At 41.5% G+C, this 72,089-nt stretch overlaps 3 protein-coding genes and 2 pseudogenes across 5 annotated transcripts in view; 3 read left to right on the top strand and 2 right to left on the bottom strand.

Moving 5' to 3' along the window:
• The window catches only part of LOC129376696 (uncharacterized protein DDB_G0271670-like), a 14,005-nt gene extending 11,071 nt beyond the window's left edge, over positions 1–2,934 (bottom strand). The window contains exons 1-4 of the mRNA XM_055056283.1: positions 2,656–2,934; positions 2,332–2,580; positions 2,086–2,259; positions 1,885–1,966 (exon numbers count right to left, since the gene is read on the bottom strand). Of these exons, the coding sequence (XP_054912258.1) occupies positions 1,885–1,966; positions 2,086–2,259; positions 2,332–2,580; positions 2,656–2,791 (641 nt within the window). The 5' untranslated portion in view covers positions 2,792–2,934. The remainder of the gene's footprint in view (positions 1–1,884; positions 1,967–2,085; positions 2,260–2,331; positions 2,581–2,655) is intronic.
• Positions 2,935–4,965: 2,031 nt separating this feature from the next.
• LOC129376695 (uncharacterized) lies at positions 4,966–13,588 on the bottom strand. 3 transcript variants are annotated; one of them, XM_055056280.1, is made up of 3 exons: positions 13,216–13,588; positions 11,978–12,304; positions 4,966–5,815 (listed from the first exon to the last, which is right to left on the bottom strand). In XM_055056280.1, the coding sequence occupies exon 3, from the start codon at positions 5,749–5,751 to the stop codon at positions 5,008–5,010; it is 744 nt and encodes a 247-aa protein (XP_054912255.1). In that variant the 5' UTR covers positions 5,752–5,815; positions 11,978–12,304; positions 13,216–13,588; the 3' UTR covers positions 4,966–5,007. The 3 variants fall into 3 exon arrangements, with proteins under 3 accessions (XP_054912255.1, XP_054912257.1, XP_054912256.1); XM_055056282.1 differs by lacking the exon at positions 13,216–13,588 and adding an exon at positions 12,575–12,659; XM_055056281.1 differs by lacking the exon at positions 13,216–13,588 and having other exon boundaries at positions 11,978–12,561.
• LOC129376515 (V-set domain-containing T-cell activation inhibitor 1-like) lies at positions 12,563–24,346 on the top strand (annotated as a pseudogene).
• Positions 24,347–31,273: 6,927 nt separating this feature from the next.
• Positions 31,274–40,866, top strand: LOC129376688 (tyrosine-protein kinase-like otk). Its single transcript, XM_055056271.1, is given in 3 exon segments — positions 31,274–31,448; positions 34,284–34,622; positions 39,378–40,866. Coding segments are annotated over 3 exon segments (1,014 nt in total). The 3' UTR covers positions 39,878–40,866.
• Positions 40,867–46,143: 5,277 nt separating this feature from the next.
• Positions 46,144–54,650, top strand: LOC129376514 (uncharacterized; annotated as a pseudogene).
• Positions 54,651–72,089: the final 17,439 nt, after the last annotated feature.

Here is a 72,089-nt window from a genome sequence, read left to right as displayed (position 1 = left end):
GACTTTATAAACTGTTAACATTAAACATGTTCAGTGACTAGTTGACTTTATAAACTGTTATCATTAAACCAGGTTCAGTGACTAGTTAACTTTACAAACTGTTAACATTAAACAGGTTCAGTGACTAGTTAACTTTATAAACTGTTATCATTAAACCAGGTTCAGTGACTAGTTCACTTTACAAACTGTTAACATTAAACCAGGTTCAGTGACTGGTTAACTTTATAAACTGTTAACATTAAACCAGGTTCAGTGACTAGTTAACTTTACAAACTGTTAACATTAAACCAGGTTCAGTGACTAGTTGACTTTATAAACTGTTAACATTGAACCAGATTTAGTAACTAGTTGACCTTATAAACTGTTAACATTAAACCAGGTTCAGTGACTAGTTGACTTTATAAACTGTTAACATTGAACCAGATTTAGTAACTAGTTGACTTTATAAACTGTTAACATTAAACCAGGTTCAGTGACTGGTTAACTTTATAAACTGTTAACATTAAACCAGGTTCAGTGACTAGTTAACCTTACAAACTGTTAACATTAAACCAGGTTCAGTGACTAGTTGACTTTATAAACTGTTAACATTGAACCAGATTTAGTAACTAGTTGACCTTATAAACTGTTAACATTAAACCAGGTTCAGTGACTAGTTGACTTTATAACTGTTAACATTGAACCAGATTTAGTAACTAGTTGACTTTATAAACTGTTAACATTAAACCAGGTTCAGTGACTAGTTAACTTTACAAACTGTTAACATTAAACCAGGTTAAGTGACTAGTTAACTTTACAAACTGTTAACATTAAACCAGGTTCAGTGACTAGTTAACCTTATAAACTGTTAACATTAAACCAGGTTCAGTAACTAGTTGACTTTATAAACTGTTAACATTAAACCAGGTTCAGTGACTAGTTGACTTTATAAACTGTTAACATTAAACCAGGTTCAGTAACTAGTTGACTTTATAAACTGTTAACATTAAACCAGGTTCAGTAACTAGTTAACTTTACAAACTGTAACATTAAACCAGGTTCAGTAACTAGTTAACTTTACAAACTGTTAACATTAAACCAGGTTCAGTAACTAGTTGACTTTATAAACTGTTAACATTAAACCAGGTTCAGTGACTAGTTAACTTTATAAACTGTTAACCAGTTTCAGTGACTAGTTCTAGTTAATCTTTGCTCAGGTGAATCTATTCAGAGCGACGACATGAGAACCTTCAGCTGAAACACAGAAACAGGAAACTGGACGACCTCAGAGGTTTTAGAGCCAGTTAGCAGAAAAACCACAGACTGCTGCAGGGGCGCAACAAACAGAGACTTTACTGAGCAAACATGAATATGAACATGAATATATTAATATAAATATAAATATAAACATGAATATTAATATAAATATGAATACAATATAAATATGCTGTACATTAAGAACAGAACCAGCAGCATCACTAAACATCCCAACAATCTGGAAACTGAATCCAAATCAGAACAAAAAAATAATTTAATATAATAGATTATTATGATATAGAGTTAAATTGATAAATAGGTTTATTGATATTCAGACAAGTTCATTAAAAATATTGAGATCAATAAATTATATTTTATGTTCTAAATAGTGTAAATAGTAAAACTATTCATTTGTTTGATGTATGTTTAAAACACCTGCAGGCTGAACAGATTATTAGTTATAGTCAATATAATATAATACTTATTGATTATATTAGCTATAATCAATATTATATAATGCTTATTGATTACATTAGTTATATTATTAATATCTGAATAAAACCTGAGGAAGTTTCTGTTATTTAGTTTATTTAGTTCTATCAGAACAACATTGAACCAGAAACTAACAAAGACAGAAAACAGTTTTACCTCCATTTGGTTGTTTCTGTTGTTTCCTGTAATATTTGAACATCACTGTAAATTATGATTTCATCTCCATCTGCATCATTATCTGGGAAAATTAAATAAATTGATATTTAGTTAAAAAATGATCAGCTGAATAAAAACATGTTGAACTTTTGCAAATATGAACTTAAAAATAAAAACTAAAATAAGTGACATTGATCTCACCTTTAGATTTCCTGTTAATGTGACGTTTGACCAGTAGAACCAGTAGAACCAGTAGAACCAGAACAGCAGCTGATAGAGACAAAGGACCATAGAGGAGAAAATGGGAGGAAGATGAAGAGGAAGATGATGATGATGGAGGAGGAGTTGATGGAGACGATGTGGTTGATGGTTTCTCTAAAATAAAGTTTTAATAAGTTATAAATTCATGTTAACCTTAAAGTTCAGGATTTATTGAACCTCCCTGACCTCTGACCTTTGACAGAGACCTGCTGGATGGAGACTCTCCAGAACCGCTGATGCTACATTTATAGAGGCCTTCATCAGAGCTGGAAACATGGAGGAGGGTCATGCTGCCTGCTGATCCATCACCAATGAAGGAGCCATCTTTATAGAAAGCAGCTGGGAGGTTGTGGGTTGGATTCCTTGCTCTGCAGCTCAGAGTGACGTCATCTCCCTCCATCACAGGGAGGACAGGACTCTGCAGGATCACTGATCCTTTCAACACAGAGACAAACTACAGCATTTCATCCATTTCCACACAGCAACACTAACTCCACAGTCTGATCTTACCAGAGACAGAGAGCTGGATGCTGCAGCTGCTGCTGCTGCTGCAGCTGCTGCTGCTGCTGCTGCTGCTGCTGCTGCTGCTGGAGGATCCAGACTCACACCAGTACAGACCAGTATCTGATGGATGCATGAAGCTCATGTTACAGGTAGAACCGTTTAATTTCCCCCATCCTTCACATGGCTTCCTGGTTCCTCTGCTGGTGTTTCTCCTCACTGTCCATCCATCCTCACAGATCAGAGTCACTGATTCATCCTTAAAGAACTGGGATCTGCTGGGACTCACAGTCATGAACTGGAAACTGGAAAATAGAATAATCATATCAGTTTTTAAACTGTTGAATAAAGTGTAAGTGAAATTAAAGTATTGTATTTAATGGTTTAATTTGTTTCATTTCTTTCTGAACATGTCGTTTGCATTCTGTAACGTTTCAAGGTGACATAATATAACGAACCTTCATCCACTGTGCAGAACACCAACAAGGTCACAACTAAAGAGAAATAAACATTTTTAGATCAAAATCTGAAACAATTTATAATCTGAGAAACTTGAATATCAAACAAAAAATCTATACATTTATAAATGTGCTCATTTTCTTTAATGCTCTGATTTCTGACCGGACTCTAAATAACCCATTAGAACCATGACGGGCAGCAGAACTGTGACCCAAACGGGCCATAAAGTGTTTGTACTCACAGAGTGAAGCTGGTAGAGATGTTGGTCTCATCGTAGCTCTGACTGATGTGAAGCTTCTGTTCAGCTGCTTTTACTGAGCTGGACCCGCCTCCTTCCTCCACATCAAGGGCCCAGAGCAGCAGACAAAGCTTCACCGGATCCACTCACATTAACTCAGCTCTCAACCACCAGCAGCACCAGGACTGCTTACATTTCAGGACAATAAATACGTTTCAAATACCCGACAGTTAAACTGGTCTCTGAAACAACCTGGATAAATAAAGTTAAATAAAATAAATGAATCAAAGTTTCTTTCTTATCAAGTAACTTGGGAAACATTTGGCAAGAGGAGCAGAGAGACATTATTAAGGATGTAGAGAGTCAGGAAATAGAGAGCAAGTATCAGGACGGGGGGTAAATCCTGACCTGAGGGGGTAAATCCTGGCCTGAGGGGTAAATCCTGGCCTGGAGGGGTAAATGATGCTGGGGCTGCACCTGGTATAGAGACTTCAACTCACCTGAGTCAATAATGAGGTCAGTAGCAGAACTCTGCAGAACTGGACTGCAGTCAGCAGGTGATTCAGATGTTACTGCAGCAAGTTGCAGCAGGGAGACGTTGAAGGCTTGCAGGACACCTGGAGGACAGGATTGGACCCTGAGGACGGAATTGGACCCTGAGGACAGGATTGGACCCTGAGGACAGGATTGGACCTTGAGGACAGGATTGGACCCTGAGGACGGAATTGGACCCTGAGGACAGGATTGGACCCTGAGGACAGGATTGGACCTGGAGGACAGGATTGGAACCTGAGGACGGGATTGGACCCTGAGGACGGGATTGGATCTGGAGGACAGGATTGGACATTTCTGCAGTTTAATGTGATCCTGGTTTCTTTATTATTCTCAGTGTTTCATTTTGGTTCCATCAGGCTTGTTCCTGTTTCTGTTTAGTTCTCATCAGTGATTCTAGTTACTTTAGTTTTATTATGTTTCATAGCTTTACTGCTCTCTCTCTCGCCCACTGTGCCTCTCTCTCTCCCCCTCACACCTGTAACCAGCTAACTGGTTTCCATTCAGTCTCCCAGTACTTAGTCTCTCTTTCTCAGTCACTCCCTGCTGGTTCCTTGTTTCTTCTTCTGCATCGTTTTGTATCATCTGGATTCTTTTGTCAGGATTATTTTTGTTTGACTTTCTGTGTTTCTGTCACTTTTTCATTAAATCCTCAAAATCCATTTGTTACCTTGGTTTCTTTGCTTTGGGTCCAAACCACTAAATTTGACAGGATGCAGGAGGGAGATGCGGTGGTGCCCCCTAGTGGGCGGTGCTGATATTGCAACAATAATATCAGCAAATATTGAGTATATAATACTGAATAGTTGCTGTTTTTTATTTTCTATGTTGTGTTCAGACAGTCTCATGTTTACAGCAGAAATCACATTATTATATGGAATCATATTGTTTATATTTGGCTCAATCTTTCAAACTGTAATGTAAAAATGTGAAGGAGATAAACTATAATACAGACACTTATCAATCTGACATCTGGCCATATATATATATATATATATATATATATATATATATATATATATATTATATATATATATATATATATATATATAAAAAAAAAAATTCCCTTCTCACCCACCGCGGGTGGTTCTTATCCTCTGAGCTCGGGTCCTCTACCAGAGGCCTGGGAGCTTGAGGGTCCTGCAGTATCTTGTGCCAAGGACTGCTGCACATTTCTGGACTGAGATGTCTGATGTTGTTCCTGGGATCTGTTGGAGCCACTGCTCCAGTTTGGGGGTTACTGCCCCGAGGGCCCCGATGACCACAGGCACCACTGTGGTCTTCACCTTCCAGGCCCTCTCCAGTTCTTCCCTGAGGCCCTGGTATTTCTCTAGTTTCTCGTGCTCCTTTTTCCTGATGTTGCAATCACTTGGTATTGCTACATCTACCACAACGGCTTTCCTCTGTTGTTTATCCACTACGACAATGTCTGGTTGGTTCGCCATTACCATTTTGTCTGTCTGGATCTGGAAGTCCCACAGGATCTTAGCTCTGGCGTTCTCCACCACCTTTGGGGGTGTTTCCCACTTTGATCTTGGGGTTTCCAGTCCATATTCTGCACAGATGTTTCTGTACACTATGCCTGCCACTTGATTATGTCGCTCCATGTACGCTTTCCCTGCCAGTATCTTGCACCCTGCTGTGATGTGCTGGACTGTCTCAGGGGCCTCCTTGCACAACCTACACCTTGGGTCTTGTCTGGTGTGGTAGATCTGGGCCTCTATTGCTCTGGTGTTAAGGGCCTGTTCCTGGGCGGCCAGGATGAGGGCCTCTGTGCTGTCCTTGAGTCCAGCTTTTTCCAGCCATTGATAGGATTTACTGATATCAGCCACTTGGGTTATTTGCTGGTGGTACATCCCATGTAGGGGTTTGTCCTCCCATGATGGTATCTCTGGCACCTCGACCTCCGTTCCCTGTTGTCTGAGACAACAATCAATCTGATTTATCAGATTCAATTCAATTTATCAATCTGACATCTGGCCATATATATATTATATATATATATATATATATATATATATATATATATATATAAAAAATTCCCTTCTCACCCACCACGGGTGGTTCTTATCCTCTGAGCTCGGGTCCTCTACCAGAGGCCTGGGAGCTTGAGGGTCCTGCAGTATCTTGGCTGTGCCAAGGACTGCACATTTCTGGACTGAGATGTCTGATGTTGTTCCTGGGATCTGTTGTAGCCACTGCTCCAGTTTGGGGGTTACTGCCCGAGGGCCCCGATGACCACAGGCACCACTGTGGTCTTCACCTTCCAGGCCCTCTCCAGTTTTCTTCCCTGAGGCCCTGGTATTTCTCCAGTTTCTCATGCTCCTTTTTCCTGATGTTGCAATCACTTGGTATTGCTACATCAACCACAACGGCTTTCCTCTGATGTTTATCCACTACGACAATGTCTGGTTGGTTCGCCATTACCATTTTGTCTGTCTGGATCTGGAAGTCCCACAGGATCTTAGCTCTGGTGTTCTCCACCACCTTTGGGGGTGTTTCCCACTTTGATCTCGGGGTTTCCAGTCCATATTCTGCACAGATGTTTCTGTACACTATGCCTGCCACTTGGTTATGTCGCTCCATGTACGCTTTCCCTGCCAGTATCTTGCACCCTGCTGTTATGTGCTGGACTGTCTCAGGGGCCTCCTTGCACAACCTACACCTTGGGTCTTGTCTGGTGTGGTAGATCTGGGCCTCTATTGCTCTGGTGTTTAGGGCCTGTTCCTGGGCGGCCAGGATGAGGGCCTCTGTGCTGTCCTTGAGTCCAGCTTTTTCCAGCCATTGGTAGGATTTACTGATATCAGCCACTTGGGTTATTTGCTGGTGGTACATCCCATGTAGGGGCTTGTCCTCCCATGATGGTATCTCTGGCACCTCAACCTCTGTTCCCTGTTGTCTGAGACATTCACTGAGCACATTGTCTGTTGAGGCTTTGTCCCTGATGTATTTATGGATCTTAGTTGTTTCGTCCTGGACAGTGGTTCTCACACTCACTAGTCCTCTGCCTCCTTCCTTGCGGCTCGTGTACAGTCTCAGGGTGCTGGATTTGGGGTGGAACCCTCCATGCATGGTTAGTAGCTTTCTAGTCTTAATATCTGTGGCTTTTATCTCCTCCTTTGGCCAGCTAATTATTCCAGCAGGGTATCTGATTACTGGCAGGGCATAGCTGTTTATCGCACGGATTTTGTTCTTGCCATTGAGCTGGCTTCTCAGGACTTGCCTTATTCGTTGGAGGTATTTAGCTGTGGCTCCTTTCCTTGTGGCCTCATCGAGGTTGCCATTGCTTGTGGTATACCCAGGTACTTGTAACTGTCCTCTATGTCTGCTATTGTTCCTTGTGGGAGTGAGACTCCTTCTGTGCGGATCACCTTCCCCCTCTTTGTGATCAGCCGACCACTTCTCTAGTCCGAATGACATCCCAATGTCAGTGCTGTAGATCCTGGTGGTGTGGATCAGTGAGTCGATGTCTCGCTCACTCTTGGCATACAGCTTGATGTCATCCATGTAGAGGAGGTGACTGATGTTGGCCCCATTTTTGAGTCGGTATCCGTAGCCAGTCTTGTTGATAATTTGGCTGAGGGGGTTCAGGCCTATGCAGAACAGTAGCGGGGACAGAGCATCTCCTTGGTATATGCCACATTTGATGGACACTTGTGCAAGTGGTTTGCAGTTGGCTTCAAGCGTGGTTTTCCACAGCTTCATCGAGTTTGCAATGAAGGCTCTCAGAATCCTGTTGATGTTATACATCTCTAGGCATTCAATGATCCAAGTATGCGGCATTGAGTTATAGGCTTTCTTGTAATCGATCCAAGCCATGCACAGGTTGGTGTGTCGGGTTTTGCAGTCTCGGGCAACTGTGCGGTCTACGAGGAGTTGGTGTTTGGCTCCTCTGGTATTTACACCGATACCCTTCTGTGCCGTGCTCATGTGTTTATCCATGTGTTTGCTTATCTTGGCCGCTATGATGCCTGACATGAGCTTCCAGGTTGTGGAGAGGCAGGTTATTGGTCGGTAGTTGGGTGGGACTGGACCCTTTGATGGATCCTTCTGGATTAGGATTGTCCGCCCTTCAGTTAACCATTCAGGGTGAGTCCCACTTTGTAGCAGCTGGTTCATTTGGGCCAGTCGCTCATGGAGAGCAGTGAGTTTCTTTAGCCAGTAGGCATGGATCATGTCAGGCCCTGGTGCTGTCCAGTTTTTCATGCCTGAGACTCTTTCTTGAACATCTGTCGCAGTGATGGTTACCGGGGCTTGCTCAGGGAGGTTGCTGTGGTCCTCTCGTAGAGAGATCAGCCACTGTGCATTGCTGTTGTGGGACGCCTCCCTTTCCCATATGCCTTTCCAGTATTGTTCAGTCTCCAGCCTTGGTGGGTCTGCTCTGTTGTTATTACCCTGCCATTGAGAGTACACCTTAGCTGGTTGAGTGGAGAAGAGCCGGTTAATCCTTCTGGATTCATTTGTGTATCTCTTTAGGCGGCTGGCCAAGGCTTGGAGCCTCTGTTTGGCAGTTTCAAGTGCTTCAGGTATGGGCATCTGCCTGTACTTTCTGGGTACTGGTCTTTTTCATTGTACCCTTGTGGAGCTCTGACAGTTGGCTCACTTCCCTCCTTGTTACCTTGATTTTAGCCTCTAACCGTCTTTTCCATGGTGGGTATTGGGTCTCATGGTTGCTCTTATAGCCAAGTATCTCAAGGATCACTGATGCTGAGTTGTAGATCAGCTCATTGGTTTCTGTTATGGTGTTGGTAGGGATCGTTCTCAATGCTGCATTCACAATCTCAATGAGACTTTCTGATGATACTTCACTCAGCCGTTGTAATTGGCGCCGGGGAGGCCTGGTTGTCATTCGGGTCATGATTCTCTCTCTCAGGTCAGCAGCTGTCTCGTTCAGCTCTGTTTCGCTCATTGGGGCCGTGTATCCCCTCACTGGGTGGGGACTTGTAGTTAAGTCCCCACAGTCCTGACATCCGGGTTCCTCCCTTTTGCCGTAGCATTTGTGTTGTATCTCGTCAATCTCAAGTTGTGATAGCAGTTGCCGTTTGCGGATGTTGGAACACTGAGCTACTAGTTTTTTAGCGCTTAGTGTTGACTGGGGATGTCGAAGTAACCATTCCTTCCCCAGTCTTTGCATGTAACCCCTCTGACTAGGGTTACTTGAGTAGTAGCATTCCAACAGATCCACATTTTCATCTCTCGCCCATTTCCGTCTTGTTCCAGTAGCCCATTTGTCATCAAGGTGCTCTGGTTCCCCAACACCTGACGCAGACCTTGTTTGGCCGGGCGACGTCTGAGCCGGCATGTTATGCAACTTAGTATCTCTCATGGTATGAGGTAGGCAGTAGCTTGAAGGGTCTTGCCTAAGGACCCAGACTGGATTCGAACCCTGCCCTCTCGGGTGATATACTGATGCCTTATGTATTCATATATATATATATATATATATATATATATATATATATATATATATATATATATATATATATATATATATATAATATATATATATATAAATATCCTGCAGCCAAATTATCAACAAGACTGGCTACGGATACCGACTCAAAATGGGGCCAACATCAGTCACCTACTCTACATGGATGACATCAAGCTGTACGCCAAGAGTGAGCGAGACATCGACTCACTGATCCACACCACCAGGATCTACAGCACTGACATTGGGATGTCATTCGGACTAGAGAAGTGTGGTCGGCTGATCACAAAGAGGGGGAAGGTCATCCGCACAGAAGGAGTCTCACTCCCACAAGGAACAATAGCAGACATAGAGGACAGTTACAAGTACCTAGGTATACCACAAGCAAATGGCAACCTCGATGAGGCCACAAGGAAAGGAGCCACAGCTAAATACCTCCAACGAATAAGGCAAGTCCTGAGAAGCCAGCTCAATGGCAAGAACAAAATCCGTGCGATAAACAGCTATGCCCTGCCAGTAATCAGATACCCTGCTGGAATAATTAGCTGGCCAAAGGAGGAGATAAAAGCCACAGATATTAAGACCAGAAAGCTACTAACCATGCATGGAGGGTTCCATCCCAAATCCAGCACCCTGAGACTGTACACGAGCCGCAAGGACGGAGGCAGAGGACTAGTGAGTGTGAGAACCACTGTCCAGGACGAAACAACTAAGATCCATAATACATCAGGGACAAAGCCTCAACAGACAATGTGCTCAGTGAATGTCTCAGACAACAGGGAACGGAGGTTGAGGTGCCAGAGATACCATCATGGGAGGACAAGCCCCTACATGGGATGTACCACCAGCAAATAACCCAAGTGGCTGATATCAGTAAATCCTACCAATGGCTGGAAAAAGCTGGACTCAAGGACAGCACAGAGGCCCTCATCCTGGCCGCCCAGGAACAGGCCCTAAACACCAGAGCAATAGAGGCCCAGATCTACCACACCAGACAAGACCCAAGGTGTAGGTTGTGCAAGGAGGCCCCTGAGACAGTCCAGCACATCACAGCAGGGTGCAAGATACTGGCAGGGAAAGCGTACATGGAGCGACATAACCAAGTGGCAGGCATAGTGTACAGAAACATCTGTGCAGAATATGGACTGGAAACCCCGAGATCAAAGTGGGAAACACCCCCAAAGGTGGTGGAGAACGCCAGAGCTAAGATCCTGTGGGACTTCCAGATCCAGACAGACAAAATGGTAATGGCAAACCAACCAGACATTGTCGTAGTGGATAAACAACAGAGGAAAGCCGTTGTGGTAGATGTAGCAATACCAAGTGATTGCAACATCAGGAAAAAGGAGAAACTGGAGAAATACCAGGGCCTCAGGGAAGAACTGGAGAGGGCCTGGAAGGTGAAGACCACAGTGGTGCCTGTGGTCATCGGGGCCCTCGGGGCAGTAACCCCCAAACTGGAGCAGTGGCTACAACAGATCCCAGGAACAACATCAGACATCTCAGTCCAGAAATGTGCAGCAGTCCTTGGCACAAGATACTGCAGGACCCTCAAGCTCCCAGGCCTCTGGTAGAGGACCCGAGCTCAGAGGATAAGAACCTCTGAGCTCGGTGGGTGAGAAGGGAATTTTTATATATATATATATATATATATTATATATATATTAATATATATATATATATATTATATATATATATATATATATATATATGTTTCTGATGTTTGGCCTCAATTCCTTCCTGAATGGTTGAGAAATGTTTTCATCTCCATGACAACCATTCAGTTGTGCAAAACACTTCTAGCCTCACTGACCTGCCCCCCCCCTCCCCCCCCCAAGACTTTGGCACTCAGCTCCTTCAGACTAGCCAGCAGCAATTAGCAAACAACTGCTGAGCTCATGATAGGAGTAACGCTGGTTAACTTTAAGGATTGATAGAGAAGCGATGATCACTGTGATGACTTCCTGAAGGCGGAGTTTCAGACAGAGCAACATGTTCTTAAAGAGGCAGAGTCCAAATCCGTCTGGAAATGAAGCTGCAGGAGAGAAGCAGCAGCTTAAAGATATGAAAACAGCAGAACAGAAGGAAACTGAGACCGGTTCTGGTTCTGTTCTGGTTCTGTTCTGGTTCTGCTGCTCCATTTGTTCATGTTTTGGTCATTTGTTTGTGTTGAATAAAAACTAAAGTTTGATTGAAATATGACACAAATATCAGAAAGTTTTCCTCTGTAACAATAAAATGCATTAATTAGTAAAGTTTAGAGCTTTTCATAAAGTCTGAATGCAAAAGGATCTTTTAACATAAAAATATTCATATCTGCCAAGTTGCACTAAAAATAAGACGTAACAGATGATAACGAGTCAGGAACCAAAGATTCGGCTCCTTTCAGAGAGCCGAGCCACGAGAGCCGGCTCTCTGAAAGGAGCCGAACTTCCCTCAGTCTGGACTTCCGCACTCTGTGGAGACTCACATGGATTATTGATCGGAACAGAAGATATTGGCGATTTAAGCCCAGCAAACAGTAAATGCAGTGAAGTTTAGTGTTTCCAGTTGGACTTGTTGTGTTTTGCTGTTATTTTAAGACATTTTCTGGTAAAGAAGCAGCGAACATAAAACTGTCGGCCAGAGAAACCAGGAAATGAATTCTTTACCTTGTTCTCCATTTCTATTGACTTTGGTGATGATCGACATCTCAGCCATTTCTCCAGGCGAGTTTCTGCAGGAATGATTTCATTTCAGTGATTCTGACAGAATGTTTTCTGATCTCGTTGTTCAGTCAATGATCCGGTTCGTTGGTTTCCAGAACCAGGAAACGTTTTGGTCAAAACACGACGTTGATCTGGATCATGATCAGAATCTGAATTATGTCTGTTTAGGACGGACATTGTCTGGTTTCATGGATCCCGTCTTCCAGGGCCGTGGCTACATCTTTCTGTCCCCTGAGCCCAAATGCATGTTGGGGCCCCTCGCCCTGAAACCTGCAATAATACAGAATTTATTTGTGAATTTTGCTTCATTAAGTCACATGGTCTGTATGTAAATATAATTTAGTATATTAAATTTGAGAGAATTTGTGTTTGTGGGACGATAACTGCTGAGTCATGCAGTTACCTAAAAAAAGTAATAATTATATTGTCATGTTTATTATTATCGCAGTATCCAACATGTCCATATCATAATGTGACGTCTTTAAAACATCTCTACTCTTATGTAAAAGGCTGCATATGTAATAATAAATGACCTTTAACCTCTGCTGTGTTTCCTCTCTTGCAGATCAGACAAACATCACAGCTGAAGCTGGACAGGACACATTTCTGCCCTGCAGATCTCCTGATCATAAACCTGTTATTGCTGTAGAGTGGGTTAGACCTGATCTGGGATCAGAATATGTTCTTCTGTATAGAAATGATCAGCTTGATCTAGAAAACCAGCATGTGATGTTTAAGGACCGAGTGGATCTGCAGGACAGACGGATGAAGGACGGAAACGTGTCTCTGGTTCTGAGGAACGTGACGACTGATGACAGAGGAGCATACGAGTGTCGAATCGTCCCGACAAACAGCTGGATGGAGACCATCATCATCATCAACCTGCATGTTCTTCATCCTCCAGGTGAGTCGATGTTTCATCATGTTTGTGTTGATGCATCATGGGGCCCTGAAGGCCCCGTCAGTCCAGCCAGGACTGATTTAGTGACAGAGAGTCAAGGAGACCCTGACATTAGAGATGAACCTCAGCAAGGCTTTAATCACAACACCGTTAGCATGCTAACAGCTCAGCTAGCACTGCAACATCCAGGGTCCCAAACCCACAGGATATGTCTGAATCTCAAGGTATCTGATTACCCACAATGCATTGCTGACCATGATGTGTTGTGGACCTTCCTTACTGGCTGCAGGTGTTTCTTTGCTGTCCTTGTTGTCTCTTTGTGTCTCCATCTGCCTGCATAGTTCAGTTTCTGTCCTCTGCTGTCCTCTGAGTGAATCACCTGCTCTGTGTTTGTCTCCATCCAGCATCGTTTCTCCAGACCGAATGACGTTTTCATGCCTTTGCAGTAGATCAGATGTTAGCTTACAGCTGTAGAGACAGTGTCTGATAGTGACCCCAGGTCTGAGGGGTCACTATTGATGATCAGGTGATTATTGGGCTGAACAGATCAACTGTTTGGTATTTTCAACATTAGCTGGAGGTTTTGGTGCAAATGGCCTCCAGAGTTGCTGTATTGATGGATTTACTATGAAGGTCAGAGTTCAGACTGTTGAGCTGCAGCTGCACCAGGATCCATGTTTCTATCATTATTCTGGTTCTGATGAGTCCAGGAAAGCAGAGATTGGTTTTACTGGTTTCCAGTCTCAGATGACTGGCTGCTTTATCACAATGCCTTTCTGTACCGACCATGGATTGACCCTTGACCTCTAATCTCAGCCGCTATGATGCAGAACAGAGCCGTCATGTTGAATGTATAAATGTTTTCATGCTGGGCCCGGATCTGTCCAGGCTGATCCACGGATCAGAACATCAGGGAGTCGAGTTACAAACTAAATGCTGCATTTGATGCAAACTGCAGAGTTTGGAGGAGCCATGTTGGGACGACTTCCTGAAGGCGGAGCTTCAGAGGGAGCAGGAGGTCTTAAAGAGACAGAGGCCCAATTTCTAGGAGTTTAATTAAATCTATTTTAAGTTATAATTGATCAGAAGTGAAGGTAACATAGTGACTTGATTGTGCTATAAATGACAATATAACTAGATAATACATAATAATACTGACTTTAATGCAAAGTAAATATCACTTCTTATGATGCAGAAGTTTTATTTTAACTGAGTTAAATGCATTTTCAGCCTGTCAGATAAACTAGGAACCAGAGCGACTCGCTGCTGCAACATGTCACAGCAGGAACAGAGCAGTTCCCAGCTTGTCCTGGAGGAGGCGCTGTTCTGACCCAGTGATCCGGTGAACGGATCCGGAAGCGGGTCACTGATCCGAGAGGCTCGGTTCACTCAGATGAACGTTCTTCTCATAGTTCCGCTCCTCCTTCTTCCTGTTTTCACTCGCAGCTCGTGGATCATCGCTGTTTGTGAATATTTGGTATTTTATTGATTATTGGCCGAATATCAGCAAATCTAATCAGGTTTAATGTTTAAAGTGAATCCGCTGCCGTGTTAGTGTTTCTATATAATGTGGCGATCAGAGAAATAGATGAAACTACGGAACCCGGAAATGGATCCTCGACCAGAAACTTCATTGTTTTCAGCCCTGAACTTCATCATCATCATCTTCATCTCATCTGCAGCTGCAGGCGAGTTTCTGGAGGAAAAACTAAGATTGAAAGATTTTTAGATCCAGCGATAGTTACAGTGATGCTGTCCTCGTGTTCACATGGTGATCATGGTTATTGATTACGGTACCGGTTCGGCTCAGTCAAAACTCGACCATCCAGTGATACCAGCAGCAGAACCGTCTGAGTAAAGCCTGTTGAAGCCTTAAGACCCATAGAGACCCAGACCGTCTGGTTCTGGTTCTGATTCTTTGACTATTCACCATGAAACATCAACATTAAATAACTTCCAAAGATCACAGCTGCACCAGACTTCCTGTATCTCTCTACAACAGTTCTGATCACATTTACATGGTCACTTGATGACGTCATCTTAGCCCCGCCCACTTTTAACAGGCAGTAACCAGTTTTTCCTGCTGTGTTTCACTGATATTCTATCATTTTTATGGGTTTCATCATGTTAATACTGACTTACAATGATAAGATGATGGACTCTGTGAATTCTGGCTGCTGACTGAACTGCAGTGGGGTGTAGAAATGATGAACTGCAGTCCCTCGCCATGTGCATACGATCGGCTCTTAATGACGTGAATCATCTGACTGGCACCAAACTGGATATGTATGACCTTTGTTGACCTCTAAAGACCCCAACAGCATAGAAATGTAATTTGACTCCACTGCGCCCCCTAGGTTAATCCATCAGCTGTATCTCCTCGCTTTGTCAGCTGATTGGCTCCAGATCTTTTGTGCGTCGTTGGGCAGCGCCGCCAAACGTATTGATGCGCATCGCCTGTCAGACGGGCGCAGAAACAGATTCAACAGGCTGAACATAGGATTGTTTCTAGTGTGTTTCTGCTTTTTATTGATCATTTTAATGTGTTGATCACAGTCTAGTGCTGCTTCATGTAAAACATGTTTTGTCTACAACAGTAAAATAATTCAGTAGTTTCTTCCTGGTCCTGTCAGCTATCGCTCTCACAGCATTCTGGGATATGTAGTCCTTTCTGCTCTGTGTGGATAAATGAAGACCTTCATGTTATGGTCTTTGTAGCATCAATGTTCTGATGTTAAAGGTTCCTTTGCTAAGTCAATAAATGACCTTTAACCTCTGCTCTGTTTCCTCTCTTGCAGATCAGACAAACATCACAGCTGAAGCTGGACAGGACACATTTCTGCCCTGCAGATCTCCTGATCATAAACCTGTTGCTTTCGTAGAGTGGAGCAGATCTGATCTGGGATCAGAATATGTTCTTCTGTACAGAAATGATCAGCTTGATCTAGAAAACCAGCATGTGATGTTAAGGACCGAGTGGATCTGCAGGACAGACGGATGAAGGACGGAAACGTGTCTCTGGTTCTGAGGAACGTGACGACTGATGACAGAGGAGCATACGAGTGTCGAATCATTCAGACAGAAACAAACAGCAGGAGGAAGACCATCATCATCATCAACCTGGATGTGACGCCTCCAGGTGAGTCGATGTTCGTTTGTCTCAGATTTCAGCAGTGAGCGTCTGAGAGATAAACTCATCTTGGAAGACAGTCTGGCTTTCTGCTACAGAAATAGATATTAACTTAAATATATCACCATGATGTTCTCTGTCTCGGACATTAAAGACTCTGGATTTATTTCAGGACTTAGTCTGGTTGTTTCCTTTCTGTTCAGATCATTTGATTCAATTCTCACTAATGACTCAATCTGGATTTTCTTTCTTTGACTTGAATTTCTTTTTCATTTCAATCAATGAACAGAAGAAGTTATGATGGGTGATTTTCTGTGCTGGTTTTGTTCTCTATGATGGTTTTCAGTAAAATCATTTCTGATGAATATTATTATCTGATGTTCACCAGTCTGTCCAGCAGGGGGCGTCCTTCCTTTAACAGCAGCATTAATATGGAGAACAACTTGTCATAGTGATGTCATATGACCTCATATGACCTCTCTGTGATGACCCTGATAGTCCACAGGGACCGAGAAGCTCTAACCCAGAGAAGATCATCGGAACCAGAACCAGTTGGAGTTGAGGTCCATTCAACTCCAACTGGTTCTGGTTCTGATGATCTACATCTCTTGTAATTGGCTCTTCTAATGTGTGAAACACAATGAAAGAGCCAACATGAAGTTCCACTCAACTCAGTCTGAATTGAAATTTTTTCTGCTCAACATTTTTAAATTATTTTTACCATCTGTTAAACTAACAGATGTGAACAAATCCCATCATCCAGTGACTCCAGTCCTCCAACACACCCTGAAAGGGACAAGTAAAGGATGGAGGATAATAATTCCTGAGAAACGAGCAAAAATCAGGGAGGCTTAATAATGTGAGCTTGGAGCAGCAATCAGAGAACCAAGGACTGATGGAACCAAGAAACTGATAGAACCAAGAACTGATAGAACCAGGAACTGATAGAACCAAGGACTGATAGAACCAAGAACTGATAGAACAACCTGATAGAACCAAGAACTGATAGAACCAGGAACTGATAGAACCAAGAACTGATAGAACCAAGGACTGACAAAACCAAGAACTGATAGAACCGACTGATAGAACCAAGAACTGATAGAACCCAGGAACTGATGGAACCAAGGACCGATAGAACCAAGAACTGATAGAACCAAGGACTGATAGAACCAAGGACTGATAGAACCAAGGACTGACAAAACCAAGAACTGATAGAACCGACTGATAGAACCAAGGACTGATAGAACAACCTGATAGAACCAAGAACTGATAGAACAACCTGATAGAACCAAGAACTGATAGAAACCAGGAACTGATAGAACCAAGAACTGATAGAACCAAGAACTGATAGAACCAAGAACTGATAGAACCAAGGACTGACAAAACCAAGAACTGATAGAACCGACTGATAGAACCAAGAACTGATAGAACCAGGAACTGATGGAACCAAGGACCGATAGAACCAAGAACTGATAGAACCAAAGACTGATAGAACCAAGGACTGATAGAACCAAGGACTGATAGAACCAAGGACCGATAGAACCAAGAACTGATAGAACCAAAGACTGATAGAACCAAGGACTGATAGAACCAAGAACTGATAGAACCAAGGACTGATAGAACCAAGGACTGATAGAACCAAGAACTGATAGAACCAAGGACTGATAGAACCAAGAACTGATAGAACCAAACACTGATAGAACCAAGAACTGATAGAACCAAGAACTGATGGAACCAAGAAACTGATAGAACCAAGGACTGATGGAACCAAGGACTGATGGAACCAAGGACTGATGGAACCAAGGACTGATAGAACCAAGAACTGACAGAACCAAGAACTGATAGAACCGACTGATAGAACCAGGAACTGATGGAACCAAGGACCGTAGAACCAAGGACTGATAGAACCAAGGACTGATAGAACCAGGAACTGATAGAACCAAGGACTGTTAGAACCAGGAACTGATGGAACCAAAGACCGATAGAACCAAGGACTGATAGAACCAAGGACTAATGGAACCAAGGACTGATAGAACCAAGGACTGATAGAACCAAGGACTGATAGAACCAAGGACTAATAGAACCAAGGACTGATGGAACCAAGGACTGATAGAACCAAGGACTGATAGAACCAAGAACTGATAGAACCAAAGACTGATAGAACCAAGGACTGATAGAACCAAGGACTGATAGAACCAAGGACTGATGGAACCAAGGACTGATAGAACCAAGAACTGATAGAACCAAAGACTGATAGAACCAAAGACTGATAGAACCAAGGACTGATAGAACCAAGGACTGATAGAACCAAGGACTGATGGAACCAAGAACTGATAGAACCAAGAACTGATAGAACCAGGAACTGATAGAACCAAGGACTGACAGAACCAAGAACTGATAGAACAACCTGATAGAACCAAGAACTGATAGAACCAGGAACTGATAGAACCAAGAACTGATGGAACCAAGAACTGATAGAACCAAGAACTGATAGAACCAAGAACTGATAGAACCAAGGACTGACAAAACCAAGAACTGATAGAACCGACTGATAGAACCAAGAACTGATAGAACCAGGAACTGATGGAACCAAGGACCGATAGAACCAAGAACTGATAGAACCAAAGACTGATAGAACCAAGGACTGATAGAACCAAGGACTGATAGAACCAAGGACCGATAGAACCAAGAACTGATAGAACCAAAGACTGATAGAACCAAGGACTGATAGAACCAAGAACTGATAGAACCAAGGACTGATAGAACCAAGGACTGATAGAACCAAGAACTGATAGAACCAAGGACTGATAGAACCAAGAACTGATAGAACCAAACACTGATAGAACCAAGAACTGATAGAACCAAGAACTGATGGAACCAAGAACTGATAGAACCAAGGACTGATGGAACCAAGGACTGATGGAACCAAGGACTGATAGAACCAAGAACTGACAGAACCAAAACTGATAGAACCGACTGATAGAACCAGGAACTGATGGAACCAAGGACCGGTAGAACCAAGGACTGATAGAACCAAGGACTGATAGAACCAGGAACTGATAGAACCAAGGACTGATAGAACCAGGAACTGATGGAACCAAAGACCGATAGAACCAAGAACTGATAGAACCAAGGACTAATGGAACCAAGGACTGATAGAACCAAGGACTGATAGAACCAAGGACTGATAGAACCAAGGACTAATAGAACCAAGGACTGATGGAACCAAGGACTGATAGAACCAAGGACTGATAGAACCAAGAACTGATAGAACCAAAGACTGATAGAACCAAGGACTGATAGAACCAAGGACTGATAGAACCAAGGACTGATGGAACCAAGGACTGATAGAACCAAGGACTGATGGAACCAAGGACTGATAGAACCAAGAACTGATAGAACCAAAGACTGATAGAACCAAAGACTGATAGAACCAAGGACTGATAGAACCAAGGACTGATAGAACCAAGGACTGATGGAACCAAGGACTGATAGAACCAAGGACTGATGGAACCAAGGACTGATAGAACCAAGAACTGATAGAACCAAGGACTGATAGAACCAAGAACTGATAGAACCAAAGACTGATAGAACCAAGGACTGATAGAACCAAGGACTGATAGAACCAAGAACTGATGGAACCAAGGACTGATAGAACCAAGGACTGATAGAACCAGGAACTGATAAAACCAAGAACTGATAGAACCAAGAACTGATAGAACCAAGGACTGATAGAACCAAAGACTGATAGAACCAAGGACTGATAGAACCAAGAACTGATAAAACCAAGAACTGATAGAACCAAGGACTGATAGAACCAAGAACTGATAGAACCAAGAACTGATTGAACCAAGGACTGATAGAACCAAAGACTGATAGAACCAAGGACTGATAGAACCAAGAACTGATAGAACCAAGAACTGATTGAACCAAGGACTGATAGAACCAAGGACTGATAGAACCAAGGACTGATAGAACCAAGGACTAATAGAACCAAGGACTGATGGAACCAAGGACTGATAGAACCAAGGACTGATAGAACCAAGAACTGATAGAACCAAAGACTGATAGAACCAAGGACTGATAGAACCAAGGACTGATGGAACCAAGGACTGATAGAACCAAGGACTGATAGAACCAAGAACTGATAGAACCAAGGACTGATAGAACCAAGAACTGATAGAACCAAAGACTGATAGAACCAAGGACTGATAGAACCAAGGACTGATAGAACCAAGAACTGATGGAACCAAGGACTGATAGAACCAAGGACTGATAGAACCAAGAACTGATAAAACCAAGAACTGATAGAACCAAAGACTGATAGAACCAAGGACTGATAGAACCAAGGACTGATGGAACCAAGGACTGATAGAACCAAGGACTGATGGAACCAAGGACTGATGGAACCAAGAACTGATAGAACCAAAGACTGATAGAACCAAGGACTGATAGAACCAAGAACTGATTGAACCAAGGACTGATAGAACCAAGAACTGATAGAACCAAAGACTGATAGAACCAAGGACTGATGGAACCAAGGACTGATAGAACCAAGGACTGATAGAACCAAAGACTGATAGAACCAAGGACTGATAGAACCAAGAACTGATAAAACCAAGAACTGATAGAACCAAGGACTGATAGAACCAAGAACTGATAGAACCAAGAACTGATTGAACCAAGGACTGATAGAACCAAGGACTGATAGAACCAAAGACTGATAGAACCAAGGACTGATAGAACCAAAGACTGATAGAACCAAGGACTGATAGAACCAAGGACTGATGGAACCAAGGACTGATAGAACCAGGGACTGATAGAACCAGGGACTGATGGAACCAGGGACTGATAGAACCAAGGACTGATAGAACCAGGGACTGATGGAACCAGGGACTGATAGAACCAAGAACTGATGGAACCAAGGACTGATAGAACCAGGGACTGATTTTGATGTATTGATACGTAACTGAGGCCCTTATGCCAACAACAACAACAACAGAGACCCTGACATTAACCTGACTGACCCACCAAAGGGAAGCAACGTTAGCATGCTAACAGCTCAGCTAACACTGCACCCTCCACAGGGTCAGGTGACCTGGACATGAGGTCATGTGACTGAGGTCAACAGAGAGGCGGCCATGACAGACAAAACCAAACCCAATAAAGTGGCCGGTCCTCCTTCAGCAGACAAACTCCCAGCTGTACTGGACCACAGGACCAGCAGAGACCAGTAATCGGATTACTGACGTCTCCCCCACTGCTGCGTCTCTCCTCTGTCTGCCAGAAGGTGGCGCTGCAGCAGGTTCCTCAACGTCCCTCAATGAACCGACGGCGTCATAAACAGAAACATCGACTCTTCATTCCTGAACAGGTGAAAACTTTTCACCAAGAGACTCTCAAGGCTGCGTCTCCTGGTGCTAACGCTAACGGCAGCAGTGACCTTTAGCTGCGTCCGTTGACCTCTGTTTAACCCCACGCCAGTTTTCATGGATGATGTCACCAGGCGGCGCCGTCCGCCATCTTGTTTCCCAGCTTTCAGTCCAGCTGCATGTAACCTGGCAGTCAGTCGTTGAACCTGCTGGTTTTTATTTAGCCTCAGAGCTAATTTCTCCTCTTTCAGCCATTTTCTCTCTTCTTGTTACAGAGTTCACCAATTTAATCCATTATTATTGATCCCATTTATTAATAGATGCTCTGCTGCCTGATCAATGGCTATTATTGATCCCATTTATTAATAGATGCCCTGCTGCCTGATCAATGACTATTATTGATCCCATTTATTAATAGATGCCCTGCTGCCTGATCAATGACTATTATTGATCCCATTTATTAATAGATGCCCTGCTGCCTTATCAATGACTATTATTGATCCCATTTATTAATAGATGCCCTGCTGCCTGATCAATGGCTATTATTGATCCCATTTATTAATAGATGCCCTGCTGCCTGATCAATGGCTATTATTGATCCCATTTATTAATAGATGCCCTGCTGCCTGATCAATGGCTATTATTGATCCCATTTATTAATAGATGCCCTGCTGCCTTATCAATGGCTATTATTGATCCCATTTATTAATAGATGCCCTGCTGGCTGATCAATGACTATTATTGATTCCATTTATTAATAGATGTCCTGCTGCCTGATCAATGGCTATTATTGATTCCATTTATTAATAGATGCCCTGCTGCTTTATCAATGACTATTATTGATCCCATTTATTAATAGATGCCCTGCTGCCTGATCAATGACTATTATTGATCCCATTTATTAATAGATGCTCTGCTGCCTGATCAATGGCTATTATTGATCCTATTTATTAATAGATGCCCTGCTGCCTGATCAATGGCTATTATTGATCCCATTTATTAATAGATGCCCTGCTGCCTGATCAATGGCTATTATTGATCCCATTTATTAATAGATGCCCTGCTGCCTGATCAATGACTATTATTGATCCTATTTATTAATAGATGCCCTGCTGCCTGATCAATGGCTATTATTAATCCCATTTTTAATAGATGCCCTGCTGCCTTATCAATGACTATTATTGATCCCATTTATTAATAGATGCCCTGCTGCCTGATCAATGGCTATTATTGATCCCATTTATAATAGATGCCCTGCTGCCTTATCAATGACTATTATTGATCCCATTTATTAATAGATGCCCTGCTGCCTGATCAATGACTATTATTGATCCCATTTATTAATAGATGCCCTGCTGCCTGATCAATGACTATTATTGATCCCATTTATTAATAGATGCCCTGCTGCTTTATCAATAAATATTGATTGTTGAACATGATAATAGCAAATCAATCTAGATTTTATAAACTTTATCAGAAAAACAACATGCTGAAATAATGAACCTTATTGATGATAACCTTCATTTTCTGCTATGATAAAGTTGAATAAAATAAATCGAGTCAATCTTCAGGCTGACAGTCAGAAAAGCTGCAGGTTGTACCAGGACTGTGTTGCCATGGTGACGTATTGAAACAGGAAGTCCAGTTTTTACATCGTTAGAAACATTTATAACGATGTTTCTAACCATGTTTGAGGTCACATGATGACCTGCAGCCATTTCTACCTGAACATCACAATAACACCTGGTTCTGTTCTGGTTCTGTTCTGGTTCTGTTCTGCAGGTGGAGCTGATGGACGGAACAGAGACGGACCTGGTTGGCTGAGTTATCTGGTGGTGATCGGAGTATTGATTGGTTTGTTGGCTTCAGTTATTATTGTTTATTTGATCTGGAAAAAACCTTCATGTTCGAGTCCAAAGTCAAGCCAGAGTTCTGGAGAACCACCTGCAGCTGAGCAGCCTTTAACGGATCAGAACCAACAGTGAGTCCAGTCTGACCTGAAGGATGATGGATCCAGAACCTTCATCCAGAACCACAGACTGACTGTTTGGATCGGCACCACAGAGAAACCCAAACTGGTACCAGCTGGTTCTGTCCTTCACCAGAACCGAACCGGGCCGTGACAGAACCACTGCAAGAACCTTTACAGAACCGTTACAGAACCTTTACAGAACCGTTACAGAACCATTTCAGAACCATTTCAGAACCAAACCGGGCTGTTACACAACCGTTACAGAACCGTTACACATCCGTTACAGAACCTTTACAGAACCGTTACTGAACCGTTAAAGAACCATTTCAGAACCCGTCCAAACCTTGGGTGTCAGGATCTGCTGATGTTTGTGACGTTTTATCTGGATTTAAAATGTTTTCTTGTATTTTTTCAGGATCTCAGTGAGAAACTAAAACTAGAAACTTGTTCCAATATTCAATAAGTTGGAATATTATTGAAACGTTCATTTAAATCAATTTAAAGTGAAACAGATGAAACGTGAGATGAATATTAATCTGACCAATAAATAACTTTTTAATGCAGAAATGTGAATTTTCAAAATATCCTTTTAATCTGATAAACAAACTTCATCTGCACATTTATTCCATCTTATTAAATATGACTGTATGTGGATTATATGTAATCAGAAACTCAACAGTTTGTGTGAAATGTTCCTCCTGAAGCATCTGAATCATTTCATTTATTATATTTCTGCTATTTATTGCAGCATTTCTCCAGTTTAACCAAAACGTTGTTTCACTGGTTTCACTGGTTTCACTGGTTTCACTGGTTCAGTGTCTGATCCTGTTGCTGTTACTTCAAGCTGCTTCAGTCTGACTCTGAGTTTTCATGTCATTAGTAACATTTCATTTCATGTTCATCTTATGGAGTCAAACAATAAACTGATAAATTCACAGTTTGGATCTGTGAAGGTTTTATTCGTATTAAATGATGTTCCTTTATGTATTATATAAATGTAATGTTTTTTGTATCAAGGAGTTTTTCTGTGCAGCTGCAAACGGTGAACAAACTAATGAACCAAGATGTGTCTACTGCAGTAAGTTTCCAGGGTTGCTGAACTTCCCCAGACAGTTATTTGGGAACTTGCTGTTTTTCCCGTGGCCTTCCCTGCATGGAGATAGAGTGTTTAGTTTTCACCTCCCGTAAACATTACAGTGAATAAACATACAAGGTTTCGTATGTTTTCCTTTGTCTCTTTGGTTTGGTCTTAGAAGATTGAGTCTCCGCCTCGGTAGTAAAGAGAGATGAATGAAGTAACTATGCAACTCTGGGTTCCTCAGAGTGGATCCTAATTTGTGCCTAATGCAGTGGATTTCTTGCTCTCCGTCTGCAGATGTATTAAAGATTGTTTTTGCTCCCTGACTTTTCTCTGGACCTCAGTCTCTGAATTGTGCACTTCACAGATCTTATTGTAATAACTTGTAAAATAAATGCAGATTGTTGAATCACCAGAGGTCAGTAGGTCAACCAACAGTTCAGATGATGTTCAGCTCAAAGATTCACATCAATCCTGTCTATTAAAAACATAAATCATAAACTTACCGTCCTTTAAATCAGTCGTTATGATGGAGAAATGCTTCTTCTTTGCAGAAATGATGAATTTTCTTCAATATCTTCAAAATGTTTCAGTTTGACACGAGTTTTATTCGTTTTGAGGAAAGTGGGAAAGAAGCTGAAGTTAAACGGATCACCGGGCCGCTGGTTCTGGACCGGTTCTGGACCGGATTCTCACATCCTGAATAAAACTTCATGTATCATAAACTGAACTACAGGAGAGGAAAGAGAAGCTTTCAGTCTTATAAACGTTTATACCATCTGATCAACATTAAATGAACTTTTGAATGTTTTCAGTTCAAATGTATGAATGAAACTCCTGATGGACATTAAAGGTCCAACAAACCAGCAGCAGTTTGGAAATAAATGTCTGAATCCTGAAAACCTTGAACTGCCACACGACGCTTTAACATGCTTTTTATTCATGTTTATTTCTTCACAAATATTTTTATGAAGCATAAAAACAAGGTGATTCCTGTCAGGGTTTCACTTTCACTGAAAATGATTTTAAATCTAAAATATTAATAACATTAAATCTGAACAAAAACCTTTAAAACTATATGATTCTTTATCTTTATATACAGTTGGGGCCAGAAATATTTGGACAGTAACACAATATTTGTGAGTTGGGCTCTGCATGCCACCGCATTGGATTTGAAATGAAACCTCTACAACAAAATTCAAGTGCAGATTGTAACGTTTAATTTAAAGGGTTGAACAAAAATATCTGATAGAAAATGTAGGAATTGTACACATTTGTTTACAAACACTCCACATTTTAGGAGCTCAAAAGTAATTGGACATTTAAACATAACCCAAACAAAAAAGTTTTTTCTCAATATTTTGTTGCGAATCCTTTGGAGGCAATCACTGCTTAAGTCTGGAACCCATGGACATCACCAAACGCTGGGTTTCCTCCTTCTTAATGCTTTGCCAGGCCTTTACAGCCGCAGCCTTCAGGTCTTGCTTGTTAGTGGGTCTTTCCGTCTGAAGTCTGGATTTGAGCAAGTGAAATGCATGCTCAATTGGGTTAAGATCTGGTGATTGACTTGGCCATTGCAGAATATTCCACCTTTTTGCTCTCATGAACTCCTGGGTAGCTTTGGCTGTATGCTTGGGGTCATTATCCATCTGTACTGTGAAGCGCCGTCCGATCAACTTTGCAGCATTTGGCTGAATCTGGGCTGACAGTATATCCCGGTACACTTCAGAATTCATCCGGCTACTCTTGTCTGCTGTTATGTCATCAATAAACACAAGTGACCCAGTGCCATTGAAAGCCATGCATGCCCATGCCATCACGTTGCCTCCACCATGTTTTACAGAGGATGTGGTGTGCCTTGGATCATGTGCCGTTCCCTTTCTTCTCCAAACTTTTTTCTTCCCATCATTCTGGTACAGGTTGATCTTTGTCTCATCTGTCCATAGAATACTTTTCCAGAACTGGGCTGGCTTCTTGAGGTGGTTTTGGGCAAATTTAACTCTGGCCTGTCTATTTTTGGAATTGATGAATGGTTTGCATCTACATGTGAACCCTTTGTATTTGCTTTCATGGAGTCTTCTCTTTACTGTTGACTTAGAGACAGATACACCTACTTCCCTGAGAGTGTTCTGGACCTCAGTTGATGTTGTGAACGGGTTCTTCTTCACCAAAGAAAGTATGCGGCGATCATCCACCACTGTTGTCTTCCGTGGACGCCCAGGCCTTTTTGAGTTCCCAAGCTCACCAGTCAATTCCTTTTTCCTCAGAATGTACCAGACTGTTGATTTTGCTACTCCAAGCATGTCGGCTATCTCTCTGATGGATTTTTTCCTTTTTTTCAGCCTCAGGATGTTCTGCTTCACCTCAATTGAGAGCTCCTTTGACCGCATGTTGTCTGGTCACAGCAACAGCTTCCAAATGCAAAACCACACACCTGGAAACAACCCAGACCTTTTAACTACTTACTTGATTACAGGTTAACGAGGGAAAGGCCTTTTGAGTTACTTGCAGCCTTTGGAGTCCATTGTCCAATTACTTTTGTTCCCTTGAAAAAGAGGAGGCTCTGCATTACAGAGCTATGATTCCTAAACCCTTTCTCCGATTTGGATGTGGAAACTCTCATATTGCAGCTGGAGTGTGCACTTTCAGCCCATATTATATATAAATTGTATTTCTGAACATATTTTTGTCAACAGCTAAAATAACAAAACCTGTGTCACTGTCCAAATATTTCTGGCCCTAACTGTATTTCATTCACTGCCTGATCAGCAGCTTCATTATCAGCTGTAAACATCATGAGATGGACTCACCCCAGTACAGACCAGTATCTGATGGATGCATGAAGGTCATGTAACAGGTAGAACCATCAGCTTCTCCCCATTTATCTCCACACTCAGTCCTTGTTCCTCTGCTGGTGTTTCTCCTCACTGTCCATCCAGCTGATCTGTTTTCATCCTCACAGATCAGAGTCACTGATTCTCCTCTGAAGAACTGGGATCTACTGGGACTCACAGTCAGATGAACTGGAAGAACTGGAAAATAGAATAATCATATCAGTTTTTAAAATGTTGAATAAAGTGTAAGTGAAATTAAAGAATTGTATTTAATGGTTTAATTTGTTTAATTTCTTTCTGAAACATTTAGTTTTGCATTCTGTAACGTTTCAAGGTGACATTAATATAACGAACCTTCATCCACTGTGCAGAACACCAACAAGGTCACAACTAAAGAGGAATAAACATTTTAGATCAAAATCTGAAACAATTTATAATCTGAGAAACTTGAATATCAAACAGAAAATCTATACATTTATAAACAATTTCTACTTTTGACACTCTTTGGAAAATCACATTTAGAACCAATAAGTGATTTTGGTGGGAATGTAAGTGTTAGTGAAATAATTTATGTTTTGAAAAGATTCTTGTATTTCTGATAATTAGGATGATGTATTTTAAGTTTGGTTCAAGTTCGAGAGTTGTGTGGAATATCGTGTCGAAATGTTTGGAGTTGTCGCGAGATTTCATGTACGAGAGACTGCGAGACTTAAAGGAAAAGAAAAAAAGAAAAAGGAGCAGAAGCCTGAATAAAGCTACAGGTAGCAGCCTCGTGGTTATCAGGTATTTTCCAATTATGTTTGCAATTTTTTGTAAATTTATCGATTATAGTGTTTTAATTACTCCTGTATTTTAATTTAGAGAGGACGGTTGAGTTGAGATAATTAATTTGCCCTCCGAAACACTCTTGTCACCTGTTTTTTCTAAGCGTGTCTATGTCTGAAGCTGTTTTTATTTCTGTAGTTTTCATGGCGTTTAATAATAGAGCCCGTCAACAGAAAGCCGCTCCAGTGAGTCACTTTGGAGTTACAACTTTACTGAGACCGGTTCTGGTTCTGTTCTGGTTCTGCTGCTCCATTTGTTCATGTTTTGGTCATTTGTTTGTGTTGAATAAAAACTAGACTTAGACTTGTACTTTATTGATCCCTTGGGAAGACTCCCTCAGGAAATTAAAAGTTACCAGCAGCTTACAGGCAGAAAAGTGGCACATAGTGAGCATACGCAAAGTACGAGGGGTCACTACTCCTTCTTCCCTCTGTCCTGTGTCACCTCCGACCCCCCAGTGAGGAGTTGTACAGTCTGAAGGCGTGGGGGACAAAGGAGTTCTTGAATCTATTGGTCCGGCACTTGGGAAGCAGCAGTCTGTCACTGAACAGGCTCCTCTGGCTGCTGATGACGGCATGTAGAGGGTGGCTGCTATCGTCCATGATGTCCAGCAGTTTGTTCAGTGTCCTCGCCTCTGCCACCGTCACCAGAGAGTCCAGCTTCATGCCGACCACAGAGCCGGCACGCCTGATCAGTTTGTCCAGTCTGGACGTGTCCTTCTTGGATGTGCTGCCTCCCCAGCACACCACGGTGTAGAAGAGGACACTGGCGATCACTGACTGGTAGAACATCCACAGCAGTTTGCTGCAGATGTTAAAGGACCGCAGTCTCCTCAGGAAGTACATCCTGCTCTGCACCTTCCCGTACAGGTGGCTGGTGTGTTTTGACCAATCCAGTTTACTGTCCAGCCACAGCCCGAGGTACTTGTAGGAGCCCACGACCTCAACCTCCGTTCCCTCTAGTACGACTGGTCTCGGCTTTGGTCTGGACCTCCCAAAGTCTATAACCAGCTCCTTCGTCTTAGAGGTGTTGAGTTCCAGGTGGTTTGTGTGGCACCAGAGAGCAAAGTCCCTCACCAGACAGCGATATTCCTCCTCTCCGTCGTCCCTGATACATCCGACTATGGCTGTGTCATCAGCATACTTCTGTATGTGGCACAGCTCCGAGTTGTAGTGGAAGTCAGAGGAGTACAGGGTGAAGAGAAGAGGGGCCAGCACTGTGCCCTGAGGGGCTCCTGTGCTGCTGACCACAGTGTCAGACACGGTGTCCTTCAGCCTGACATACTGCGGCCTGTTGGTGAGGTAACTATGGATCCAGGTGACCAGGTGCTGGTCCACTCCCATGCTGTTTAGTTTATCCTGGAGCAGAAGGGGCTGGATTGTATTAAAGGCACTGGAGAAGTCCAAGAAAAGGATCCTCACTGTGCCACTGCCCTTATCCAGGTGGGAGTGGGCCCGGTGCAGCAGGTAGAGGATGGCATCCTCCACACCAACATCTGCCTGGTAGGCGAATTGCAGGAGGTCCTGAGCATGTTCCACCTGAGGTCTGAGGAGGCCGAGGAAGAGCCGCTCCAACGTCTTCATCAGGTGTGAAGTGAGTGCCACGGGCCGAAAGTCATTCAGCTCGCTGGGCCTGTTCTTCTTGGGCACTGGGACGATGCAGGATGTCTTCCAGAGGGTGGGCACTTCCCTTAGCTGCAGGCTGAGGTTGAAGATCCGCTGTAGTGGCTCTCCCAGTTCAGCAGCGCAGGTCTTCAGCAGCCTTGGACACACCTGGTCCGGCCCTGCTGCTTTCCTGGGCTTGAGCTTCCTCAGCTGTTCTCTGACCTGGTCTGTGGTGATGTGGGGTGGAGGTTGTGCTGAGGTGTGTGGGGGGGTTGTCAGTGTTTTGTTGTCTGTGGGGAGGTGTGTGGTAAGGAGCAGAGGTTGCTGCAGTGAGAGAGGGGGTTGGGAGGGCACAGACTGGTTGAACCTGTTGAAGAAGTTGTTCAGGTCGTTTGCCCTCTCCATTGTTCCCCCAACGACTCTGGTCTTTGTGTTGAGGCCAGTGATGGTCCTCACACCTTCCCAGACCTCCCTCATGTTGTTCTCAAAAACTAAAGTTTGATTGAAATATGACACAAATATCAGAATATTTTCCTCTGTAACAATAAAATGCATTAATTAGTAAAGTTTAGAGCTTTTCATAAAGTCTCTGAATGCAAAAGGATCTTTTAACATAAAAACATTCATATTTGCCAAGTTGCACTAAAATAAGACGTAACAGATGATAACGAGTCAGGAACCAAAGATTCGGCTCCTTTCAGAGAGCCGAGCCACGAGAGCCGGCTCTCTGAAAGGAGCCGAACTTCCCTCAGTCTGGACTTCCGCACTCTGTGGAGACTCACATGGATTATTGATCGGAACAGAAGATATTGGTGATTTAAGCCCAGCAAACAGTAAATGCAGTGAAGTTTAGTGTTTCCAGCTGGACTTGTTGTGTTTTGCTGTTATTTTAAGACATTTTCTGGTAAAGAAGCAGCGAACATAAAACTGTCGGCCAGAGAAACCAGGAAATGAATTCTTTACCTTGTTCTCCATTTCTATTGACTTTGGTGATGATCAACATCTCAGCCATTTCTCCAGGCGAGTTTCTGCAGGAATGATTTCATTTCAGTGATTCTGACAGAATGTTTTCTGATCTCGTTGTTCAGTCAATGATCCGGTTCGTTGGTTTCCAGAACCAGGAAACGTTTTGGTCAAAACACGACGTTAATCTGGATCATGATCAGAATCTGAATTATGTCTGTTTAGGACGAAGATTGTCTGGTTTTCATGGATCCCGTCTTCCAGGGCCGTGGCTACATCTTTCTGTTCCCTGAGCCCAAATGCATGTTGGGGCCCCTCGCCCTGAAACCTGCAATGATACAGAATTTATTTGTGAATAAATGACCTTTAACCTCTGCTGTGTTTCCTCTCTTGCAGATCAGACAAACATCACAGCTGAAGCTGGACAGGACACATTTCTGCCCTGCAGATCTCCTGATCATAAACCTGTTATTGCTGTAGAGTGGATTAGACCTGATCTGGGATCAGAATATGTTCTTCTGTATAGAAATAGGAAGATTAACACAGAAAACCAGCATGTGATGTTTAAGGACCGAGTGGATCTGCAGGACAGACGGATGAAGGACGGAAACGTGTCTCTGGTTCTGAGGAACGTGGCGACTGATGACAGAGGAGCATACGAGTGTCGAATCGTCCCGACAAACAGCTGGATGGAGACCATCATCATCATCAACCTGCATGTTCTTCCTCCTCCAGGTGAGTCGATGTTTCATCATGTTTGTGTTGATGCATCATGTGGCCCTGAAGGCCCCGTCAGTCCAGCCAGGACTGATTTAGTGACAGAGAGTCAAGGAGAGCCTGACATTAGAGATGAACCTCAGCAAGGCTTTAATCACAACACCGTTAGCATGCTAACAGCTCAGCTAGCACTGCAACATCCAGGGTCCCAAACCCACAGGATATGTCTGAATCTCAAGGTATCTGATTACCCACAATGCATTGCTGACCTTGATGTTGTGTTGTGGACCTTCCTTACTGGCTGCAGGTGTTTCTTTGCTGTCCTTGTTGTCTCTTTGTGTCTCCATCTGCCTGCATAGTTCAGTTTCTGTCCTCTGCTGTCCTCTGAGTGAATCACCTGCTCTGTGTTTGTCTCCATCCAGCACCGTTTCTCCAGACCGAATGACGTTTTCATGCCTTTGCAGTAGATCAGATGTTAGCTTACAGCTGTAGAGACAGTGTCTGATTGTGACCCCAGTTCTGAGGGGTCACTATTGATGATCAGGTGATTATTGGGCTGAACAGATCAACTGTTTGGTATTTTCAACATTAGCTGGAGGTTCTGGTGCAAATGGCCTCCAGAGTTGCTGTATTGATGGATTTACTATGAAGGGTCAGAGTTCAGACTGTTGAGCTGCAGCTGCACCAGGATCCATGTTTCTATCATTATTCTGGTTCTGATGAGTCCAGGAAAGCAGAGATTGGTTTTACTGGTTTCCAGTCTCAGATGACTGGCTGCTTTATCACAATGTCTTTCTGTACCGACCATGGATTGACCCTTGACCTCTAATCTTAGCCGCTATGATAAGAGCCGTCATGTTGAATGTATAAATGTTTTCATGCTGGGCCCGGATCTGTCCAGGCTGATCCACGGATCAGAACATCAGGGAGTCGAGTTACAAACTAAATGCTGCATTTGATGCAAACTGCAGAGTTTGGAGGAGCCATGTTGGGACGACTTCCTGAAGGCGGAGCTTCAGAGGGAGCAGGAGGTCTTAAAGAGACAGAGGCCCAATTTCTAGGAGTTAAATTAAATCTATTTTAAGTTATAATTGATCAGAAGAGAAGGTAACATAGTGACTTGATTGTGCTATAAATGACACAATATAACTAGATAATACATAATAATATTGACTTTAATGCAAAGTAAATATCACTTCTTATGATGCAGACGTTTTATTTTAACTGAGTTAAATGCATTTTCAGCCTGTCAGATAAACTAGGAACCAGAGCGACTCGCTGCTGCAACATGTCACAGCAGGAACAGAGCAGTTCCTATCTTGTCCTGGAGGAGGCGCTGTTCTGACCCAGTGAACCCAGTGATCTGGTGAACGGATCCGGAAGCGGGTCACTGATCCGAGAGGCTCGGTTCACTCAGATGAACGTTCTTCTCATCGTCTTCTGCTCCTCCTTCTTCCTGTTTTCACTCGCAGCTCGTGGATCATCGCTGTTTGTGAATATTTGGTATTTTATTGATTATTGGCCGAATATCAGCAAATCTAATCAGGTTTAATGTTTAAAGTGAATCTGCTGCTGTGTTAGTGTTTCTATATAATGTGGCGATCAGAGAAATAGATGAAACTACGGAACCCGGAAATGGATCCTCGACCAGAAACTTCATTGTTTTCAGTCCTGAACTTCATCATCATCATCTTCATCTCATCTGCGGCTGCAGGCGAGTTTCTGGAGGAAAAACTAAGATCGAAAGATTTTTAGGTCCAGCGATAGTTACAGTGATGCTGTCCTCGTGTTCACATGGTGATCATGGTTATTGATTACGGTACCGGTTCGGTTCCGCTCAGTCAAAACTCGACCATCCAGTGATACCAGCAGCAGAACCGTCTGAGTAAAGCCTGTTGAAGCCTTAAGACCCATAGAGACCCAGACCGTCTGGTTCTGGTTCTGGTTCTGATCCTTTACTATTCACCATGAAACATCAACATTAAATAACTTCCAAAGATCACAGCTGCACCAGACTTCCTGTATCTCTCTACAGAACAGTCCTGACGATATTTACATGGTCACTTGATGACATCATCTTAGCCCCTCCCACTTTTAACAGACAGTAACCTGTTTTTTCTGCTGTGTTTCACTGATATTCTATCATTTTTATGGGTTTCATTATGTGTAAACTGACTTACAATGATAAGATGATGGTCTCTGTGAATTCTGGCTGCTGACTGAACTGCATTGGGGTGTAGAAATGATGAACTGCAGTCCCTCGCCATCTGCATACGATCGACTCTAAATCACACATGGATCATCCGACTGGCGCCAAACTGGATATGTATGACCTTTGTTGACCTCTAAAGAGCCCAACAAGATTAACATGTAATTTAACTCCACTGCGCCCCCTAGGTGAATCCATCAGCTATATCTCCTCGCTTTGTCAGCTGATTGGCTCCAGATCTTTTGTGCGTCGTCGGGCAGCGCCGCCAAACGTATTGATGCGCATCGCCTGGCGGACGGGCGCAGAAACAGATTCAACAGGCTGAACATGGGATTGTTTCTAGTGTGTTTCTGCTTTTTATTGATCATTTTAATGTGTTGATCACAGTCTAGTGCTGCTTCATGTAAAACATGTTTTGTCTACAACAGTAAAATAATTCAGTAGTTTCTTCCTGGTCCTGTCAGCTATCGCTCTCACAGCATTCTGGGATATGTAGTCCTTTCTGCTCTGTGTGGATAAATGAAGACCTTCATGTTATGGTCTTTGTAGCATCAATGTTCTGATGTTAAAGGCAGAAACTCTTTAGGTTCCTTTGATAAGTCAATAAATGACCTTTAACCTCTGCTCTGTTTCCTCTCTTGCAGATCAGACAAACATCACAGCTGAAGCTGGACAGGACACATTTCTGCCCTGCAGATCTCCTGATCATAAACCCGTTGCATTCGTAGAGTGGAGCAGATCTGATCTGGGATCAGAATATGTTCTTCTGTACAGAAATAAGAAGATTAACACAGAAAACCAGCATGTGATGTTTAAGGACCGAGTGGATCTGCAGGACAGATGGATGAAGGACGGAAACGTGTCTCTGGTTCTGAGGAACGTGACGACTGATGACAGAGGAGCATACGAGTGTCGAATCGTCCCGACAAACAGCTGGATGGAGACCGTCATCATCATCAACCTGGATGTTCTTCATCCTCCAGGTGAGTCGATGTTCAGATTTCAGCAGTGAGACGTCTGAGAGATAAACTCTCTGCTTGGAAAACATTCTGACTTTCTGCTGCAGAAATAGATATTAACTTAAATATTTCACCATGGTAACTGATTCCAGTGTTGTAGTTGTTAAAAGTCCATCTGTTCATTTAGCACTACATTACCCATGATGCAACTGTTCATTTTGTAGTTTAATTTATAGTTCAAATCAAATGATTGACCAATATAAAATAAATTTGCCCTTTCTTGCATTTTGAGAGAACTAACAGAAACCAAAATGTTTATAGATTTGTATCAGTTTATTTTAAATCACATTTAATTGATAAATCTGATAATAAATGATGGCGCTACTCATATTTTTGTGATGTCTGTTTGTCCTGCAGTGGAATCGATTTCTGGACACAATACATCACAAATAGGCTCTGTCCAATTCAGCAGCACATATGAATTAGCAGCAGCATGAAAGATGTAAAAATAATCACCTAAGAAATTCTTTTTAATCCTCAATGCTGCATGAAGCTTTTTGAAACAATGCAAAATATTCTGGACTGTGGGAGGCAGGGCCGTGCAGAGACCTTTGGAGGGCCAGGGGCTCAAATTTAAAAAAGGGACATTGAACAAAAACACCGAACAACAACAGAGCAACAACCCACATTGATCAATAATCTAATTGGTTCATAATGTATCAATGGTATTGATACATTGTCTGTGACAATGCAAAGCAAATATAGTCTATATATTAGTATATTGTTGCTGTTTCTGCTGCTGACAAAGCGGGATGAATGAGTAGATCTGAGACTGTAGCTGTTAATCTGACCATCGGAGAGAAGGTCAAAGGTTATGAAGTTATGAAATTTGCTGCCATTTTACTGATTAAGCCCTAACAATATCTAATAATAACAATTTAACCTCTAGAACATCTTGGCTGCAGATGATTTATAGATAAAAAAAAGCTCAAAGGCGTTTCACTCTATTTACTCTGAGACCTACAAATATAAGTCTGAGATATCAAGGCAAAGAAAACTCAGTAGCTGCTGGCAGGGGCCCTTCAGGGGATCCAGACATTCAGGGGCCTCCAGACATTTTGGGGACATTTTGGTACATTTAATTGTGGCATGTTTGGCTTTATGCTGCGGTTCTGATTATTGCTCCAGTATTTTCTCTGGTGTTTATTTTGTGAACTTTAAATCTTCTGGGCCGAATCTTCCTTTAACACTAGAGGTTCAAGCCCCCTTCGCCCCCCCCTCTGCACGTGCCTGGTGGGAGGAAGCTGGAGAACCGGAGAGAAAAACATCAGGCACAGGCAGAACATGCAAACTCCATGCAGAAAGACCCCGGGCCGGGAATCGAACTCAGGACCGTCTTGCTGCAAGGCAACAGCGCTACCCACTGCTCCACTGTGCAGCCATTATATAGGAGGATTAATCTGGATTCTCTATAGGAGCTAATTCATAAAATAAACAAAGAAATCTCAACTATGGTTCTGTAGCTACAACTGCAGCTCCAGAGGACGAACTATTAGTCAACTAACCAAGAGCATCTAAGAATGTGGTGAGAGCATAATATGCAACAGTAGCAATCCATAATACCCAAAGAACAGCAAGAAAGTGTCTGCCGAGAATAATAAAGCTATATAAGGTCAAATGAAAAACTGGTACCAAACGGGTTCATTCAGACGCTGCAGTGAAAAGCAATTAGAAATCATGTCAGACAAACTAGTAGCAACAATATAAAAAGCGATCCGACGTCACAGAACCAGCGACAGGTGACATCAAAATCCATTCATCCAACCAGCAGCACAAATATCCATGATCCAAACCCTGGGCAGTTTGGATCACGCCCAACTGCCCAACTGCCCAGAGTGATCCAAACTGCCCAGAGTGATCCAAACTGCCCAGGGTGATCCAAACTGCCCAGAGAGATCCAAACTGCCCAGAGAGATCCAAACTGCCCAGAGTGATCCAAACTGCCCAGAGTGATCCAAACTGCCCAGAGTGATCCAAACTGCCCAGGGTGATCCAAACTGCCCAAAGTGATCCAAACTGCCAGAGTGATCCAAACTGCCAGAGAGATCCAAACTGCCCAGAGAGATCCAAACTGCCCAAAGTGATCCAAACTGCCCAGAGAGATCCAAACTGCCCAGGGTGATCCAAACTGCCCAGAGTGATCCAAACTGCCCAGAGAGATCCAAACTGCCCAGAGTGATCCAAACTGCCCAGAGTGATCCAAACTGCCCAGAGTGATCCAAACTGCCCAGAGTGATCCAAACTGCCCAGAGAGATCCAAACTGCCCAGAGAGATCCAAACTGCCCAGAGTGATCCAAACTGCCCAGGGTGATCCAAACTGCCCAGGGTGATCCAAACTGCCCAGAGAGATCCAAACTGCCCAGAGAGATCCAAACTGCCCAAAGTGATCCAAACTGCCCAGAGTGATCCAAACTGCCCAGGGTGATCCAAAACTGCCCAGGGTGATCCAAACTGCCCAGAGAGATCCAAACTGCCCAGAGAGATCCAAACTGCCCAGAGTGATCCAAACTGCCCAGAGAGATCCAAACTGCCCAGAGTGATCCAAACTGCCCAGAGAGATCCAAACTGCCCAAAGTGATCCAAACTGCCCAGGGTGATCCAAACTGCCCAGAGTGATCCAAACTGCCCAGAGTGATCCAAACTGCCCAGAGTGATCCAAACTGCCCAGGGTGATCCAAACTGCCCAGAGTGATCCAAACTAACCCTAACCCTCTCATCCAACCGAGATCCAACTGCACACAACCGACCTGACACTCGTTGCTTGGCGGGAACACCCGGTACCGATATACACTAACAAGCCCAATGATGCTGTGAACCGGATGTGAATGAGGGGAAACGGGGCGTAGATGCATTCAAGGGCCTGAAATGGGTGGGAATTTACAGCCTTCATGAAACTGTTTCAACTAATACATCACCTGGTTACATCCATGAGCTACATTAAAAGAGCCAACATGAAGATCCACCCAACTCAGTCTGACATTGAAATATTTTCTGCTCAACATATTAAATTATTTTACTATCTGTTAAACTAACAGATGTGAGCAAAGACCATCATCCAGTGACTCCAGTCCTGTATGGATGCATCACTGAGACCCTTAAGCCAACAACAACAGAGACCCTGACATTAACCTGACTGACCCACCAAAGGGAAGCAACGTTAGCATGCTAACAGCTCAGCTAGCACTGCGGCCTCCACAAGGTCAGGTGACCTGGACATGAGGTCATGTGACTGAGGTCAACAGAGAGGCGGCCATGACAGACAAAACCAAACCCAATAAAGTGGGCGGTCCTCCTTCAGCAGACAAACTCCCAGCTGTACTGGACCACAGGACCAGCAGAGACCAGTAATCAGATTACTGACGTCTCCCCCACTGCTGCGTCTCTCCTCTGTCTGCCTGAAGGTGGCGCTGCAGCAGGTTCCTCAACGTCCCTCAATGAATCGACGGCGTCATAAACAGAAACATCGACTCTTTCATTCCTGAACAGGTGAAAACTTTTCACCAAGAGACTCTCAAGGCTGCGTCTCCTGGATGCTAACGCTAACGGCAGCATGACCTTTAGCTGCGTCCGTTGACCTCTGTTTAACCCCACGCCAGTTTTCATAGATGATGTCACCAGGCGGCGCCGTCCGCCATCTTGTTTCCCAGCTTTCAGTCCAGCTGCATGTAACCTGCAGTCAGTCGTTGAACCTGCTGGTTTTTATTTAGCCTCAGAGCTAATTTCTCCTCTTTCAGCCATTTTCTCTCTTCCTGTTACAGAGTTCACCAATTTAATCCATTATTATTGATCCCATTTATTAACAGATGCCCTGCTGCCTGATCAATGACTATTATTGATCCCATTTATTAATAGATGTCCTGCTGCCTTATCAATGGCTATTATTGATCCCATTTATTAATAGATGCCCTGCTGCCTGATCAATGGCTATTATTGATCCCATTTATTAATAGATGCCCTGCTGCCTGATCAATGACTATTATTGATCCCATTTATTAACAGATGCCCTGCTGCCTGATCAATGGCTATTATTGATCCCATTTATTAATAGATGCCCTGCTGCCTGATCAATGGCTATTATTGATCCCATTTATTAATAGATGCCCTGCTGCCTGATCAATGGCTATTATTGATCCCATTTATTAATAGATGCCCTGCTGCCTGATCAATGACTATTATTGATCCCATTTATTAATAGATGCTCTGCTGCCTGATCAATGGCTATTATTGATCCCATTTATTAATAGATGCCCTGCTGCCTGATCAATGGCTATTATTGATCCCATTTATTAATAGATGCCCTGCTGCCTGATCAATGGCTATTATTGATCCCATTTATTAATAGATGCCCTGCTGCCTGATCAATGAATATTGATTGTTGAACATGATAATAGCAAATCATTCTAGATTTTATCAACTTTATCAGAAAAACAACATGTTGAAATAATGAACCTTATTGATGATAACCTTTCATTTTTCTGCATGATAAATTTGAATAAAATAAATGGAGTCAATCTTCAGGCTGACAGTCAGAAAAGCTGCAGGTTGTACCAGGACTGTGTTGCCATGGTGACGTATTGAAACAGGAAGTCCAGTTTTTACATCGTTAGAAACATTTATAACGAAGTTTCTAACCATGTTTGAGGTCACATGATGACCTGCAGCCATTTCTACCTGAACATCACAATAACACCTGGTTCTGTTCTGGTTCTGTTCTGCAGGTGGAGCTGATGGACGGAACAGAGACGGACCTGATTGGCTGGTGGTTGGTCTGTTGGTAGCTTTAGGTGTTGTTGTTGCTGCTATTTTTGTCTATTTGAGGCGTAAAAAATCTTCATGTTCGAGTCCAAAGTCAAGCCAGAGTTCTGGAGAACCACCTGCAGCTGAGCAGCCTTTAACGGATCAGAACCAACAGTGAGTCCAGTCTGATCTGAAGGATGATGGATCCAGAACCTTCATCCAGAACCACAGACTGACTGTTTGGATCGGCACCAACAGAGGAAACCCAAACTGGTACCAGCTGGTTCTGTCCTTCACCAGAACCGAACCGGGCCGTTACAGAACCACTGCAAGAACCCTTACAGAACCGTTAAAGAACCGTTACAGAACCATTTCAGAACCCGTCCAAACCTTCGGTGTCAGATCTGCTGATGTTTGTGACGTTTTATCTGGATTTAAAATGTTTTTCTTGTATTTTTTCAGGATCTCAGTGAGAAACTAAAACTAGAAACTTGTTCCAATATTCAATAAGTTGGAATATTATTGAAACGTTCATTTAAATCAATTTAAAGTAAAACAGATGAAACGTTGAAGATGAATATTAATCTGACCAATAAATAACTTTTTAATGCAGAAATGTGAATTTTCAAAATTTCCTTTTAATCTGATAAACAAACTTCATCTGCACATTTATTAAATATGACTGTATGTGGATTATATGTAATCAGAAACTCAACAGTTTGTGTGAAATGTTCCTCCTGAAGCATCTGAATCATTTCATTTATTATATTTCTGCTATTTATTGCAGCATTTCTCCAGTTTAACCAAAACGTTGTTTCACTGGTTTTCACTGGTTTCACTGGTTTCACTGGTTCAGTGTCTGATCCTGTTGCTGTTACTTCAAGCTGCTTCAGTCTGACTCTGAGTTTTCATGTCATTAGTAACATTTCATTTCATGTTCATCTTATGGAGTCAAACAATAACTGATAAATTCACAGTTTGGATCTGTGAAGGTTTTATTCGTATTAAATGATGTTCCTTTATGTGTCATATAAATGTAATGTTTTTGTATCAAGGTGTTTTTCTGTGCAGCTACAAACGGTGTACAAACTAATGAACCAAGATGTGTCTACTGCAGTAAGTTTCCAGGGTTGCTGAACTTCCCCAGACAGTTATTGGGAACTTGCTGTTTTTCCCGTGGCCTTCCCTGCATGGAGATAGAGTGTTTAGTTTTCACCTCCCGTAAACATTACAGTGAATAAACATACAAGGTTTCGTATGTTTTCCTTTGTCTCTTTGGTTTGGTCTTGGAAGATTGAGTCTCTGCCTCAGTAGTAAAGAGAGATGAATAAAGTAACTATGCAACTCTGGGTTCCTCAGAGCGGATCCTAATTTGTGCCTAATGCAGTGGATTTCTTGCTCTCCGTCTGCAGATGTATTAAAGATTGTTTTTGCTCCCTGACTTTTGTCTGGACCTCAGTCTCTGAATTGTGCACTTCACAGATCTTTATTGTAATAAAATAAATGCAGATTGTTGAATCACCAGAGGTCAGCAGGTCAACCAACAGTTCAGATGATGTTCAGCTCAAAGATTCACATCAATCCTGTCTATTAAAAACATAAATCATAAACTTACCGTCCTTTAAATCAGTCGTTATGATGGAGAAATGCTTCTTCTTTGCAGAAATGATGAATTTCTTCAATATCTTCAAATGTTTCAGTTTGACACGAGTTTTATTCGTTTTGAGGAAAGTGGGAAAGAAGCTGAAGTTAAACGGATCACCAGGCTGCTGGTTCTGGACCGGTTCTGGACCGGATTCTCACATCCTGAATAAAACTTCATGTATCATAAACTGAACTACAGGAGAGGAAAGAGAAGCTTTCAGTCTTTATAAACGTTTATACCATCTGATCAACATTAAATGAACTTTTGAATGTTTTCAGTTCAAATGTATGAATGAAACTCCTGATGGACATTAAAGGTCCAACAAACCAGCAGCAGTTTGGAAATAAATGTCTGAATCCTGAAAACCTTGAACTGCCACACGACGCTTTAACATGCTTTTTATTCATGTTTATTTCTTCACAAATATATTTTTATGAAGCATAAAAAACAAGGTGATTCCTGTCAGGGTTTCACTTTCACTGAAAATGATTTTAAATAAAATATTAAAAAAAAAAAAACAAAAACCTTTAAAACTATATGATTCTTTATATACAGTTGGGGCCAGAAATATTTGGACAGTAACAATATTTGTGAGTTGGGCTCTGCATGCCACCGCATTGGATTTGAAATGAAACCTCTACAACAAAATTCAAGTGCAGATTGTAACGTTTAATTTAAAGGGTTGAACAAAAATATGTGATAGAAAATGTAGGAATTGTACACATTTGTTTACAAACACTCCACATTTTAGGAGCTCAAAAGTAATTGGACATTTAAACATAACCCAAACAAAAAAGTTTTTTCTCAATATTTTGTTGCGAATCCTTTGGAGGCAATCACTGCCTTAAGTCTGGAACCCATGGACATCACCAAACGCTGGGTTTCCTCCTTCTTAATGCTTTGCCAGGCCTTTACAGCCGCAGCCTTCAGGTCTTGCTTGTTAGTGGGTCTTTCCGTCTGAAGTCTGGATTTGAGCAAGTGAAATGCATGCTCAATTGGGTTAAGATCTGGTGATTGACTTGGCCATTGCAGAATATTCCACCTTTTTGCTCTCATGAACTCCAGGGTAGCTTTGGCTGTATGCTTGGGGTCATTATCCATCTGTACTGTGAAGCGCCGTCCGATCAACTTTGCAGCATTTGGCTGAATCTGGGCTGACAGTATATCCCGGTACACTTCAGATTCATCCGGCTACTCTTGTCTGCTGTTATGTCATCAATAAACACAAGGGACCCAGTGCCATTGAAAGCCATGCATGCCCATGCCATCACGTTGCCTCCACCATGTTTTACAGAGGATGTGGTGTGCCTTGGATCATGTGCCGTTTCCCTTTTTTCTCCAAACTTTTTTCTTCCCATCATTCTGGTACAGGTTGATCTTTGTCTCATCTGTCCATAGAATACTTTTCCAGAACTGGGCTGGCTTCTTGAGGTGGTTTTGGGCAAATTTAACTCTGGCCTGTCTATTTTTGGAATTGATGAATGGTTTGCATCTACATGTGAACCCTTTGTATTTGCTTTCATGGAGTCTTCTCTTTACTGTTGACTTAGAGACAGATACACCTACTTCTCTGAGAGTGTTCTGGACCTCAGTAGATGTTTTGAATGGGTTCTTCTTCACCAAAGAAAGTATGCGGCGATCATCCACCACCGTTGTCTTCCGTGGACGCCCAGGCCTTTTTGAGTTCCCAAGCTCACCAGTCAATTCCTTTTTCCTCAGAATGTACCCGACTGTTGATTTTGCTACTCCAAGCATGTCTGCTATCTCAATGATGGATTTTTTCCTTTTTTTCAGCCTCAGGATGTTCTGCTTCACCTCAATTGAGAGCTCCTTTGACCGCATGTTGTCTGGTCACAGCAACAGCTTCCAAATGCAAAACCACACACCTGGAAACAACCCCAGACCTTTTAACTACTTACTTGATTACAGGTTAACGAGGGAAAGGCCTTTTGAGTTACTTGCAGCCTTTGGAGTCCATTGTCCAATTACTTTTGGTCCCTTGAAAAAGAGGAGGCTCTGCATTACAGAGCTATGATTCCTAAACCCTTTCTCCGATTTGGATGTGGAAACTCTCATATTGCAGCTGGGAGTGTGCACTTTCAGCCCATATTATATATAAATTGTATTTCTGAACATATTTTTGTCAACAGCTAAAATAACAAAACCTGTGTCACTGTCCAAATATTTCTGGCCCTAACTGTATTTCATTCACTGCCTGATCAGCAGCTTCATTATCAGCTGTAAACATCATGAGATGGACTCACCCCAGTACAGACCAGTATCAGATGGATGCATGAAGGTCATGTTACAGGTAGAACCATCAGCTTCTCCCCATTTATCTCCACATTGAGTCCTGGTTCCTCTGCTGGTGTTTCTCCTCACTGTCCATCCAGATGATCTGTTTTTCATCCTCACAGATCAAGTCACTGATTCATCCTTAAAGAACTGGGATCTGCTGGGACTCACAGTCAGATGAACTGGAAGAACTGGAAAATAAAATAATCATATCAGTTTTTAAAACTGTTGAATAAAGTGTAAGTGAAATTAAAGTATTGTATTTAATGGTTTAATTTGTTTCATTTCTTTCTGAAACATTTAGTTCTGCATTCTGTAACGTTTCAAGGTGACATTAATATAACGAACCTTCATCCACTGTGCAGAACACCAACAAGGTCACAACTAAAGAGGAATAAACATTTTTAGATCAAAATCTGAACAATTTATAATCTGAGAAACTTGAATATCAAACAGAAAATCTATACATTTATAAACAATTTCTACTTTTGACACTCTTTGGAAAATCACATTTAGAACCAATAAGTGATTTTTGGTGGGAATGTAAGTGTTAGTGAAATAATTTATGTTTTGAAAAAGATTCTTGTATTTCTGATAATTAGGATGATGTATTTTAAGTTTGGCTCAAGTTCGAGAGTTGTGTGGAATATCGTGTCGAAATGTTTGGAGTTGTCGCGAGATTTCATGTACGAGAGACTGCGAGACTTAAAGGAAAAAAAAAAAGAAAAAGGAGCAGAAGCCTGAATAAAGCTACAGGTAGCAGCCTCGTGGTTATCAGGTATTTTCCAATTATGTTTGCAATTTTTTGTAAATTTATCGATTATAGTGTTTTAATTACTCCTGTATTTTAATTTAGAGAGGACGGTTGAGTTGAGATAATTAATTTGCCCTCCGAAACACTCTTGTCACCTGTTTTCTCTAAGCGTGTCTATGTCTAAGCTGTTTTTATTTCTGTAGTTTTCATGGCGTTTAATAATAGAGCCCGTCAACAGAAAGCCGCTCCAGTGAGTCACTTTGGAGTTACGACTTTACTGAGACCGGTTCTGGTTCTGTTCTGGTTCTTCTGCTCCATTTGTTCATGTTTTGGTCATTTGTTTGTGTTGAATAAAAACTAGACTTAGACTTGTACTTTATTGATCCCTTGGGAAGACTCCCTCAGGAAATTAAAGTTACCAGCAGCTCACAGGCAGAAAAGTGGCACATAGTGAGCATACGCAAAGTACGAGGGGTCACTACTCCTTCTTCCCTCTGTCCTGTGTCACCTCCCACCCCCCAGTGAGGAGTTGTACAGTCTGAAGGCGTGGGGGACAAAGGAGTTCTTGAATCTATTGGTCCGGCACTTGGGAAGCAGCAGTCTGTCACTGAACAGGCTCCTCTGGCTGCTGATGACGGCGTGTAGAGAGTGGCTGCTATCGTCCATGATGTCCAGCAGTTTGTTCAGTGTCCTCGCCTCTGCCACCGTCACCAGAGAGTCCAACTTCATGCCGACCACAGAGCCGGCACGCCTGATCAGTTTGTCCAGTCTGGACGTGTCCTTCTTGGATGTGCTGCCTCCCCAGTACACCACGGTGTAGAAGAGGACACTGGCGATCACTGACTGGTAGAACATCCACAGCAGTTTGCTGCAGATGTTAAAGGACCGCAGTCTCCTCAGGAAGTACATCCTGCTCTGCACCTTCCCGTACAGGTGGCTGGTGTGTTTTGACCAATCCAGTTTACTGTCCAGCCACAGCCCGAGGTACTTGTAGGAGCCCAAGACCTCAACCTCTGTTCCCTCTAGTACGACTGGTCTCGGCATTGGTCTGGACCTCCCAAAGTCTATAACCAGCTCCTTCGTCTTAGAGGTGTTGAGTTCCAGGTGGTTTGTGTGGCACCAGAGAGCAAAGTCCCTCACCAGACAGCGATATTCCTCCTCTCTGTCATCCCTGATACATCCGACTATGGCTGTGTCATCAGCATACTTCTGTATGTGACACAGCTCCGAGTTGTAGTGGAAGTCAGAGGAGTACAGGGTGAAGAGAAGAGGGGCCAGCACTGTGCCCTGAGGGGCTCCTGTGCTGCTGACCACAGTGTCAGACACGGTGTCCTTCAGCCTGACATACATGTGCTGACATGTGCTGAGGTGTGTAGTAAGGAGCAGAGGTGGCTGCAGTGAGAGAAGGGTTTAGGGGGGCACAGACTGGTTGAACCTGTTGAAGAAGTTGTTCAGTTGGTTTGCCCTCTCCATTGTTCCCCCAATGACTGGTCTTTGTGTTGAGGCCAGTGATGGTCCTCACACCTTCCCAGACCTCCCTCATGTTGTTCTCAAAACTAAAGTTTGATTGAAATATGACACAAATATCAGAAAGTTTTCTTCTGTAACAATAAAATGCATTAATTAATAAGTTTAGAGCTTTTCATAAAGTCTGAATGCAAAGGATCTTTTAACATAAAAACATTCATATTTGCCAAGTTGCACTAAAATAAGACGTAACAGATGATAACGAGTCAGGAACCAAAGATTCGGCTCCTTTCAGAGAGCCGAGCCACGAGAGCCGGCTCTCTGAAAGGAGCCGAACTTCCCTCAGTCTGGACTTCCGCACTCTGTGGAGACTCACATGGATTATTGATCGGAACAGAAGATATTGATGATTTAAGCCCAGCAAACAGTAAATGCCGTTAAGTTTAGTGTTTCCAGTTGGACTTGTTGTGTTTTGCTGTTATTTTAAGACATTTTCTGGTAAAGAAGCAGCGAACATAAAACTGTCGGCCAGAGAAACCAGGAAATGAATTCTTTACCTTGTTCTCCATTTCTATTGACTTTGGTGATGATCGACATCTCAGCCATTTCTCCAGGCGAGTTTCTGCAGGAATGATTTCATTTCAGTGATTCTGACAGAATGTTTTCTGATCTCGTTGTTCAGTCAATGATCCGGTTCGTTGGTTTCCAGAACCAGGAAACGTTTTGGTCAAAACACGACGTTGATCTGGATCATGATCAGAATCTGAATTATGTCTGTTTAGGACGGACATTGTCTGGTTTTCATGGATCCCGTCTTCCAGGGCCGTGGCTACATCTTTCTGTCCCCTGAGCCCAAATGCATGTTGGGGCCCCTCGCCCTGAAACCTGCAATAATACAGAATTTATTTGTGAATTTTGCTTCATTAAGTCACATGGTCTGTATGTAAATATAATTTAGTATATTAAATTTTAGAGAATTTGTGTTTGTGGGACGATAACTGCTGAGTCATGCAGTTACCTAAAAAAGTAATAATTATATTGTCATGTTTATTATTATTGCAGTATCCAACATGTCCGTATCATAATGTGACGTCTTTAAAACATCTCTACTCTTATGTAAAAGGCTGCATATGTAAATAATAAATGACCTTTAACCTCTGCTGTGTTTCCTCTCTTGCAGATCAGACAAACATCACAGCTGAAGCTGGACAGGACACATCTGCCCTGCAGATCTCCTGATCATAAACCTGTTATTGCTGTAGAGTGGATTAGACCTGATCTGGGATCAGAATATGTTCTTCTGTATAGAAATAGGAAGATTAACACAGAAAACCAGCATGTGATGTTTAAGGACCGAGTGGATCTGCAGGACAGACGGATGAAGGACGGAAACGTGTCTCGGTTCTGAGGAACGTGACGACTGATGACAGAGGAGCATACGAGTGTCGAATCGTCCCGACAAACAGCTGGATGGAGACCATCATCATCATCAACCTGCATGTTCTTCATCCTCCAGGTGAGTCGATGTTTCATCATGTTTGTGTTGATGCATCATGGGGCCCTGAAGGCCCCGTCAGTCCAGCCAGGACTGATTTAGTGACAGAGAGTCAAGGAGAGCCTGACATTAGAGATGAACCTCAGCAAGGCTTTAATCACAACACCGTTAGCATGCTAACAGCTCAGCTAGCACTGCAACATCCAGGTCCCAAACCCACAGGATATGTCTGAATCTCAAGGTATCTGATTACCCACAATGCATTGCTGACCTTGATGATGTGTTGTGGACCTTCCTTACTGGCTGCAGGTGTTTCTTTGCTGTCCTTGTTGTCTCTTTGTGTCTCCATCTGCCTGCATAGTTCAGTTTCTGTCCTCTGCTGTCCTCTGAGTGAATCACCTGCTCTGTGTTTGTCTCCATCCAGCACCGTTTCTCCAGAAACAGCATCGTTTCTCCAGACCGAATGACGTTTTCATGCCTTTGCAGTAGATCAGATGTTAGCTTACAGCTGTAGAGACAGTGTCTGATTGTGACCCCAGTTCTGAGGGGTCACTATTGATGATCAGGTGATTATTGGGCTGAACAGATCAACTGTTTGGTTTTTCAACATTAGCTGGAGGTTCTGGTGCAAATGGCCTCCAGAGTTGCTGTATTGATGGATTTACTATGAAGGGTCAGAGTTCAGACTGTTGAGCTGCAGCTGCACCAGGATCCATGTTTCTATCATTATTCTGGTTCTGATGAGTCCAGGAAAGCAGAGATTGGTTTTACTGGTTTCCAGTCTCAGATGACTGGCTGCTTTATCACAATGCCTTTCTGTACCGACCATGTATTGACCCTTGACCTCTAATCTTAGCCGTCATGATGCAGACGTTTTATTTTACCTGAGTGAAATGATCAGTGTGTGTAGAAACCAGAGCGACTCGCTGCTGCAACATGTCACAGCAGGAACAGAGCAGTTCCCAGCTTGTCCTGGAGGAGGCGCTGCTCTGACCCAGTGATCCGGTGAACGGATCCGGAAGCGGGTCACTGATCCGAGAGGCTCGGTTCACTCAGATGAACGTTCTTCTCATCGTCTTCTGCTCCTCCTTCTTCCTGTTTTCACTCGCAGCTCGTGGATCATCGCTGTTTGTGAATATTTGGTATTTTATTGATTATTGGCCGAATATCAGCAAATCTAATCAGGTTTAATGTTTAAAGTGAATCTGCTGCTGTGTTAGTGTTTCTATATAATGTGGCGATCAGAGAAATAGATGAAACTACGGAACCCGGAAATGGATCCTCGACCAGAAACTTCATTGTTTTCAGCCCTGAACTTCATCATCATCATCTTCATCTCATCTGCGACTGCAGGCGAGTTTCTGGAGGAAAAACTAAGATTGAAAGATTTTTAGATCCAGCGATAGTTACAGTGATGCTGTCCTCGTGTTCACATGGTGATGATCATGGTTATTCATTACGGTACCGGTTCGGTTCGGCTCAGTCAAAACTCGACCATCCAGTGATAACAGCCTGTTTCTGAGTAAAGCCTGTTGAAGCCTTAAGACCCATAGAGACCCAGACCGTCTGGTTCTGGTTCTGATTCTTTGACTATTCACCATGAAACATCAACATTAAATAACTTCCAAAGATCACAGCTGCACCAGACTTCCTATGTCTCTCTACAGAACAGTCCTGATGATAATTACATGGTCACTTGATGACATCATCTTAGCCCCGCCCACTTTTAACAGACAGTAACCTGTTTTTTCTGCTGTGTTTCACTGATATTCTATCATTTTTATGGGTTTCATTATGTGTAAACTGACTTACAATGATAAGATGATGGTCTCTGTGAATTCTGGCTGCTGACTGAACTGCATTGGGGTGTAGAAATGATGAACTGCAGTCCCTCGCCATCTGCATACGATCGACTCTAAATCACACATGGATCATCCGACTGGCGCCAAACTGGATATGTATGACCTTTGTTGACCTCTAAAGAGCCCAACAAGATTAACATGTAATTTAACTCCACTGCGCCCCCTAGGTTAATCCATCAGCTGTATCTCCTCGCTTTGTCAGCTGATTGGCTCCAGATCTTTTGTGCGTCGTCGGGCACGCCGCCAAACGTATTGATGCGCATCGCCTGGCGGACGGGCGCAGAAACAGATTCAACAGGCTGAACATGGGATTGTTTCTAGTGTGTTTCTGCTTTTTATTGATCATTTTAATGTGTTCATCACAGTCTAGTGCTGCTTCATGTGAAACATGTTTTGTCTACAACAGTAAAATAATTCAGTAGTTTCTTCCTGGTCCTGTCAGCTATCGCTCTCACAGCATTCTGGGATATGTAGTCCTTTCTGCTCTGTGTGGATAAATGAAGACCTTCATGTTATGGTCTTTGTAGCATCAATGTTCTGATGTTAAAGGCAGAAACTCTTTAGGTTCCTTTGATAAGTCAATAAATGACCTTTAACCTCTGCTCTGTTTCCTCTCTTGCAGATCAGACAAACATCACAGCTGAAGCTGGACAGGACACATTTCTGCCCTGCAGATCTCCTGATCATAAACCCGTTGCATTCGTAGAGTGGAGCAGATCTGATCTGGGATCAGAATATGTTCTTCTGTACAGAAATAAGAAGATTAACACAGAAAACCAGCATGTGATGTTTAAGGACCGAGTGGATCTGCAGGACAGACGGATGAAGGACGGAAACGTGTCTCTGGTTCTGAGGAACGTGACGACTGATGACAGAGGAGCATACGAGTGTCGAATCGTCCCGACAAACAGCTGGATGGAGACCATCATCATCATCAACCTGCATGTTCTTCATCCTCCAGGTGAGTCGATGTTCAGATTTCAGCAGTGAGACGTCTGAGAGATAAACTCTCTGCTTGGAAAACATTCTGACTTTCTGCTGCAGAAATAGATATTAACTTAAATATTTCACCATGGTAACTGATTCCAGTGTTGTAGTTGTTAAAAGTCCATCTGTTCATTTAGCACTACATTACCATGATGCAACTGTTCATTTTGTATTTAATTTATAGTTCAAATCAAATGATTGACCAATATAAAATAAATTTGCCCTTTCTTGCATTTTGAGAGAACTAACAGAAACCAAATTTATAGATTTGTATCAGTTTATTTTAAATCACATTTAATTGATAAATCTGATAATAAATGATGGCGCTACTCATATTTTTGTGATGTCTGTTTGTCCTGCAGTGGAATCGATTTCTGGACACAATACATCACAAATAGGCTCTGTCCAATTCAGCAGCACATATGAATTAGCAGCAGCATGAAAGATGTAAAAATAATCACCTAAGAAATTCTTTTTAATCCTCAATGCTGCATGAAGCTTTTTGAAACAATGCAAAATATTCTGGACTGTGGGAGGCAGGGCCGTGCAGAGACCTTTGGAGGGCCAGGGGCTCAAATTTAAAAAAGGGACATTGAACAAAAACACCGAACAACAACAGAGCAACAACCCACATTGATCAATAATCTAATTGGTTCATAATGTATCAATGGTATTGATACATTGTCTGTGACAATGCAAAGCAAATATAGTCTATATATTAGTATATTGTTGCTGTTTCTGCTGCTGACAAAGCGGGATGAATGAGTAGATCTGAGACTGTAGCTGTTAATCTGACCATCGGAGAGAAGGTCAAAGGTTATGAAGTTATGAAATTTGCTGCCATTATACTGATTAAGCCCTAATAATATCTAATAATATCTAATAATAACTATTTAACCTCTAGAACAACTTGGCTGCAAATGATTTATAGATAAAAAAAGCTCAAAGGCATTTCACTCTATTTACTCTGACACCTACAAATATAAGTCTGAGATATCAAGGCAAAGAAAACTCAGTAGCTGCTGGTAGGGCCCTTCAGGGGCCCCCAGACATTCAGAGGCCCCCAGACATTCAGGGGCCCCCAGACATTCAGGGGCCCCCAGACATTCAGGGGCCTCCAGACATTCAGGGGCCCCCAGACATTCAGGGACCTCCAGAAATGGTTGAATTGTAACACAGACCATAGATCTAAACCTGTAGCATCATTTATAGAGAATGACAATGTCATTAATTCTTATTTAATGGATTCAGCTGAGAAAAATTCATGGTACATTTAGGATTTAATTAGGACGTTTACTTTGTAAAAGTTTAAAGAACCATCTTGATAGATTGATTGTTGTGTTTCCATGGCTACAGTACGGTGTAATCATTGTGTTTGTTTACAAATACATCACAGCAAATAACCAATAATCAGTGATTGATTTTAAACTGGGCCAATAAACCTGATCTCCTCTCACAGATTCACCTTATCGATATTTAAACATGTTAGTGATGCTGAGGCTCTCAGTAGGACGGGGGTCCAGTCTGAGGCCCCATATTACCTTGGGCCGGCCCTGCAGGAACAGCTGTATCTACCTGGAATCCACCTGGAATCTACCTGGAATCACCTGGAACCTACCTGGAATCTACCTGAATCCCCTGGTGGCCCCTGTCAGTCCTCTGATACTTTGGGGACATTTTGATTCATTTAATTGTGTCATGTTTGGTTTTATGCTGTGGTTCTGATTATTGATCCAGTATTTTCTCTGGTGTTTATTTTGTGAACTTTAAATCTTCTGGGCCGAATCTTCCTTTAACACTAGAAGTTCAACCGGATGTGAATGAGGGGAAACGGGGCGTAGATGCATTCAAGGGCCTGAAATGGGTGGGAATTTACAGCCTTCATGAAACTGTTTCAACTAATACACCACCTGGTTACATCCATGAGCTACATTAAAAGAGCCAACATGAAGATCCACCCAACTCAGTCTGACATTGAAATATTTTCTGATCAACATATTAAATTATTTTACCGTCTGTTAAACTAACAGATGTGAGCAAAGACCATCATCCAGTGACTCCAGTCCTGTATGGATGCATCACTGAGACCCTTAAGCCAACAACAACAGAGACCCTGACATTAACCTGACTGACCCACCAAAGGGAAGCAACGTTAGCATGCTAACAGCTCAGCTAGCACTGCAGCCTCCACAGGGTCAGGTGACCTGGACATGAGGTCATGTGACTGAGGTCAACAGAGAGGCGGCCATGACAGACAAAACCAAACCCAATAAAGTGGCCGGTCCTCCTTCAGCAGACAAACTCCCAGCTGTACTGGACCACTGGACCAGCAGAGACCAGTAATCAGATTACTGACGTCTCCCCCACTGCTGCGTCTCTCCTCTGTCTGCCAGAAGGTGGCGCTGCAGCAGGTTCCTCAACGTCCCTCAATGAACCGACGGCGTCATAAACAGAAACATCGACTCTTTCATTCCTGAACAGGTGAAAACTTTTCACCAAGAGACTCTCAAGGCTGCGTCTCCTGGATGCTAACGCTAACGGCGGCAGTGACCTTTAGCTGCATCCGTTGACCTCTGTTTAACCCCACGCCAGTTTTCATGGATGATGTCACCAGGCGGCGCCGTCCGCCATCTTGTTTCCCAGCTTTCAGTCCAGCTGCATGTAACCTGGCAGTCAGTCGTTGAACCTGCTGGTTTTTATTTAGCCTCAGAGCTAATTTCTCCTCTTTCAGCCATTTTCTCTCTTCTTGTTACAGAGTTCACCAATTTAATCCATTATTATTGATCCCATTTATTAACAGATGCCCTGCTGCCTGATCAATGGCTATTATTGATCCCATTTATTAACAGATGCCCTGCTGCCTGATCAATGGCTATTATTGATCCCATTTATTAATAGATGCCCTGCTGCCTGATCAATGACTATTATTGATCCCATTTATTAATAGATGCTCTGCTGCCTGATCAATGGCTATTATTGATCCCATTTATTAATAGATGCCCTGCTGCCTGATCAATGACTATTATTGATCCCATTTATTAATAGATGCTCTGCTGCCTGATCAATGACTATTATTGATCCCATTTATTAATAGATGCCCTGCTGCCTGATCAATGGCTATTATTGATCCCATTTATTAACAGATGCCCTGCTGCCTGATCAATGGCTATTATTGATCCCATTTATTAATAGATGCCCTGCTGCCTGATCAATGGCTATTATTGATCCCATTTATTAATAGATGCTCTGCTGCCTGATCAATGGCTATTATTGATCCCATTTATTAATAGATGCCCTGCTGCCTGATCAATGGCTATTATTGATCCCATTTATTAATAGATGCTCTGCTGCCTGATCAATGACTATTATTGATCCCATTTATTAATAGATGCCCTGCTGCCTGATCAATGAATATTGATTGTTGAACATGATAATAGCAAATCAATCTAGATTTTATAAACTTTATCAGAAAAACAACATGCTGAAATAATGAACCTTATTGATGATAACCTTCATTTTTCTGCTATGATAAAGTTGAATAAAATAAATCGAGTCAATCTTCAGGCTGACAGTCAGAAAAGCTGCAGGTTGTACCAGGACTGTGTTGCCATGGTGACGTATTGAAACAGGAAGTCCAGTTTTTACATCGTTAGAAACATTTATAACGAAGTTTCTAACCATGTTTGAGGTCACATGATGACCTGCAGCCATTTCTACCTGAACATCACAATAACACCTGGTTCTGTTCTGGTTCTGTTCTGCAGGTGGAGCTGATGGACGGAACAGAGACGGACCTGATTGGCTGAGTTATCTGGTGGTGATCGGAGTATTGATTGGTTTGTTGGCTTCAGTTATTATTGTTTATTTGATCTGGAAAAAACCTTCATGTTCGAGTCCAAAGTCAAGCCAGAGTTCTGGAGAACCACCTGCAGCTGAGCAGCCTTTAACGGATCAGAACCAACAGTGAGTCCAGTCTGATCTGAAGGATGATGGATCCAGAACCTTCATCCAGAACCACAGACTGACTGTTTGGATCGGCACCAACAGAGGAAACCCAAACTGGTACCAGCTGGTTCTGTCCTTCACCAGAACCGAACTGGGCCGTGACAGAACCACTGCAAGAACCTTTGCAGAACCGTTACAGGACCGTTACAGAACCATTTCAGAACCATTTCAGAACCCGTCCAAACCTTCAGTGTCAGGATCTGCTGATGTTTGTGACGTTTTATCTGGATTTAAAATGTTTTTCTTGTATTTTTTCAGGATCTCAGCGAGAAACTAAAACTAGAAACTTGTTCCAATATTCAATAAGTTGGAATATTATTGAAACGTTCATTTAAATCAATTTAAAGTGAAACAGATGAAACATTGAAGATGAATATTAATCTGACCAATAAATAACTTTTTAATGCAGAAATGTGAATTTTCAAAATTTCCTTTTAATCTGATAAACAAACTTCATCTGCACATTTATTAAATATGACTGTATGTGGATTATATGTAATCAGAAACTCAACAGTTTGTGTGAAATGTTCCTCCTGAAGCATCTGAATCATTTCATTTATTATATTTCTGCTATTTATTGCAGCATTTCTCCAGTTTAACCAAAACGTTGTTTCACTGGTTTCACTGGTTTCACTGGTTCAGTGTCTGATCCTGTTGCTGTTACTTCAAGCTGCTTCAGTCTGACTCTGAGTTTTCATGTCATTAGTAACATTTCATTTCATGTTCAATAAACTGATAAATTCACACTTTGGATCTTTATTGTAATAAAATAAATGCAGATTGTTGAATCACCAGAGGTCAGCAGGTCAACCAACAGGTTCAGAGGTCAGCAGGTCAACCAACAGGTTCAGAGGTCAGCAGGTCAACCAACAGGTTCAGAGGTCAGAAGGTCAACCAACAGGTTCAGAGGTCAGAAGGTCAACCAACAGGTTCAGAGGTCAGCAGGTCAACCAACAGGTTCAGAGGTCAGCAGGTCAACCAACAGGTTCAGAGGTCAGTTCAGATGTTCAGCTCAAAGATTCACATCAATCCTGTTTATTAAAAACATAAATCATAAACCTACCGTCCTTTAAATTCGTCGTTATGATGGACAAATGTTTCTCCTTTGCAGAAATGATGAATTTTCTTCAATATCTTCAAAATGTTTCAGTTTGACACGAGTTTTGTTAGATTTACGATGGTCAACCAGGGATGACTGGCTGACCTTTGACCTTTAACCTTTCATTTCTAACTAGCACACAATCAGTTCAGGTTTAATTTCTCATTTCTGGTCAGATCAGATTGTTTTAAAATCAAAAGTTACACAAAATGTTTAATAACTGAAGTTAAGTTGATTTTTAAATTAGAATATTTTCCCCCAAACTATCTGACTTTATTAAATGTTGGATTGTTTCTGTTTTCGGTTATTAAATACTGTTAATAATATATATGATATACATTTAGTGTTTAAGAAATATCTGAGGGTTTTTTCAACTGTTGTGTTTGTAGAACTAATGAAATAACCCAGAATCTAAATCCACAACCAGCAGGTCAAAGGTCAGTTGGTCCAATCAGCTGTCAGAACATAAGGATCCCCGACCTTTACTAAAGGTCACATCCAGGATCTGCAACCTACCTGAACAACAACTGGATCAGAACAAGAACTGGATCAGAACAAGAACTGGATCAGAACATAACGTTCTGGTTCTGTGGTGTTTATGTGACATAATATATTATTACATCATCAACACAGTTTAAAATCCTTCTTACATCAGCTGGAAAAAGCAAAGATTTAAATATTTCTGGGGCCAAACTTTCAGAAACTTTATGGATTCTGGAGTCTTTACTGCCCCCTGCTGTTTCACAGGAAGAACTGCATGAGTACAAACTTCTCAGCTTTTTACTTTATTCTTTCTCAAATAATTTACAGAAAATGAAGCATCTTAGAAAACAATTCACAAATGTATCTGGCTAGCTATGTAGCTATGTAAGCTAGTTAGCTATGTAAGCTAGCTAACTATCTAGCTATGTAGGCTAGCTAGCTATGTTGCTATTTAACCTAGCTAGCTATGTAACTATGTAACCTAGCTAGCTATGTAACTATGTAAGCTTGCTATCTAGCTATGTAGCTAGCTATGCTAGCTAGCTATGTAACTATATAACCTAGCTAGCTATGTAGCTTTCTACGTTAGCTAGCTATGTAGCTATCTACGCTAGCTAGCTATGTAGCTATGTAAGCTTGCTATCTAGCTATGTAACCTAGCTAGCTATGTAACTATGTAAGCTTGCTATCTAGCTATGTAAGCTAGCTATCTATGTAGCTAGCTATGCTAGCTATTTAACTATATAACCTAGCTAGCTATGTAGCGTTCTAAGTTATCTAGCTAAGTAGCTATCTAAGCTAGCTAGCTATGTAGCTACCTAAGCTAGCTATGTAGCTATCTAAGCTAGCTAGCTATGTAGCTATCTAAGCTATCTAAGCTATAGGTTACATAGCTAGCTATGTAACCTAGCTAGCTATGTAGCTATGTAAGCTAGCTAACTATCCAGCTATGTAAGCTAGCTATCTATCTAGAGAGCTGATTGGCTAAACCGGCCTGGACTCTGTTGATTGTGGATTCATCAGGATGGATCAATATCACCAGATTATGATATAAAACATGAAAGAGAAAAAGTTCAGTTTTTTTAAAAGTTTTTTTTTTTACAGTATCTGTCATCCGTTACATCACCTGCTGTAACAAACAGCATCTTAAGTTCAACTCTAGTTGGTTTAATTTCACATTTTGTTTTTTGTCCAAGTTAAAAAACAAAATGTGTTTTATTCAAATGAACGTCCCATAAAGCTAACATTTAAAGCTAACATTTAAAGCTAACATTTATCTTTATAAAACCAGAACCAAACCAACAAACTGAAAGACCAACCTCTAGAGGAGGAAGAGCTCCAGCAGGCGGAGGATGCTGATTGGACCAGGTTCTGTTCTGGTTCCTCATCGTCAGTCAGTCAGAACCAGAACCAGAACGTCTCTGTTCTGGTTCCTCATCGTCAGTCAGCCAGAACCAGAACGTCTCTGTTCTGGTTCTGACAGACCAGAACAGGACAGAAACGTTCTGACTGGTCAGTCAGAACCAGAACGTCTCTGTCCTGCAGCAGGACGGATCCTGGTTCCTGGATCCATCTGATCTCTGCAGAGGATCAGACTGCAGATTATTTCTGTTCCTGCAAAAAAAAAAAAAACATTCAGTGTTTGAACGATGATAACAAATCAAGATTGTCTGGAAACGATAAACTTTCCTGAGCATAAAAATAAAAAACTCTATGAAGATCACAGCTGGTAGAACTTTAGAGTTTCTTCCATGTAACAGGAAAATGCAATGAAGCTCCGAGACTCACTGAGAAAAACTGTGGAGAAAAAGACAGAAATGAAACAAGGATTTCATCCAGAACAATCTGGATAAAGACCAAGCTGGACCAGAACCAGAACCACTTCAGATCACTGCTATCTTCCTACATTTGGTGTCAATCAACCCAAAACCAGGACAGTTTGATTCAATGCTGCATATGAAGGAGAGTTTTCAGATTGGACCAGATCTGATAGGAGATCTGAGGATTCAGAGAACCGGTCGGCGTCACAGCAGGAAATGTTTTCCTGTCAGAGGATCAGAGAGATTATCTGTTTCCTCTGGTATGAAGATCAGAACCTGGACAAGAACCTGGACCAGAACCTGGACCAGAACCTGGACAAGAACCTGGACCAGAACCTGGACCAGAACCTGGATCAGAACCTGGACCAGAACATTGCAGAGGACAGAATGAAACAGGTTTGGAAACACGCAGCTATACTGATGATGCTCTAAACTGCAAGGTGATTCCTATCAGGGTTTATAACTTTCACTGAAAATGATTTAAAATCTAAAATATTAACAACATTAAATCTGAACAAAAACCTTTAAAACTATTTGATTCTTTATCTTTATGTATTTCATTCACTGCCTGATCAGCAGCTTCATTATCAGCTGTAAACATCCAGGATCAGAAACCAGTTTGAGGAGGAAATTTCACTGAACCGCAGATAAAACCCTGAGTTTCTCCTTTTGTCATGGAAACAAAGAGAAGCAGCTGATTGGCTGAGAGCCTTTAAACCTGATTGGCTGAGAGACTTTAAACCTGATCAGCAGCTTCTGTCTCTAAAACAATAAATGAGTGAAAACATTTCAGAGAATAAACCACTGATCACCTGTAACCTGGACACACCTGCTGACGTCACCTGAGAGAACAAACACCACCTGGTGGTCGGAGGAGGTAATGCAGTTTAAATCTATTCAACCTTCTGATGACAATAAATGAGATCATTTTAAATCAGCTGCTTCTTGTTCCTTCAAGAGAAACTTTATCTGATGACATATTTTACTGCACATCAGTAACATGTCTGCACATGTTTCACTGATAAAACATGTGCAGTAAAACATGTGCAGACATCAGAAAAACATCAGTAAACATCAAAACTTTGAAGTTTTTCTGATGTCTGCACAACAAACTGGCCTTTTGGGAAAACAAAGTTTTCTTTATGTTGAAACTTTTAGTTTCTGTTTGTAACTTTTCATCTTTTGCTGTGAAATGAAACTATGAAGTAAACATTGATTGATCCTTCATATCTATTTCATCCAGACTGATTTTAAAATAAAAATGTCTGAGTTGAGTTTCTATCGACTGTAAAACCTGCTGTGGTTTTCTAAATCAAACTGAAACTGAACTAAATGTTGAATTGAAATAAAAGCATGAAAGTAAGAAAAGTTTTCTATGGTCACAAAATGGCCGACTCATCATTTCCTCAAGAAACAGGAAGTGGTTAGAAAACAAATCACCATGGCGACCAGGTTTCTACGGAGACGACGTCATCAAACCATTTAAAAATGACTTTTAGTTAAAATAGTTAAACTGGATCCAATCAGACGTTGGTTTGATTTGATCTGTTGATCCAACATTTAAATATTTACTGAAGCATGAAGGAGGAACTGAGGACATGCAGGCGGCCATGTTTACGAGTTAGTCCGACTGGAGCCAGGACAGCGGAACCATCGGAACCAGCAGAACCAGCAGGACCATCGGAACCAGCAGAACCAATCAGAACCATCAGAACCCATCAGAACCATCAGAACCCACCAGAACCAATCAGAACCCAGCAGAACCAATCAGAACCATCAAAACCAACAGAACCAACAGAACCATCACAACCCACCGGAACCCATCAGAACCCATCAGAGCCAATCAGAACCATCAGAACCCACCAGAACCAGCAGAACCCATCAGAACCAATCAGAACCCACCAGAACCCACCAGAACCATCAGAACCCACCAGAACCAATCAGAACCCATCAGAACCATCAGAACCCATCAGAACCACCAGAACCATCGGAACCATCAGAACCTCAGACTGGAACCCACCAGAACCATCAGAACCCATCGGAACCTACCAGAACCATCAAAACCCACCAGAACCATCAGAGCCAATCAGAACCATCAGAACCCACCAGAACCATCAGAGCCAATCAGAACCATCAGAACCTCGTCTGTTCTGGTTCTGTGTGAATTAAAGAACCAACAAGAAGCAGAACTTTGGAGGATTTTCCCAGGAACTGGATCTGGTTCCTGTTTGGTTACCAAATGAAACAGAATCTGCTTTTGCATAAACAAATGATCCAATAGAAACAAAGAGATTCTTCATCAGGTTTTGGATCAGAACTGGGAGAACTGGTCTGGATACTGGACTCTTTAATCTGGATCAGATCAAAACATCTGATTGTTTCAGTTTAGATCAATTCATTCAGTTACATTTTAATGCGTCTTTAGTTATTAAATGTTGAAATAATAACATTTATTCTCATCTTCTCTCAATTCCAGATGATCATCAGAAACAATCAGAAACATTTACACTTAATTTAAACTATTTTATAATAATCAATAATCACTTTTCCACCATTAATATATGAATTTGTCTTTCTTCTTCCAGATGAACAGATTTTATTCCTGTGAATAAAATCTTTGCTCTTCTGCTTCATGTCAAACAGAAAGTAAATCTGACCTGCTGAGCTGAGCGGCTCCCTGCTGAGCGGCTCCCTGCTGTGATCCATCAGTCTGAGGCTCCAGAACCAAACTGCTCTGTTTGTGCCAGTCAGCTGTTGGTCACATGACCCGACCCGGCTCATTGGTTCCCCTGCAGGAAGGCGGTTCTGATTGCTCCACATTGTTTCTGTTCTTCCTGATTCTTTGACTCGACTTTCTAGTTTTTCCACCTTGAAATGATCAAACTCTCTGTTAACTCAGAGGAAGTTTGATTATGTACAACATGTAATATCACTCATAACTGCATCATCCTTAGAGATATCAGATGATATTTATATATTACTTTAAATTATTCTGCTGAATTTATTCACTAAATATCCTCCAGACTTTCTGTAAACCTTGTCAGGTAAATCAGTGATAATAGTTTTATTGTTTGAATCTGAACCATCTCAGTTTATTATATTAAAGTCTCCACTGATAAACTGAACTCAGGCTTCATTGATCCACTGCTGCTGTTCTGGACGGGATCAAATTCCTCAACTGGATCAACTGGATGTTTCTGCTCCGGTTTCTGTCCCGCCCTCTGACAGTTCTGTCCAATCAGAGCAAAGATCCTCACACACCTGCTTTGGTTCACAAACTGGTTCTGAAATTCTGAAAGAGTTGTTATATTTTTAAAAAATTGTTCCAAAGTCAATTTTTAATATTTGATTAAACTATTTATTGTTCAAAGCTGATTTTTCTCTTGATAGATTTGCAGGATGTTTAGCTGCAGTGTTTGTCCACCAGGGGGCAGCAGAGCCTGCAGTGTTTGTCCACCAGGGGGCAGCAGAGCCTGCAGTGTTTGTCCACCAGGGGGCAGCAGAGCCTGCAGTGTTTGTCCACCAGGGGGCAGCAGAGCCTGCAGTGTTTGTCCACCAGGGGACAGCAGAGCCGCAGTGTTTGTCCACCAGGGGGCAACAGAGCCTACAGTGTTTGTCCACCAGGGGGCAACAGAGCCTGCAGTGTTTGTCCACCAGGGGGCAACAGAGCCTGCAGTGTTTGTCCACCAGGGGCAGCAGAGCCTACAGTGTTTGTCCACCAGGGGGCAACAGAGCCTGCAGTGTTTGTCCACCAGGGGGCAACAGAGCCTGCAGTGTTTGTCCACCAGGGGGCAGCAGAGCCGCAGTGTTTGTCCACCAGGGGGCAACAGAGCCTGCAGTGTTTGTCCACCAGGGGCAGCAGAGCCTACAGTGTTTGTCCACCAGGGGGCAGCAGAGCCTGCAGTGTTTGTCCACCAGGGGGCAGCAGAGCCTGCAGTGTTTGTCCACCAGGGGGCAGCAGAGCCTGCAGTGTTTGTCCACCAGGGGGCAGCAGAGCCTACAGTGTTTGTCCACCAGGGGACAGCAGAGCCTGCAGTGTTTGTCCACCAGGGGGCAGCAGAGCCTGCAGTGTTTGTCCACCAGGGGGCAGCAGAGCCTGCAGTGTTTGTCCACCAGGGGGCAGCAGAGCCTGCAGTGTTTGTCCACCAGGGGCAGCAGAACCTGGATCGTCTGTAGAAATCTCAGTCTTCCATCTTTTCATTCTGCTGAACTTCAGGAAAGTTGGAAATATTTTAAATGTTATAAAAATCTTCTAGATGATAAGTGATGTTGGTCTCAGCAGGTTTATTGATGGATTATTGATTCTCTGGTTGATCAGACATGATGCCTTTAACTCACTGATGGTTGATGGTGGAAACATGAAGGATTCTTAAAGATGCAGCTCAGAGGAACCAACTGGATCTAAACCAGTGAAATCCTTCAGTCTGATCCAGGCAGAGTCACTGGGAGAACTGGAGTCCAGATCCACTGGTACTGGGCAGATATCAATGATATCAATGATTGATCATCAATTTATCATCAGACAGTAATTATACAAGTTTAATCAGTTTAAACTCAACCAGGAGATCATCTGGGTTTGTTTTAATTTTTTTATGCTCTTCAGAATAAAGTTAAAATCATGAGGATAATTTTAAACTAATTTTACCAATAAAGATGATAAAAAAAGGAGAAAAACTTCTGGATCATTTGAGTTATTTTATTTCAAAGATATTTTTAGACGAAATAACAGAAAACAAGCAGAAGCTGCTGCTTTGGTTTAACAGCTTTAATCTGAGGTTCAGGTTTAATTTACATTCTGTAAATAAGTTTCAGCTGCTGAACCACAAACAGACAAACTGAACATCAACAAGCTGCAGAATCGCAGGTTAAACTGGTTAACTGGTTAAACTGGTTTAACTGGTTAACTGGCTGAAGCTGCTGAGATTTTAACAGTTCAGACATTTAAAATCAAATAAAAACATGAGACTGAAGTGAGAATGAAACATTAAATCCATTCATGAGGGAAGAAACTAAAACATTCAGATGAACATTTGTCTCCATCTGAGTCGATGTTTTTCTCCTGCATTCATTTATTGTCAGAATCATAAATCAGATTCTTCTGAATGAACAACTTTCCAGTGTCTAAAAGAAACTGTGAGGAACAGAACTGATGTTTTCTTCCTGTTGTCAGTGGATCCAGTTTCACATCAGCAACATTTTCAGTTTCCAGAGTTTCAGCATCAAAGTTTTTCTTCTTCTTCTGTCATGGTGGCGTACAGAACAGTAGTGAAGCAGCGCTGCCTCAGAGCTGCAGAAGAAGAAAACATCAGGTTACTGGATCATTTAGCTGCAGCTAAGCTAACCTCTTAGCACCACTGCTGCTAGCATGGCTAATGCTAACTGACTAGCTTGAGGCTAACTGCTGCTAGCATGGCTAATGCTAACTGACTAGCCTGAGGCTAACTGCTGCTAACATGGCTAATGCTAACTGACTAGCCTGAGGCTAACTGCTGCTAATAGATGTTGAACTATCAAGTGACTCATTGCTAAAGCTTCCTGTCAGTAGAAATTTAATTATTACATAAATATTGCAGGATTATGGATCTGATCAGATGTTCCTGTCTGGATGTTCTCTCTGGATAATATGGATTATTTGGGTAATCTGGAATCTCTCTGGGTAATCTGGACTCTGTGGGTAATCTGGACTCTCTGTGGGTAATCTGGATTCTCTGTTTATAATCTGGATTCTCTCTGGGTAATATGGATTATCTGGGTAATCTGGATTCTCTCTGAGTAATCTGGGTTCTCTCTGGGTAATCTGGATTCTCTGGGTAATCTGGATTCTCTCTGGGTAATCTGGATTCTCTCTGAGTAATCTGGATTCTCTCTGGTCAATCTGGATTCTCTCTTGGTAATCTGGATTCTCTCTTGGTAATCTGGATTCTCTCTTGGTAATCTGGATTCTCTCTTGGTAATCTGGACTCTCTCTTGGTAATCTGGATTCTCTCTGTGTAATCTGGATTCTCTCTGGGTAATCTGGATTATCTGGGTAATTTGGATTCTCTCTTGGTAATCTGGATTCTCTGGGTAATCTGGATTCTCTCTGGGTAATCTGGATTCTCTGTTTATAATCTGGATTCTCTCTGGGTAATATGGATTATCTGGGTAATCTGGATTCTCTCTGGTAATCTGGATTCTCTCTTGGTAATCTGGATTCTCTCTGGGTAATCTGGATTCTCTCTGGGTAATCTGGATTCTCTCTGGGTAATCTGGATTCTCTCTGTGTAATCTGGATTGTCTCTGGGTAATCTGGATTATCTGGGTAATCTGGATTCTCTCTGAGTAATCTGGATTCTTTCTTGGTAATCTGGATTCTCTCTGTGTAATCTGGATTCTCTCTGGGTAATCTGGATTATCTGGGTAATCTGGATTCTCTCTGGGTAATCTGGATTCTCTGGGTAATCTGGATTCTCTCTGGGTAATCTGGATTCTCCTTGAGTAATCTGGATTCTCTCTGGTCAATCTGGATTCTCTCTTGCTAATCTGGATTCTCTCTGGTCAATCTGGATTCTCTCTTGGTAATCTGGATTCTCTCTAGGTAATCTGGATTCTCTCTGGTCAATCTGGATTCTCTCTTGCTAATCTGGATTCTCTCTGGGTAATCTGGATTCTCTCTGGGTAATCTGGATTCTCTCTTGGTAATCTGGATTCTCTCTGGTCAATCTGGATTCTCTCTGGGTAATCTGGACTCTCTCTAGCTAATCTGGATTATCTGGGTAATCTGGATTCTCTCTAGCTAATCTGGATTCTTTCTTGGTAATCTGGACTCTCTCTGGGTAATCTGGATTCTCTCTTGGTAATCTGGATTTTCTCTGGGTAATCTGGATTCTCTTTGGGTAATCTGGATTCTCTCTTGGTAATCTGGATTCTCTCTGGGTAATCTGGATTCTCTTTGGGTAATCTGGGTTCTCTCTAGCTAATCTGGATTCTTTCTTGGTAATCTGGACTCTCTCTTGGTAATCTGGATTCTCTCTGTGTAATCTGGATTGTCTCTGGGTAATCTGGATTATCTGGGTAATCTGGATTCTCTCTGAGTAATCTGGATTCTCTCTGGGTAATCTGGATTATCTGGGTAATCTGGATTCTCTCTGAGTAATCTGGATTCTCTCTGGTCAATCTGGATTCTCTGTTTATAATCTGGATTCTCTCTGGGTAATCTGGATTCTCTCTTGGTAATCTGGACTCTCTGTGGGTAATCTGGACTCTTTGTGGGTAATCTGGATTCTCTGTTTATAATCTGGATTCTCTCTGGGTAATCTGGATTCTCTCTGGGTAATCTGGATTCTCTCTGGTCAATCTGGATTCTGTCTTGGTAATCTGGATTCTCTCTGGTCAATCTGGATTCTCTCTGGCTAATCTGGATTCTCTCTTGGTAATCTGGATTCTCTCTGGGTAATCTGGATTCTCTCTTGGTAATCTGGATTCTCTCTGGGTAATCTGGATTCTCTCTGGGTAATCTGGATTCTCTCTTGGTAATCTGGATTCTCTCTGGTCAATCTGGATTCTCTGTTTATAATCTGGATTCTCTCTGGGTAATCTGGATTCTCTCTTGGTAATCTGGACTCTCTGTGGGTAATCTGGACTCTTTGTGGGTAATCTGGATTCTCTGTTTATAATCTGGATTCTCTCTGGGTAATCTGGATTCTCTCTTGGTAATCTGGACTCTCTGTGGGTAATCTGGACTCTTTGTGGGTAATCTGGATTCTCTGTTTATAATCTGGATTCTCTCTGGGTAATCTGGATTCTCTCTGGGTAATCTGGATTCTCTCTGGGTAATCTGGATTCTCTCTGGGTAATCTGGATTCTCTCTGGTCAATCTGGATTCTCTCTTGGTAATCTGGACTCTCTTGGGTAATCTGGACTCTTTGTGGGTAATCTGGATTCTCTGTTTATAATCTGGATTCTCTCTGGTCAATCTGGATTCTCTCTTGCTAATCTGGATTCTCTCTGGTCAATCTGGATTCTCTCTTGGTAATCTGGATTCTCTCTAGGTAATCTGGATTCTCTCTGGTCAATCTGGATTCTCTCTTGGTAATCTGGATTCTCTCTGGTCAATCTGGATTCTCTCTGGGTAATCTGGATTCTCTCTTGGTAATCTGGATTATCTGGGTAATCTGGATTCTCTCTAGCTAATCTGGATTCTTTCTTGGTAGTCTGGACTCTCTCTTGGTAATCTGGATTATCTCTGGGTAATCTGGATTCTCTCTGGTTAATCTGGATTATCTCTGTTTAATCTGGGTTCTTCCATCAGGTATCAACGTTAATTAATCTGATTCTCTAAGTTGCTGTGTCTGGATTAACTCTGGATGTTTTCTGGCTGCTTGTCCAGTGAAGAACAACAGAGACAATGTTGAGTTTTTTATGGATCTGAACTTCAACCTCTGATTTGTTTTTCATTGAATCATGTTATTAGTTTAATCTGCTCTGGTTCTTCCTGATATAATCATAATCTTCCTGATGTTGCAGGAAACTAAAAGTTGTTGATTTGCCATCAGGCTGAACTGATCTAGGATCTGAATGCAGCAGAGATCAGAGATCAGCAGCTTTACTGACTGAACATGGTGAATGTTTGATCTACGGAAGAGGATTAGGGCCACTGGAAAAAAAAAAAAATGTCCGAAATTTTTTTTTCAGTGGTTCAGAATAGGTTAAAAAAGAAGAAAAAAAAATTTGTGGCCCAAAAAAAAAAAAAAAAAAAAAAAAATTGTGGCCGAGAAAAAAAAAAAATACGGGAAAAAAAAAAAAAAAAAAAAAAAAAAAAAAATCAGTATCAGAAAAAAAAAAAAAATCTGTGACAAAAAAAAAAAAAAAATATTGGTCCAGAAAAAAAAAAAAAAAAAAATTGTGACAAAAAAAAAAAAATTGTGGGCCAGAAAAAAAAAAATTTAAAAAAAAAATCTGTGACAAAAAAAAAAAAAAAAAAAATGTCACAATTCGGACTGATGGGCGCCAGCAGCAACCACACAGACGCGAGTTGTAGCGGACAGCCAATGTTCTGGAGAAAATGTCTGATTTAAGCGACTTTTTACGTGCCAGAAGAGTACCAGAAGCGTCCATTGCACTAATGGAAGAACAAAAGGTGAGTAAATCAAATGGGATAGTTCAGTGTCTAAAGCCGAACGGTTATAGCTAGCTGTTAGCATGTTTGTTAGCTTACGCGGTTAAAGGAATAAGCTGATTTACAATGTTAGATCACACGGATGAATAAAGGATATAACAGCTGTTAATTGCTGGAATTGTCTATAAAGTGTTTGGTATGTTTATTTTATTGTTCTTCTGTTTAAATGTTTTACAATTAAACTAAGGTTAGCTGTATATGTCAGCCACTTTCTAAATAAGATGTCTGCTGTGTTAAACTGCAACTTTTAGTTCAGTAGAGGACAGAAACTATAGTACAAAGTGACAGACGTTTATATATGCATATATTTAAAAGGAAAATATCATAGCCTTATCCAATTTGATCGACCCTCCATAAACAGAGTGCACAGTTTTGGATGAACTTATTTCAAGCCTTTCTGGTTGATGGTCACTTTACAGGAGATTTTTTGGATAAAAGCCTTATCCAATTCTGCTTTCTTAATCTTATTCAGGTAAAGGTGTATACTGGTACACTGTAATGTTTTTGTTTTATATGAAAAGCATATCTTCTGGTATGTTTACTAGAAATAAAAATGGTTTAAATTTCTTGGGAATGTGTTCCCCTACACTTCTTTTGGTGTAGTTTTAAAAATAAGTTTTATCTGTAAATTTTACCATACATTGGGGAATCATTTTATGTGCAGAATAAAATGTTTTGGAATTGCTATTTTGTTCTTGCTGCTTGGTTTTGATTAGAGGTCACTTTCTATAAATGCTGATTAATATATGCCTCATCTTTAGCAAAAGCTACAGTTACATTTTTAGTTTTAAACATTTATGGTTTGTTTTTATGCAGGATGACCTTGATGATGTTGTGAACACATGGAACTCACAAAATCCGGGCAAGTGGGGGTGCAGTATCGGGCCGACCTGTGGTGATGTACTCATTTCCAGAGCTGCACAAAACTGACAGACTGAAACCTGTTTCTCTGGATGAGGTCACTGTGTGTATGGAAGAGTGTACACCAAAAGGTCCATATCCCTGTGATGAAACAGTCTTTGAACTTTGTTGTCTGCTTATGGTAGAACGCAACTTGGAGGCCCCAAGAGATCCACTTATTGCTGCTGATTTGTATATAAGGTTAAGAGAAGAAATTCTTCAAAGTATTTAGCAACTTTCAGTGTGCATAAAGATCATTTAAAAAGTGTTGCTATTTATCTCCATCATGCCATTGGATAGTGTTTTGCAATGTGATAGGTGCCCTCTAAACAGGGCTTCCTGCTCTACATCTAATTAAAGAATGAAAAGTATGCAAGCAAACAGAACCTTTTTGACATCATTTTACCAGAACATGAAAGTTTATTGCTGTCATTGTTTGTTTGTTGAGTTCTGATATGACCTGACATTAATGTACAAGCTGTTACTGTGCTGATAAAAATTAAAATTGCAGTTTGGTTGACAAGATTTCCTAACCCATAGTTTGTTTTGCTTTCAGTCATTTGAAGGAACAATGCTGATGCAAAGTTATTCAATGATAATCAGTTATGAACCAAATGTCAGTCCTTTTAAACGGGTATGCATTGTGATTCATATATTTTTTTTTTTAAAACAAAATGCTGTTCTGTTAAAGATATTGTAAGTGTATGGTTGAGATGTGAACAAAATGGCAGAAGAGCAAAAAGAATGTCATAAATTGAACACAAGGAAAACAATTGTCTGTGAAATAAAAATGAACTTCAATGTTTTGTTTACCAAGTCTTTTCATAATACAATTGATTACAGATATTTAGGAACAGCTGATAAAAAGTCATTTTTTATCACTGTCTGAAATTAGCTAAGACAGTGGTCAGACCGGAAAGTGAGTAATAGAGAAAGGAAACTGTGCAACTAAGGTCATCAGGCCGTGTCTCGAATGTGTGATGTCCACGTTCAGGACTGAGGTCTCCATACATGATTTGTGCTTTTCCACCACAGCACCCCAACTGTTATTGTTTTAAATTTGTTAAAATTAGCAAAATTGTATTTGCTAAATTTCAAAAACAAGAATATTTTTTTTAGTTTTTATAACTATCTTCAAATTCAGCAATTTAAATACTTTTGGTTTTTAGACCTTTTCAAATAAAAGCCAAGCTTAGTTAACATGTTGAAAACCATAACAGAAAAGTATTGGGTAAAGTAACATTTTATTAGCAAAATATTACAAAAACCATGGCCATTACAATGACCTAACTTTTAAAACAAAACTTTCAGATTGATATAACTTTGTATACATCAGTAAGTTATATAAAATATTAAAGCTTATATGGTATCAAAAATAACGTCATCTCAGATGCACAGATAGAACAAGTGCTAATTGATAAAATACACATACAAAAAATCTGTATGTTAACGAAATTTGTACAGGGTCAGATCATACCTAATTTTGGAACATGACAATATTGCATAAATTTGTTCAAATAACCTCAGCTTTTCCATTGCATTGTTTTTTTTCTAACATTAGGAACAAGTAGTTTTCTTCAAAACATACTGAAATAATCTCACAGCTTGATTGATGACAGATGAACAGCACATATGCTTAGTGACAACATTTATAAAATTAAGGAAAATGTTTTCTATAACTTTCAATTGTATTTTTGGATTCAACACCAAATACAAAAGACTGACACCTCAATGTCAATGTGCCAATGTCAAAATCTGTTTCAGAGATGCACCCTCAGGACAAAAAAGTGTCTTTCCTTCTTGAAGAATGTCTTCTAATCCAGAATCATGGCCATTTTAAATTTTTTTGGTGCCACCTCCCTGCTTTGCTCTCACCTGTTTGGTAGTTTTTCCATCACTATGTATCCATCCAATCTCAACATTTTTGTTCCTTTTGGCTTCTTTTTCTGTCTTGTACTTTCATGTGTCATGGTCTCCTGTGGACTTTCATTTCTGTTCTTCATTTTGTCCAGAAGCTTTTGAAGAAGTCCTTGTTTTCTTTTTGACAATGGCTGTTTGCTTTTGCAGTAGTTGAAAACAGCAATTCTGTCTCCATATGAAGATAAGTAGTTTTCAAGTGTTGCATCGTCCATGAGACCTACTGCATCACAGTCAATCTGCACAGAAAAAGATGAGAAGGACAATTATTTACTCTGCAAATCAACGTCAAAGTTACAGTTAAGATTGTACCCTTACGTTTCTGCTTAAAGCAATTTACTGTTTGGGGAGAATTACAATAATAGCAGCAGTAAATGTTAAATCCTCTATTTTACTGAAAAAGAGGAAGGACTGAATTGATTAGCATGCAAGTAAGTATAAAAAACACAGATTCATAAATATATAGTCTACTTAAGATAACAGGTATCAAGCATAAAAACACACAAGGAAATATTAACAGTTCCTTTTTATTACAAAAATTAAATATCACATTAAGTTTGATTTAGTCAAATGAAGCCTATCGTTTCTGCACCTGAGCAATAAATGTGCAGATAGTTTAGGGATTGACATGCAATATCAGTCTTGAGCTGACACATCACACGATGCAGCAAAATGATTTAGTTAAGCTCATAATGTCACTTTTTCCAACGTCGTAACACAAACATATAATAAACATAAATAAAATAGCAGATAGGCGCGTTAGTTGGTGTTGATAAATATAATGATCAGATCTACAACCAGCCGTATATCGGTGGCTGTATGATATTTTCCTTTTAAATATATGCATATATAAACGTCTGTCACTTTGTACTATAGTTTCTGTCCTCTACTGAACTAAAAGTTGCAGTTTAACACAGCAGACATCTTATTTAGAAAGTGGCTGACATATACAGCTAACCTTAGTTTAATTGTAAAACATTTAAACAGAAGAACAATAAAATAAACATACCAAACACTTTATAGACATTCCAGCAATTAACAGCTGTTATATCCTTTATTCATCCGTGTGATCTAACATTGTAAATCAGCTTATTCCTTTAACCGCGTATGCTAACAAACATGCTAACAGCTAGCTATAACCGTTCGGCTTTAGACACTGAACTATCCATTTGATTTCTCACCTTTTGTTCTTCCATTAGTGCAATGGACGCTTCTGGTACTCTTCTGGCACGTAAAAGTCGCTTAAATCAGACATTTTCTCCAGAACATTGGCTGTCCGCTACAACTCGCGTCTGTGTGGTTGCTGCTGGCGCCCATCAGTCCGAATTGTGACATTTTTTTTTTTTTTTTTTTTTTTTGTCACAGATTTTTTTTTTAAATTTTTTTTTTTTTTTTTGCTCCTCAATTTTTTTTTTTTTTTCTTTTTTTTTTTTTTTTTTTTTTCTGTCAGATTTTTTTTTTTTTTTCTGACACAGATTCTTTTTTTTTTTTTTTTTTTTTTTTTTGTCCCGGATATTTTTTTTTTCTCGGCCACAATTTTTTTTTTTTTTTTTTTTTTTTTTTTGGGCCACAAATTTTTTTTTTCTTCTTTTTTAACCTATTCTGAACCACTGAAAAAAAAAATTTCGGACATTTTTTTTTTTTTTTTCCAGTGGCCCTAATCCTCTTCCGTAGGATGCTCATTGGTCCCCCAAAACGATAAAACCTGGCCATTATCATCAATCAATAAAAGCCTCATGGCTGAACTTAAAGATTGGATGTTTTGCTGCTAACACTTAGCTTTCGCCAACAACTCAGAGGCGGAAGTCAGAGCTCTGTGCAACTCTAATAATGTTCTGGCAAGAAACGGTGCTAAATAATAAAACTTAACCAAACTTCAATTCAGGTAAATTTTTCTGGAGGAATTTTAATAATCGAGGAACTCGAATCACTCGAGGAATCAGCCCTGATTTGATACATCTTCAGCTGAACAGCCTATCATTTTCTGCACTTCTTCATAGGCTTTCCCCTCTTTTGTTAATTTTTTGATCAAACACTTTTCTTCTTAGCAGTGTCTTGACAACCCATGTTTCTGTTCTGCAGCTGAATGTGGAGCTGAACATGTTAGACTGCAGGACACAAATCAAATATCTGTTAAATATGAGCTGCTGGTTTGTTCATGTCCTTAGTTTAAAAAAACACACAGGTATTTAAAATGGAATTACAGTATAACACTTTTCCAGGCAAACTGAATCTAAATGAACTAATAATTATTTGTACCTAATTTTCTACTTTAAATTTGATTGTAATTAACTATAACTAAAATTCAGCAGGTTTCACTGTTGACTGATCTTTGATCTTTACATGCAGGCAGCAGATGGACAGAAATGAATGTTTTTATCTTTTCTCAGGCAGTGAAGCATCTGGAGTTTATGCAGCAGTAAAGAAAGGAGACGTGACTTATGGAGAGATAATCATCAATGAGAAGAAGAAGAAGCAGAGGTCAAAGGCCAAAGGTAAAACTTCTCCTGATGAGTTTTCTGAGTTTTTCTTTATTTTAATGTTTTTCCATGACTTTTCTGTCCAAATATGTTTTTAGCATAGGATGTTCTCTTTCAAGGTGCAGCTAAAGTGTAAAAACTCAAAAGCATCTCCTACAGTGAGATTCAGTGGTTACTTAATATGATGCAACACTGGCTGGTCATTAATCAGTAGTTGGTTTCAGACTTAATGTTATAATGGTGTGTGGATGAAGTTGGACCAAATACAAGCAAAATCCAAGTCACTGATGAAATAAGTTTTCATAAAAGAAATCCAAAAACAACTTT

Source organism: Poeciliopsis prolifica, unplaced genomic scaffold (assembly GCF_027474105.1).
Source record: "Poeciliopsis prolifica strain line A6 unplaced genomic scaffold, Auburn_PproV2 SCAFFOLD044, whole genome shotgun sequence".
Taxonomy (NCBI): domain Eukaryota; kingdom Metazoa; phylum Chordata; class Actinopteri; order Cyprinodontiformes; family Poeciliidae; genus Poeciliopsis; species Poeciliopsis prolifica.
The sequence above is the reverse complement of the archived record's forward strand: the minus strand, read 5'-3'. Positions and strand labels throughout refer to the sequence as shown.

Bases quoted from the DNA above. Each gene is read 5' to 3' on its own strand.
- LOC129376695 (XM_055056280.1), bottom strand. From the start codon at position 5,751: ATGTACCACCAGCAAATAACCCAAGTGGCTGATATCAGTAAATCCTAT.